The sequence below is a fragment of the Thermobia domestica genome, chromosome 8 (assembly GCF_964235325.1).
Source record: "Thermobia domestica chromosome 8, izTheDome1.hap1.1, whole genome shotgun sequence".
Lineage (NCBI taxonomy): Eukaryota > Metazoa > Arthropoda > Insecta > Zygentoma > Lepismatidae > Thermobia > Thermobia domestica.
Genome location: NC_137461.1, coordinates 1474543 through 1527556, shown reverse-complemented (window position 1 = coordinate 1527556; position 53014 = coordinate 1474543). Strand labels below are relative to the sequence as shown.

The window sequence follows — 53014 nt, the reverse complement described above, 5'->3', positions numbered from 1 at the left end:
CTTATTGCTCAAAAACTATTTACCCGATTGATATGGTTAAGGCCTTGTTTTTTCAAGAAAAGGGATGTGGCTGTTTTTTGGTGTAAGTTACATTGCAATGTTGCCAACGGGAGGGAAATGTAGGCGTGAAAATTTACAAAAACTTGCCTAACCGAATTTCAAGATTTTTTCTAGCTGGCACCCCTGTTGCCACATAGGTATAAGTCACCTAAAAAATTCTTTGGTGTGTTGACACGGTACAGTGAAAACCTGAAGTCGGTGGCTGCCATACAAAGAGAGAAATAAAAAAATCACTTGTCATCACTTTTTACACCTCAGAAGCAAAAATCAACAAATATGCCGGGGCTACAGCTTCCCTAATTATCATATTGAAACTTTTTATGGTGCGTTCTGTAGGCCAAAGAGGAGGCTCAGATGTTGGTACGTTTGTTCCAATGTAGCCTGCAAGAGTGAAATAATAGAGGAAAAAAGGGACATTCCGAAATTTTCACCTAAAATCGGGAATTAATTTCTTTTCGGTTGGAAACACTGGCACCAGACAGATGCAAACTATCTGAAAATAAACCTTGGTACCCCGCTAATATACCCTACAAGTATCATGGCGATATCTAACAAAGTAAACATGAAATTAAAAAAAAATATATATATTCTACCTCAGAAATTCACCATTTTCTTATCATTTACAGAACATTGTTTATAATAAATCTCAACTGTACTTCCCCTAATTATCCTACTGAAACTTTTATGGTGCGCTGTGTAGTCTAGGGACGAGACTTTCAGACAATGGTATGTTTGTTCGAATGTAGCGAACAAGAGGGAAATAGAAAAGGGGATTTTCTAAAATTTCCCCTTAAAATTGGGAATTAAAATTTTCTGTAGCTGGTAACAGTGCTACCAGACAGACGCAAGCTATCTTAAAATAAACATTGGTACACCACTAATATATCCTACAAGTATCATGGCGATGTTTAAGAAACAAAGCTTCTAATTACAAAAAAATAGATTATGGTGAACAGAAAAGTAGGGAAAAACTAGACAAGGGTTAGAACCTAAATACGAATTTTTCGTATGCCCCCTTATTACCCCATTGTAACGATCTATACCCGCTTTTGTTCAGTGAAAACTAATGTTCGACTGGCGTAAGTTGATTTCCGCTCGGATGTATAGGTACGAATTCATAAACAAAAAATTATAATTTTTGCCCAAATTTAGGGAAATTTTAATTTTCCTAGTTGGTAACACTGCGCCGTCCAGTCAAGTTGATGTCAGCAATTAAGTATCCATCCGAGGTACCTATCTGACAAGTCATAAGGAGATCTCTCTACAACGAAGGAAGCTACAAGGAAAAAAGAAAAAATTGAAAATTCTCCAATTTTTGACGTTGGGTTGAAATTTGAGAAGAAAATTCGACATACAGAAGAAAAAGAAACTAATATGATAAAGTATGGTCCAACCATGGTCCAACCATGTGTGGCTAAAAAAATATCCCGATATCTTAATTAGTGTCCACACAGGAGCAGATTAAAAAAGGGACACACCCGTGTGTGTCAGTTTGGCTACCTGGCTCTTTAACAATAACTGTTCAGTAAGAACGTGTTGTTTCTTCGTAATTGAGAAGTTTCACCCAATTCCTAAATTTACCTTCGTCTGGTTAAATTATTGCAAATACGCATAACTACAGCGACTAACTAACTTATATTATTTAAGCGTATTATAATAATATAAATACAGAACTACTAGGTACTCATTGCTACCCTAAGGTAACATACACATACAACCAGTTGCTTTTGGAGGAAGCGACATCAGCGCTCTAGAGCTAGTTCTTCTGTCTTCATATAAGCACAAGCATTTCTCCAGTTCTTGGGCCATTCTTAAAATTTTCCTTAACATCTTTGTCTTTACGATCAGATCATTTATAATTCTAACTCACAGAATAGTCACTTCCATTTCTGGTTTTCAAAATTCTCGAAACACATGTTCTAGAAAATCGTAAAAAATGGGTTGTCGAATTCTTGGTAGATCTGTTCTGAAGTTTGTTTGAAGGTGTAGTTTGTGCATCTCTGGTCTAAATTAAAGATCATTCCTCTCCTGCAAAAGTAAAACAACTTGTGAGGATCATAAATAATTTCGAATATATCAAAATGAGTTTGATTTAAGCTTGTAGCAAAGTCTAAATAAAAACCTGCAGAATGGATGCAGGGTTCTTAACTTAATCGTACTATCGTAAAACAAAACCATGGATTCCTCAATGAAATAGCTACAAAGTTGTTATTCCAAGCTTCCAATATAATTCTGAGACTTGCGTTTCAAACTATGTAAATGTCTTCTCCCCAGTTCAAATCATTTCCTATGAATCAATCAGTAAAATAATTTTAATTTTTACTTAATTCTAGTAGTACCATTACACTTAGATTATTATTGAAGCGAACGTTGGCGAAAGGCGAATCGCTTGGCATTTGTGTGTCCCTTCGTCTGTTCCAAGATAACTCTAGTAAAACTCCCGATTTTCACAGATCTTCGTATATACCTTGCGTAACCCTATTGTTTGGGGTTGCAGTCCACGAAGGCGGTAAATTCAACCCCATGTTGCAGGTTTGAACATTTGCGTACAACACAATTGTGCAGAATCTACGCAAAAAATAATTCGATTTTGACAAAACGTAATGTTAGAGGATTCCGATGATCCCGACAGCTTAGGGTTAAAAATCTACTAGTAATGAAAAGTCAAATACCCCTCCGCCAAATTTAAGAAAATGTTATTATAACAAGGTGTTTGGTTTTGATGCAATATACACAATATTTTGTTTGAGGCTTCTGAATCATTCTCTCTGTATGGACCTAAGATCACTTAAGAGCAAAGAGTGATTTATTCCCAATTTCTTTGTTTAAAATAGCACTATAAATTTTGTAAAAATTATTCGATTTTGTTAGAATATATGAACATTTTAGTCCTCAGTGCTTGGGATCAGAAACTCAGGACTGAGCGGTGAGTTTACCCCTTGATGTAAAAACTATAATCCCTCCCTGTTCCATTAAAAATATGTTTCACGATAACTTATCATAAAAGAAGTAGATTATGATCCAATATACTGCGTATTATTTTGAGTAATAATCATCTCCACTATTTGGATTTAAAATCAACCAAAAACGGAGACTGAATTTTCATCCTTCCATATTTGATACAATTTGATGTGTATATGTTTATTGAGGCTCTCTCACAAAATTTTCGAACCTTGGAGTAAAGTCAGTCAAAAATTAGCAATTATTCTCCTCCCTCATACATACAAATACTATGTTTTTTTTTAATATTTCATAATAGCTTTCGTAAGATAAAGTCAGGTCCTTTAGGTTATTGCGACAAATATCCTGCCAAATTCTCGGTGCAGACATCAGTATGTAATGAAAGTTCAAATGGAACTTAGACTGGACTAACGCTGGCAGTTCACTGGCTTTGTTTCTCAGCAGCTCAAAGTTTTTGAACAGTTCTGTGATCAGATTAAACAGAACATCTTTTTATAGTTAATTGTAAAGAGGAAATGTTAATTCTGCAAATGTATCGATGCCTGTGACGCTAATCTAAAACAACCCCCTATTGTTTACAGGGGCGGATCCAGGGGGGGGCGATCGGGGCGATCGCCCCCCCCCCAGAAGAGCAAACTTTCTTATTTTATATAAATAAAACCCATCCCAAAGTTTGGAGCCCTTAAAAGTAGCAGTATGACAACCCATCGCCCCCCCAGAAGTCGGTTCTGGATCCGCCCCTGATTGTTTAGCACCGCAAAACAACTGATTGGTTCGTTTGACTTAAGATTTACCTTAATTTACTTCCCATTTACGATACGACTGAAGAATTTGACTTCGAGTAGAATAAATTTACATTTTTTAAAGTTGAACGAAAAATTCGCATCAAAGATTTTCAAAACTCACTCTGAATGGTCGAAATGTTCTTCCAAATCTTTAGAAAAGCAGAGGATCTCGTGTAAGTGGACCGCAACGAAGTTTCAAGTCTTCGTGTCAAAGAATTGATTCATGGTGCTTGGGAATATTGAGGGAGAAGATTGTAAGCTCGTAGGTAAAACTTGCATGCTGTACTGTCTACTTAAATATACAAAGCTTGGGGTGAAGGCTGTTTTACTCTGAGGAATCATTGGGCCTTATGCAGAGTCGTTCTGACGCATGATTAGTACCATACTAAAGAGTTCGACTAACATATGTTTCCTGCAATACTCAGGCTTTTAGTATGACACTAATCATACGTCAAAATGACTCTGCATAAGGCGGATTATGTCCTATTTTTCCCTACAGATATTATAGAAACATTATACATACATTCATATATTGTGTTAGTGCGAATGAAATATCCGTTTTATTTGGTGGGAAACTAAACTCTGTAACGTCCAGTAAACAGCATGGTGTATCCAGAAATTCAGTGGAGAACATAGAATTGCAATTGCTTTTTCTTTACGAATTTGAACTGTACAGCAACCCGACAAAAAGAGTACGTATTACTTTTGACAGATATGGCGAAAGAACATATCGTTCACTGTTGAGTTTTCAAATTTCGTTCTGTGACATAGGAAAGCAAAACGAGCACCGAGATGGTTTAAGATGAATTCGGTATGGTCTATAACACTGTCGTTCGGTGGTTCTGTGCAATCTGTAAAGTGAAAAAAAAAAAAAAAAAAATGGACTGCTTGGTACCACATGAGTTCATACTGGCCAACAAGATTCGTAGTCTGGAGGTGTGCAATTCTTTGACTGTATGGAATAGCCGGGAAGGTTTAATGCATCGGATGGTTACCTTTGCTGCATGGAGTCCCTAGTTCGATTCCATGCCAAGTAAATTTGTGAAGGACAAGATCGCTTTCGTGGGTTTCCTCGGAGTTCTCCAGTTTCCTCCCACATTTTTATTCTACCATTCATTTGCCTTTCTCATCGTCTTCCTTACTGTTAGCCTAAAGGGCATAATCGTGAGACGTTAAACTAAAAGATTTCATTTTCATTTTTGGATAGGATTGTCACTTTTGATGAGAAATGGATCTCCTATGACAATTGTTAACAGTCAGAACAAAGGATGGATCATGATCAATAATAAGGACCACATCTTCATCCACAGAAGGTATTGTTACACCAATCATGTCTTTCTCAGGCGAGGTGAAGCTATCTTACAGGACTGAACTCCATGAAATGTACTGCAGCAATAGCGCCCTCATGTTGCATGACAATGCAAAGGATGCTACAGAGGAAAAACTTCCTTACCCACCGCATTCTTCTGACGTGTCTCCCTCCAACTATAAACTCTCCCGGCATCTCGATCATTTTTTGGGAAGGAACATTTTTCCTGATGATCTGGCGGTGTAGCATGCACCAGACTCGTCTTCTTTCACCACCGACAACAAACATTGGCTGAGGGATGTGTGATTGGAGACGGCGAGTATTTTGATTAACCAAGTATTGTAGTTTATTTATTTATTTATTTTGGGTCTGGATATTTCATTTGCACCAACTTGATAATAGGTTTTGGAAACTTACTTCATATAATTTTTGCATTCCTTTTTAGGATAGTATTTGTCAAAACACGTTGGTTGAAATATATCGAAGTAGATTTTGCCTAGGATTATCGAAGGAATAGTCCCGGAGGCTTTTAAACACTTGTACAACTTTCTATCGCATTTGCAGAGGATTCTGAAACAGAGAAGAAAAGAAACAATAAATATCAAACACTTTACTGATTAACACACATTTTCTGATGACACGCAGAAAGTATTTACTGCATTTTGTGCAGGCCTATTAATTCTGAAGTAGAGCAGTGTTCGGAATGGAAAGTTTGTATGTAAATTTGGCAAAAAAGGGAATTTTTCAATAACGTGAAAATCTAGAGAAATTATCTGGCACACTGTTTGACCAATATAAATGTTTAAATGTGTTTTTGTTGTCCAGAAATTAACCAACACAATAGCAGTTGGGTGTAAGTGTGTGCGTGTGTGTGTTCAAAGTAGCATAACTTCTACCCATAGTTGGCTGCGTGTATTTGTGCATACTTTTTTTTTTTTTTTTTTTTTGCAAATAAATGAGAAAGAAATAAAAGCAACAAATAAATGAATAAAGCAAACGTGATTGGTACGTTCTTTAATATGGGTAAATTAATCTTATCACATAAACTTCTGTCATAGGAATCGGATACTCAACTAACTAGGGGGGCCGCGGTGGCTCACTAATAGAGCGTTCACCTCTTACGCATGGGGTCCTTGGTTCGATCCCAGCTCGCACCAAGTAAGTTTTGTGGTGGATAAACACCGTGTTTGTGGGTTTCCCAGGGTTCTCCTCATTCCTCCCACTTTCTTCATTTCATCATTTCATTCATTTCTCATCATCACCGCCTCGTTTTAGCGTAGCGGCATAACGTGGGACGTAAAACTGAAAGATTTCATTTCCTTTCAACGAACTAGGGAAAAAATTGATAAGAAAAAGGGAAAAGTTTTTTGTCAATCAAGGTAAAGTTTCTTAAGGAAATCTACGAACACTGAAGTAGAGATGCAAAGGCTCGAAAAAAAAATGCTTCTTTTTAACGGAGTTTTTTCTCATGGCTTTTTGTCTGTGAAATTTGGTTTCATTTTGAGCTGTGCGTTACACATTTCTTTTCTCATTATTACACTAGAAAGCATTTAATTACTGCATTTTGAAAGAAGAAAGAAAAGAAATGTGAAGTTCAATAATCAAGGATAAGTGACCACTCAATAGAAAAAGAAAACGACGAATCTGTGAAGATAATGGGTTTTCTGGTTCAAACAAGTTTGCAGGGTTTGTAGAGCTATTATTAGAGTAATCTTTTATTGCAGAAATGTTTGACTGAAATAATAATAATAATAATAAAAACTTCCAAAAATGTAGTTATAGTAATCGCGATCAGTCGTGAAGGTTCACCTAGATCTAAAATTTCACCACCCAAATAGAACGTGAGAGTGAAATGAAATGAAATGAAATCTTTGAGTTTTACGTCCCACGGTTATGCCGGTTAGGCTAAAGGAGACGGTGATGATGAGTAATGAATGAAATGATGGAATGAAGAAAGTGGGAGGAAACGGGAGAACCCCGAGAAAACCCACGCACACGGTGTTTGTCCACCACAAAGTTCACTTGGTAGGGGCTGGGATCGAACCCAGGACCTCAAGCGCCAGAGGTGAACGCTCTACCACTGAGCCACCGCGGCCCCAGAACGTGAGAGTGAGTCCCGGTGTTTGTGTTATAGTGTTCACGAAAATACCCAGAAAAATGTTTTATCACCAGGGCCCGGTTCTTGTTGACCTAAAATTTTCTAGAAAGTGACCTATAAAATGACACTAAAATCCCTGTAAAATGACCCTAAAATTCACAAAAATTGACCTTAAAACTTGCGTTTTTTTAAACGTTAATTTCGTTAAACACTGACATTTTTTAAATATGCATTGTATTTTAATTAACATTTCTCACTCATATTCAAAAAGTTTTGTTTCAGTTAGTTGCAGTCCATTGATCAGTGCATTGTACGGCATTGTACGCACTGAAAGCGTCAATTCCGAGTTGAAACTAGGAAGTACTCTTAGACAATAAAATTTCTCAACTTTAGACTGCACGAGAATAATACATAAAAACCCTGTTTAAAATCTTTGTATGCCTTCTAATCCATTTTTAGTTATTCACGTGATCACATCCTTTGTGGTCAACAACCCAAAAGTATATGTTGGGCCACCTACCAACCTCCACCTTTCGTCAACCAACTACAGCTTAGTTTTCATTAGCTTGTTAAGAATGCAATTTTTCCACCCCAATAGTCAGGAAGCATGAAGAGAGATTATTTAACTTCGTCTTTTTCACATCCGTAAACAGTGTTCATTTTAAGATTTCCTTATGTAGAAGAAAAAGAAAAAAGACCATAGGTGACCTAAAAGTTACCTCAAAATATTAAAAAATGACCTGAAACTTCAAAACGACAAAAAGTGACCAAAAGTTGACCCTAAGAAAATGTATTTTTAGAACCTAGAGTTGATGGATAAGGTTTTTATTTGAACTTGCCTTGTCCTATGCGTAACAGAAAAAAGTTGACTTGTCAACAAGATTTGGGCCCTGTTTATCACCGTCTCTTATATTAAAACTGTCACTGCCTGTGTATTCATAGTGTCTGATGAAGCCAACTGGATTGATAGTTGGCGCAACTGTTACACGTTACTAATTCTTAAAATAAAGGTATTGTTTTGCTCAGAGAGTAGTTTAATTCGGATTTAAATATATTAAAAGCAAAGCTTGTAGAATGGAAAACATTCCAGTTTTCAATTAAAATGATTCTACAATAGACTACTATATGAAGTCATATATGTGTATGTTATAGTAAATTCTGAATACCATATATATTTCTTTTTCACCGAAAAATAGGAAAATCTTAATTTTTAATCTTAAAAATCTGGCAACCCTAGCGGTCGCTATTACAGTACCACCAATGGTTAAAGTCAAGGATGTTATAAAATAGAGGATCTGCCTATACAACAAAATCTTGGTTCAAGATTCAAGGTATTTTCCTTCCTTCTCTTCGGAAGTTTGAAGCCATGCGTAACAGTTTTGCTACCCCCACTCCGTCAATAAGATTGCAATGTTCTGAGCCAACATTCATGACGGAAATGAAAGTAGCCAATCAGGTGATGGCGGAAAGGAGAGTAGCCAATCAGGCGTGACGATGCTCGGTTGTTGTCGGCAGATTCTCTATTTTATAACATCCTTGGTTAGAGTATAATTTATTACCTGATATTTAATATCACAAAGAAACAGACCAGTTTTACGTTGCGACAGAACAGTAGAGTGAAATAACAAACAATCCAGTAAATAAGCTAGCAATCATTTGTAAACATTTTAAGAAAGGCTCCTATACAGTAACTTATGGCATTACCAAAAAGAATACGTAACTGCATCAACAAGATTAGTGGAGAAAAGTATTTCGCTAACACAAACAGAATTATTCGATGTAAACATGAGAGGTTGCACGTGTTTTTAATTGAACTTACTTTGTAAGGTATCCTTTGTTCGTGATTCCATATTTCGTCGCTCCAACTGGGATATAGTCCTCGCAAAGATCGTGTTCATGGCAACACCGATCTGTGGATTCAAAAACGCCATAGAAGGATTCACTGGTGTCGGAAATGTTTCCGTTTCCACACCACAATGTTCCTGATCAGAAGCAAAATAAATGTTAGCCGCACAAAATTCCCTTATCGAATAAATTAGAAGTAAATAGTTATAAGCTCAATGCTCAGTGTGACGTGAGCAGTACATTGTTGGTATCCATCATTAATCACAGATAATTATTTATTGTTAACTTAACGAGAAACCACAAATTAATAAAATCTGGTAAAGACAGTATAAGGGGATTTTGAATGAATCCATGCTTAAATTTTGAATTAATGTATGCTGGTAGTTGAAGTCAGTGTTATCCGAAGTGTGTGAGGTTTTAACCTCACTATTTTTTTTAAGGTTTAACCAAAAACTCTGTTAACCACAGAAACACTTTTAACCTTTATAAATGTCACTTTTTAGCATAAAAGGATTTTAATGTAAATATATATTTCCATTAAATATGAATAATTACAGCAGTGGCGGATCTAGAAAGTAAAAACTGGGGGGGGGAGCCAGGCCCCAGACAATGATAGATATATCGTGAGTTTACTATAAACTTAAAAAATATATAAATAATAGCTTAACTTATTTTTGTCACTCAAAAAACTGGGGCTGGGGGGCTAGGTTACCCGAGCCACAGGTAGATCCGCCACTGAATTACCACTGTCCTGAAGATGTTAGCTGATTATCTCCGTTAAAGAACTCGGTCGATACAATCGCTTTAGTTATCTGTTGTAAAAAAAAAAAAAAAGTAATTAAAAATTCGCCCTCATTCAAGAGTTATCGGGTGGACAATGTAGCCAATTAAGCTAGAAGTCCTTTCGATACCATTTCGTGATTAGAAATAAATAAGAAGCTTTTCTCGACCGACTAGATTCGAGGAAATCGGAGAAACTAAAATTCTATGCTGGTTGTTGTTCTCCCTTAAAGGAAGTCACAAGACACTTTAGTGCATCTCGGAATCTGTCTGTCATTCAATAATTTTGTAGGAAATAACCCAAAATTTTATAAAAGGTTTTCGAGGTAGACTTAAAAGTACCCTCCTTTGGTGTAACTTGTTACCATAAAATGCATGAAGTTATTTCTAGTTAAAGTTGAAGATTCTGACACTAGGCGTCGCTACAGGTGCAGCTGTCACAAAGCCTCGTACACGTAAACGGAAAAGACCTGCTGGTTTCAGAGTGATGATGTTAAAAGTGAAATCATGCGTAGAGGAGACCGGGACTGGGGTTGTGACAGGGGCAGGTTGTGACAGTTATGTTTCTATTAAAAGTGCAAACAATATACACGATCTGGCGACGCTGATTGACGCCTACAGTCACGAATACACAGTCTATTGTTTCCCATCAGCAGTGGCGGCGGTTGGACGTTAAAAGTGGGGGGGCAAGACATGATCTGAATATTTGATATCAATGTTAGTTTTCCTGGTTGCTTGTAACACTTTGACGAAAGGTTGTATAACTATTAGGATACTGTCTTTTTCAGTTATACCGTATATCTTGTTTCATATTTTATTAAGTAAATTGACAAGAGCAACGCACGTAGATACTAGCCCTTTGTCAGTGTTGGGTAAGTTACTTGTAAAAATGTAACGCGTTACAAGTTACTTTACTTTCTCTAAAATGTAACGCGTTAGTAACTCGTTACTTGCTCCCAAAAAGTAACTGTTACTTTACTTCGAAAGTAACGCGTTACTAACGCGTTACTTTTAGGTCCGAAACTTTAAAAATGTGGGGGAAAATTATGATTTCAATTTTCCGTACTATTATTACTACCGCTATTAATAATAATATTATTATTATTATTATTATTATTATTATTATTATTATTATTATTATTATTATTATTATTATTATTATTATTATTATTGCACGTTCTGAATCGCTTTATGTAAATGCAAGGATAAACTTTTACTTGATATATTAACATTTTCATATAATGTAACATTGATAAAATGCCATACTGCGTTACTGGTAGGGATGGACACGAACGAGTTCGAGTGAGTTTTCTTTGACACTCGATTCGACTAGAAACAGACATCTTTGAGCTCGACGCGAAAACTCGACTCGAAAAATTTCCTCCAACTTGACTCGAATTGGGGTCGAGTTCCGAATCGACTCGAGCCAAATCCGGTGTGTAGTTTCGAGTACAATCTTCGAGTATATTATATAGACAGTATAATTATTATCAATGACACTACTACTACTACTACAACTTATATTATTATTATTATTATTATTATTATTATTATTATTATTATTATTATTATTATTATTATTATTATTATTATTATTATTATTATTATTATTATTATTAATTATAACAACACTGTATATAAAAAGAAAGATAGGCGATTTTCATTTAAATACTAAAAAACTAGTTGATTGCCAACCTCGGTAGTCGTGAAGTCTAGGAATCAAGGACATTGTTCACGAGCTTCTGAATTTGGGTTGAGGGCCTAAGTTGAGTATTCGGGCTCGAGCCAAACATTGTTAGACCCTAAAAGTTATAGGGCACTGGCCAAATAATTTCAAAACTGCTCGGCCCGGGTTTAGAATTGTCAACGATTCGAGCAGCTCGGCTCACAGCTCATTCACTATCGAGCCGAACCGAAAAGTGAGCCGAGCCAACAGCTCCCCAACCGACTCGGCTAGAGCCCTCGGCTTAGTTGAGCCGAACCGAGCAAATGGCTCATTCCTACCAAGCCAGCTCGAGCTGATGGTTCACCCCAAGTGAGCCAGCTCGAGCCATCTTCTCAGTTTGGCCGAGACGAGATGCGAGCAGTGTCCCCTCTCGTGAGCAACACAAAGTATTCCATGGCTTTCGTTTTCCAGTGTAATCAGGCCATGATTTCAAGACGACTTAAAACGAACGAGCCATTTATCAAACTCGACTGGACTCGAAACTCGACGCGAAAAACTAAATCGACTCGAGGATATTACCCTTGACTTGACTCGAGACTCGACTTGAATTCGAGTCAAGTCGAGTTTTAGCTTGACTCGTGTTCATCCCTATGCGTTAGAGAAAATGACTGATTATTATTCTGCTAAACTAATTATATAATAATAATAATAATGTTGTTATGTAAAATTAAAAATAAAGAATATAGAGAAACATTACACTACTCTATAATCAACGGGACTCTAGGATAAGCAAACTGATCTGAAAGAACTCCAATATTACATCCATCAACTAACTATTTTCTAGGAATAAAGTAGGCCTGCTCATCAAAACACAGTTTATTCATATTAACCCCTTACTATAAATAGTTAATTATGGCACCCTAGTTATTGATAAATATTTACCGCCGGGGCACTTCAGACACTTTACTTTTAAATTCTGTCCACCATCATCCTCAGCTCTTAAGAAAAAAGTATTCTTTCAAATGTTCGAACGGTAAAATATTTTCGTTCTCCATCTTTATAAAAACAACACCAATCAAAGTAAAATTGACTACCGGTATCATTGCACTCACAGTTCACCCACTGAATGTATTGATTTGGAGCTGTCAAAATCTACGACAAAATATTCCAGGTGCTTGCAATCAGTACACGTGATTTCCCTAAGGCTGTCCTCATCTTCAAAAAACAGCAAATGGCACTACGAACTTATCTGTTTCTCTGTGTGTCTGTGACTGTCGGTCACTGACATACGTAGTTCATGCTCGATTGTTTCATTCTGAGAAATTCACTTACAGGAAAGAAACATTTGTTTCCGAAAAAAATATATACCTATATTGTAGTTACTCATCCAAAATGTAACGCGAAAAAAGTAACGCATACTAGGTACGTTACTTAAAAATTCGTAACGCGTTACCGTTACAGTTACTTTGGAAAAAATGTAACGCGTTACTAGGAAACGTTACTTAAAAAGTAACGCGTTACCAGTAACGCGTTACTTGCGTTACGTTACTTCCCAACACTGCCCTTTGTACTCTTAAACAACGAAGGTGTAAGAAGAGATTTCATTCCTTGCTCATGAATATCTGTCTGGAAAATTGTGTGATCAGATTAGGGGCCTATTTAATAACAAATTTGCAAAACAAATAAACAGAAAGGATAATATTAATCAAATAATCATAGTAATGGATAATAAGGCTTGTTCTGCAAAAGTTATATTGAAACTGGAAATTAATGAACAACTGATATTTTTAATTCAACGAATGCTATTATATGTATTATTACTCTTAGAATGACAGAGAATACTATAAGCCAGCGTTTCCCAACCTTTTTCAACTTGCGGCACACTATGTGTGTAACTTGAATTCTCGCGGCACACTCATAGATTTTATTATTTTTAAATATAAAATACCATGGTATCTTTTTCTGTGATTACTAATCTCCTCATAGAGAAGAAAGCTCCATCACTGGTTTTTCACCATCGTAAATCATTATGCTTATTTTTCATTCTAATTTAAAAATAGAAAACAATTGCAATGAAATATTGACCTTAAGTTTTAAAAAATACGCTTTCTTTTTCGAAAATTGCATCCAAACTTTCACTAACAAGGAAGATCACTAAATAACGAACAAACAAATCTCTTTTACTTTTAAAACACAAATGTAGGTAATTCGTACGCATGTTTGTTTTGTCGAAAGGATTGAATATTTTAAATTTTAAAGTTACGAAATAGTCTGCAACAATAAAGAAGCAATAATGGTCATAACGTCATAACAATGATAACAAATACCTTTTTCAACATTAAAAATGTACAGAAAAGCAACGCGGTATGAAACTTAAAACTCTAGATTCATATTAGAGGTTCATAGTAATGGGAAATACAAATATACATTTTCCCCTATGTCCTCCAGTTTAATTGCTATAGAATTAATAATTTTGTTTCGATTTACTCGCGGCACACCAGCGGCCCATCCACGACACATTAGTGTGCCGCGGCACACCGGTTGGGAAACGCTGCTATAAGCATATGCTACGACATTTAAAGAAATACTTTTGCAGCTTCCCGAAACATGTTCGCTGCCATTAAGTACAGTTTTCACTTTCTTGGAATATATCAAAACTCAGCAATACTTAGAGTCTCTCTACATTTCAGTTATATAAAATAATCCTAAAACCTAGAATTATGCTGAATTCACTAAATTTAATTGTATATACAAAACTATATATGTACACCCCTAAACTCGTATATTACACTGCAAAATTAATATTCCTTACTGAGTTCCTTCGTGGCTAAGCGGTTAGCGTACGCGCCTTAGATGTGGGAGACCAGGGCTCGATTCCCGGGGGGAGCTCACGTGGTTCGGACTCCACGTTGATCATTAAGTCCACGTCTCATATAACTTCGCTGCTGAACAGGATGTTAAACTGAAAAAATCAAATCAAAATATTATTATCAGAAAGAAGAAAATACATTTTAGGAACTGTCGATTTTTGTACAATTAAAGAATAACTTGTGAAGGACTTCTTTTCTTGTGGAATGTTATCTGAATTAGTTCCAGAGCTGCTGACTAACATATCGAGCCCTTGCAAGAAGAAATGAAAGTACGCTTGAATTGTGGCGCTCCAATAGGTTAATTTTTGGGCCATTTTTAGTGGCAGTTCAAACGCAATTCCTGTAGCTTTCTTAATTCCACGGGAAGACAACCAATACGTACTCATAGAACGACAAATATTTTATGGCTTCATTTTTATTCTATGAACCAATAATACCTACAAAACTTTATATTTCCAAATAAAACTATATACATTAATGGGTAATTTCAAAAAAGTGGGGGGGGGGGCAACTCGAATCGCCGCCCATGCCCATCAGTGTGAGTCGCGCCAAAGCAGAGAGAAGAAAGTTGGTTTTGTGGAGGTCTTGATCTATTTTTGAAGGTAAGTTTGATTTCTGTTTTCTTCAATATAAAATAGTTGGAAATATTAATGGTATTTTCTAAAAACTAAAGCAACTATAATACGCATTTAAACGGTTTTGTTTCTTGGTAAAGTAAAACTGAAATACTGAATTGCCAATAAAAGAAAAAAAAAAGCAAAAATTGGGGTTAGTTGTGACAAACTGCTAGGGGTAAATTGTGACAAATGTCACAACTGACCCCGCAGAAAACCAGACAATGGAAGTTTATTGTCTAATTAATTTTATTAATTTTACATAAGAGATATTATTAATGTTTTGTTAGGAAGTGGATACGTTATTAGTATTGGGAAGACATTTCCGATTTCTAACGCATAAAATCATTAGTACACTGTTGATTGTATATGCATCAATGTTTGCAGATTTAGACTGGTTTCTTTTGCATATGTCTCTTGTGGATAAGTGTACTCAAGAGATCCCGGGTTCGATTCCCGGTGGAGACACAAATGGTTTGGATCCCACCTTAGTTGTAGATCCCTCTTTAGGACGTCATCACCATCCCATGGAAAAGAAAGGCAAACCGGCATGGGTTCACCATGCCCAGATACTTTGAATCAAAGACTGGCCTTTGGACAGAACACAACATCATCATTAACAATAACATCCTTTTGCGTGTAATTTGCTGCAATTTGAATCTGCATTTTAATGTTTGCTTCAATCTTTCTCGTTGCATATGGTACGAACATATAAGAGAAACAGAAAGGCCAGATACCAATTGAAGTGCACATAGATGCAGCACGAGCATACCACGAAAACAAGGGATCTTCAAGATAAGTGCAGCACAAATATGGGGTTAATAGACAGTCATTGTACAGATTCTACAATAAATGACAGTAACCCTCATCATGTTAGTCCCAGCGCCCTTCGTCCGTTACCAAAAGCTATACCCAGGGAAACTAAACGAGGAAGGAAGAAGCGAGTGTCCGCTGTACTAACTGATACTCCAGTTAAAGAAGATTAGGAGCAGAAGCAGGAGCAAGACATGAAAAATCTCTGAAGAAAGGTATAAGCCGTAATATTCTGAACGGCTCTATGAAAAAAGGGGATGAAAATTTCAAAATTTAAAAATGATAGTGACGATGATAGTGAAGATGATTGTTTTTGTCTTGTGAGTCTGGAACCATTTTCTAATTCCAAACCCAGAGAATCGTGGGATCAATGTGTTGACTGTAATCAGTGGTCACACGAAGCGTGCACAGAAGGTAATCCTATTTATGTATGCCACAATTGCAACTCGGACGATGATAGGGGGTCTATGTGGTCTAGATTTGCATCATAAGTCATTTCTGAAAGAAATTGTGATTCTATTATAAAACTGAGTATTAGGAAGGAAGTATTGTTGGCGCATTTAACTGTGTACGATAGCGATAATTTAGAAAGAGTATTCACATGAGAAATTGAAAGTAGTTTCTTTATGTATGCAAAATATTTTTCTTAGGAAACATTGCGTTTGAGTTATGTTTAGCACAATTTATATTAAAATTACATTGGCGAAATCGGGCACATTTCTTTCTGTCACAACTTACCCGATCAAAGTCACAACCTACCCCAGCAAGGGGCATATTATGACAAAACATTTGTGTTTGTTTTTTCTATTGTGTTGTTCTTATAATGAAAAATACAGATGCAGAAAAAATATGGAAGTAGTCTAATGTCCAAACTTTATTTTAAGACAAAATGTTCTGACATTTAATAAAAATGAAATCCTAGAAAAAATAAAAACTTATTTTTGTCACAACAAGCCCCGGTCTCATATACACCAAGGGGTTACGCGTAATACCGCATACGAAGGAAGGGTTAAAAACTGCCCTGTCCGTCATATAAATCACTATCTTCTTTCTCAGAATATATAATATTCTTTTCTATTCTGTGCTAAATATAAACTAAGACAACTAAAGGCACAACAGAGATAAGAATATTACATTTTCTGGGAAAGAAAATAATGATTTATTTGGTGGACATTTTTTAACCCTCCCTTGATGTGCAGTGTTACGCATAACCCATTGGTCAACGAATACGTGACAAAACGTACCACCGACAAAACGTACCACTTACCCTGAGGGCTGCTTGTGAAGGGTTTTCTAAAAACACTTTAAATAATGACAAGCGACAAAACGTACCACTTGCCTGGAGGGCTACTTGCGAAGAGTCTTCCAATCAGCCATCAAATAATGTCAGGCGACAAAACGTACCACTTGATAGGACGGTATATAAGTATATATATATATATATATATATATATATATATATATATATATATATATATATATATATATATATATCGGCCAAAATAAGGTTAAAAGTTGAACAGATTGGTGGTGAGAAAAGTACCGATGCAAGACCAAGGCTAAGACTAAGACCATACCTGCAAGATTCTTGCCAGACCAAGACCAGCAAGAATCTTACATATGCAATATTGGAATATTTGCTGATTTCCATCACACTTCATCCAGGCTTTGGACCAAGGACAGGCATTATTAGAGGGGCGCGGGCGCTTTCTCCCACAAGGGCCACCAGTATCTCAATGTCACAAATCAATTGCACAGTTTTCTTTCTACAGAAAGTCAATAGTATTAACAATTGACAATTAAAACCTGATATTCTTTCATCAGTATATTATTCTGAATTGTTCAAAATATTATATGAAGTTCAAGGAGAACGTATACTATATTACAAAATTAACAGATGTTTTAGTGTACTAGTTTTTGATGTTACTGTATCTATCACTTTTGCATTCGAAATATTTTTTAATAAATCTTTTTCAATAGACATCAACAAAATGTTTTCAAATGTTCCTGAGACATGGTACTCGTTAGCCTATTTTTAATGTATTTCAGTTTATCTCAATTTTGAAAGATTTCTTTCACATGTTACCTGAGTTACGGGCAAAGTCAATAAAAATTTGTATGCTGGAAACCTGGATAAGTATTACTACACAAATTGCAATTCTGCAAAATTAAAAAGCGGCACATTGGACAATTTTGCAACACGTTTTGCATTCGCTTTCCTTGTAAACAAATGTATTTTCTCCTAATTCTGAATCACTTGCACCATCAGCACAGTCATTTTTGTTCGGTTGTGCTCGTCATCAAGACTGACTTTCATGGATATCCACGTCCTTCAAAAGTCCAAGAGAATACATTTATAGTATCCTTGGAAACTTCTTAACTGAAGTTTTTCAGAAAATATGTAAGTTTATCGAAAGGCACGTCTGGAAGTTCTGTTACTTGGTTGAAGTGGCTAGGGTCCAAATAATCCATAAAGTATCCTCGTCGCCAAAAGTGCCTTTACATCGCTGTGACGGGTATGTGATCGCGCAGTACTGCAACGAAGGGATGGTTGCATAAGAAATTGTGATTAATTTTGAAGAGTTTTTATTTTGACTAGGGAATTAACATAGATGAAGGGAGAAAAGACACAGATTTGAAGCATCAGTGCACTGTTATTGAGGCATCAGTGCACGAAAAGATTCGTATTCTCAGTTTTTCTATTTATTGTTTTATATGTTAAGTTAAACACCACAATATGTATCACTGATATCGCAGATCGTATTATTTTTAAAATCGTGTTTGTAACCTATTGTCAAAACATTCATCTCCAGACATGATGTAGAGAGAAGAGAAAGAGATACGACATCTGTAATATATGTATATGTGATTCACTAAGTAACTGTAGAAATTAGTTAAAGGACACATAAGAGAGCGAAAAGCAGGTCTAGAAGTCTGAACTTTTTAAAAACGTCCTAGATAGGTGAAAATATAGTTAAAAATTGCGAAAGGTATCATGTAATTTACCTTTCTTTTCTAGTATACTTTTTCTTTCACATCCAAACATCTCTATTCAGAATTACAAGATAAAGGTGAGGAGAGAAACATTTCCATTTCAAGAATTATATCAGGAAAAAAATCTTTTGACTTAGACTAGTTTCGAACTCGCAACCCTTGTATCCATAGCTCAGCGCTATACCGATTGAGCTAACAACTTCTGCAGGAAAAGCCTGATTTCTACAACTACCGGTTGCTGAATGGTGTGTATTAACCAAGTTGGCCGAGATAATTGCTTCACATAGTTATTGCAATAATAATAATAATAATAATAATAATAATAATAATAATAATAATAATAATAATAATAATAATAATAATAATAATATAAAGCAAAGAACAGAATTTAAAAAGTCGCATATGTTAAAAGTTTGACATGCAGAGTAAGTCCTAATATGAGATTTTATTAATTATATATAATCAATGTAAGCGTGGTTTATTCGTGCATGCTACTCAAACTGCGCAACTCACTACCGTAGTCCCATAAGGGTCGTACGCGCATGGTACCGTAGCCTTGCGTCCTCCAACCGTGAAGAATGTTTCGGTTTGAACCTATGCGTGTCCTAAGAGGAAGGAGGAGATTCAAAGAAAGAAAAGTGGTTTAGAAATTATGCAAACGTAGAATATCTCACGAGGTGAGGTGATAGAGAGTTCAGCGTGTCTTTCAGCTACTACTCTATACAAGACGTGCATCTACGACTTAACGTGAAACCCGAACCACACGACTCCTGACGAGAATCGAAACCCGTATCACCTCTAATTCTATTATGGGAGACGCAGGAACATGTAAAAATAATCGAAAATGAACTATATTAATGTTAAATCCATAGCTTTTGAGTACCAAATTTCTCAAAATTAAATCCCCACGTTAAGCGGGTTTGCATATCCAGGCTCCTAACTATGAAAACATTTACGATCACTCTAACCCCAATCATTTCACAGATTCAACCTGTTGTATATAAGTTATTAGGACGTAAAATTGAACATAATTTATACGAAAAAGACTTTTATGCATTGCAAGACCTGTAACTGCCAAATATTCACCACAAACTTATAGTCGTATCGACATAAACAAAAAGAAGTGTGAAGCAGGAAAAAACTTTACCCAAAAGTCAAAAGAGACGCACTGAAGACATAGGAACGGGTCGAGCGGTTTGGGTCATTCTTCTTTCAATTACAATTTATGTGTTCAAACCGTGAAGTGTGTATTCGTTTTTTTTTTTCTTTTTTTTAAAGTGTGTTCCTATTTTCATGAGAGAACTGAGAACATTTCTTTAAATAAATCTTTGGCAACTACTTTTCTCTCAAATTCCATTAGAAGGGAACATTATATGAATTGCAAATCTAAAATCCACAGCTGAGAACAAAATATTATGTTCAATATTTCATTATTATCCTTTGATTTGTAATGAAAAACTAACTATAAGCATTGACGATTTCAGAAGATTCTCCCCCCGGTAATGGTCAATATATGAATGAGAGAAAACTGATAAAACATTATTAGTCCACTTTGAGCATGATCGAAGATAACTTATGGCCACGAAGGGGGAAATTTATGTCGACAGAGTCTCAAATTCTCCCACAGGTCATGCCCTGAAATCATCACTGAAAGGTTTCCTTAACAAATAGAATATTGCATTTATTTCTCGTTCTACGTTTTGAAATGGAAAAATCATAATTTTAAAGTGAATTATAATACGATAAACATAAAGATTTATAGAACTAATGAAGTAAATATTCTTGTGTAAGTTATCGATTTCTAATCAGATTAAAACTCGAATATTCGTTTGCATCGCACTTTAAAGTAAATCCTCTCTCTATATAATTCTTACTGGAAAGTATGTTTAACGCCAATTACTTAATATTTTTAATAATATATTTTTATTGTAATACTTTTACTATTCAATGTTGTATACACTACATTTCCCAAAGCAAAACCTCGCAAATGTATAGTGGACTAGTGAATATTATCAAATAAATTATTATTTTGTTTACGTAAATACTGCATCGCCTCATTTGAAACTTCGTACTTTAAATAATAATAATAATAATAATAATAATAATAATAATAATAATAATAATAATAATAATAATAATAATAATAATAATAATAAAATCATAGCCATGTCTTTATCAGAATTTCAGGCTTAGTCAATAAATGAATACAACGTGGTCTCTATTCGAAGTTCTATTTAATCGAAACCGCTAGAAATACAGAGAGAAACTTCGAGAACAGATAAAAGAAAAATGTTACCTTGGTGGGACTGGAACTAACCTTTAAGAGTTCCTTTCAATTTACAGACAAATGCCTTAATCACTTTGTTTCTTTTCTTTAAGTTAACTGATTCACCGAATGTATCTGAGTAACTTGTCTCTATTTTCTGGGCGGTTATATACGTTTATAATCATTTCTATTAATCTTGAACGACAGGAACACGAATACAAAAACATCTAAGAGAATTAAAATTCCAAACTCCCCCACCGGGAATCGAACCCGGGACCCCATACACCTAACGCACACGTGCTAGCCACTAGACCAGCGGGTAAAGCTAGGGAAATGCATTTTGTAGTATCTGAAGTTTACACCTATTTCATCCTGCTGTAATAATGTTTACCGTATTCGTTACTTTGAGGAATGATATATGTTATTCATATAGGTTCTCTTACGTATTCGTCCGTAAATATTATATAAATTATCAGAATTATTCATGGTCTTCTATGGAAATTCACTGGCGCATGCACAGTAGACAGGCAGTGTAATTGAAAGGTGAGTTCAACAGATATTATATATTTCGCCAACATTATTTAATAGCTATGTAGAAGAGATAGCAAAAAATGAGTTTTCATAATGAAGATGGAATTTCGGTAGGAGATAGAATGATGAGGTGTATACGGTTTGGGGTTGATATGATAGTTGTTGCAGAATCTACAATGAAAATTAATAAGACGTAGAAAACTTGAGAAAGGCTTCTGAAGAATATGGAATGAAAATAAATGTTAGAAAGACAAAATCCATAGAGATAGAAACGAAGCGATCGGTGTCAAATATAGAAGTAGGAGCGGGGGAAAAAACAGGTGACTAGTTTTTGATGTCTGAATAGTATTATTAGTGATATGACATGCGAACGTGAAATAAAAGCAAGGATAGAAATGGTGAAAGAAGCCTTTAGGATGAAGAAAATACTATTTTGTGGGGCCTTAGAGTTGAAAAGAAAAGACTCATAAAATGCTTCGTGTACTGTATTTTACTGTGTTTATGGGACAGAAACATTGACATTACGCAGAAATGATGAGAAACAATTGGAGGCTTTCGAAATATGTGCGTGGAGAAGAATGGAGAGAAATAGCTGGGTCGAAAGGAAAACGAATGAGATGGTTGGAAATGGAAGGAAAAAAATATTATTAAGAAGAGGAAGAGAAACTGGTTGGAATATTGGTTAGGAAGGAACTGTATCATGAGGGATGTGCTGGAGATGGAGGGGACGAATTAGACTATATAGAAACATAATTAGGCTATTGGCGATATCAAAACAGAAAAATCGTATGTGAAGATGGAGAGGTTAACAGAAGATTGTGGAGCATGGCAGCTTCTCAGCTACGGTAAGTGACCGCTGGTAATGGCGGAATACTTCTGATATAATGATGCTGATTATGCACAGAAGAAACAGGAAGATCCACTTTACTGTCATTGCTAATACGAATCGCAATGCAAATTTCTACAAGTTGTCAAAATGCCTAGCTCTAAAGGTTGTAGAAAACTATCTGTTAGTTTGCGAGGAGAAATTATAGTCGAGTAAAAGTGGAACAAACTCTCATTCAGATCGGTTGGGTTTTGGGCTGCGACGAGAAAGCAGTGAAGAAATTGATTTAGTGGTATGAAAATAATAATAATAATAATAATAATAATAATAATAATAATAATAATAATAATAATAATAATAATAATAATTTATTTCACAATTCATTTCTGCCAGTAGCTTTCGCCCCCTTACTCCCACTTCATGCTTACTCAGGAGGAAGCTGCGCGTCCCCAGGTTGGGAACCACTACTTTCCAATAAGGAATTCTGATAGCCTGTTAGAAATTTGCATTCTGACTAATATCAGTGAACTGCATTCTTCTGTTTCTACTGCGCATGCACCAGTGAATTTCCATGAAAGATCATGAATAATTCTGATAATTTATATAATATTTACAGACGAATACGTAAGAGAACCTACGGTAAACATTATTACAGCAGGATGAAATAGGTGTAAACTGCATTTCACTTGGTTTCCCCGCTGGTCTAGTGGCTAGCACGTGTGCCTTAGGTATATAGGGTCCCGGGTTCGATTCCCGGTGGGGGAGTTTGGAATTTTAATTCTCTTAGATGTTTTTGTATTCGTGTTTCTGTCGTTCAAGATTAACGGAAATGATTGTAAAACATATATAACCGAGTAGAAAATAGAGACAAGTTACTCAGATACGTTCGGTGAATAAGTTAACTTAAAGAAAAGAAAAAAACTGTCTAAGGCATTTGTTTGTAAATTGTAAAGAACTCCTACAGTCGGCGAGAACTATCTTGGCAGTGACGTCAACGCTCTCAGTTGCAAGGCTACCAACTTACGCTATTCACAAATAGTGCTTAGATGGTACGCTTCGCACGCCACGTCGTAACTACAGTTTAAAATAATGCTGGTAGCGAACTAGAGAGAATTTAGATAACAATGTATTTGAATAATGCTAGCATATATATGTGCATTGTTACGACAAAGAAAGAAAAAATAAGATTAGATCCTATATTTATGTCGTCAAACAACAATATCTTTCCTTTTAAATAGCAGTTTTCTATTTCCAATAGATTTTTTTTTAAACCTAAATCCCAACATGCGCAGTATTTGTTGTAATGCCCACTCAAAACCTTTGAAGTCAATGCTTTTCTTAAGTTCGCACAATAATTTATTTAAGGTGGCGACAATGTCTTCAGCATAGAGATTGTGAATTGTTCTACGAACTACTACTTCATCGAAAGAATCTAAATTTATTTGTCTTTTCTGTATATTTGGCCTTGCTTTACAGGGTGTTACGACGGGTTGTCCAGACTTTAATCCTTCTCTTTCACAATTCGCCACACGGATCTCTCACTGACACATGTTGCTCGAGAGGTTTCATGAACACTGTCAGATTTATTATTGTTTGCTGCAAGAAAAGTTGTAAACATTAAAAACAATGTCTCCTGCATCACAATGCAACGGCTTGCCTTTCTTTAAGGTACTATCACCCATTCTTATACACTAAATTTCGAGAACGGGAATAAAACAAAGGATTGACAACTTTCACCAGTCAGCATAGACTGTACAGCCCTACACCAAGAAAACACGCGCTTTTCAGTTCATTTCATTTCGCTTTTGTTTATTAATTTGTTTGTTTTTTTTCCTGGAATGCTGTTCTTATGTTCTATTGGTAAATGTTATACTTTTCGAAGCTACACTCACTAACCCCTACGCTCTGTTTCCGCGACCAGGAAACACATTCATATATCATCCTCTAACTCAAGAACCGTGATAGGTAAAGACATGGGAGTTTCTTTAAAATAAACTTTGGACTCCCCCTTCTCATTTCGTCCACAGCATGTTTGTGTCTATCTTCAATAGAACGAAAGTTTGTAGCATGTTGAAATCTGAGTATTATTAGAACAGAATAAACATAAATGGCTATCATTTAAAATTATTTTCTACATACTTATAATATAAAATTCAAATATAAAATAACCATGTTCTTCATGAAAATTATATAAATATAATAGCAAAAAATGTAGCATTTATGTCTCCTCGAACTCCAGTTATCGTTATACAAAGATGAGAAGTATATTTATCAAAAACGAATCTCCCATTTCGGTTCATTTCCTTTCGCTTTCCTGTTGTAGAGAACGGAGAGTGCTTTTAAGTTGGTATTTCTGTTCGCGCATTTTCTCTTTCCTGGGATTGGACGTTAAATTGAACGAAGCGTCTGCTTTAACCAGTGGGATAGCATTTGAACAAGAGCGAAGTCTACGTCACTGCCAGGATAATTCTCGGGCACTGTAAAAGTTACTTCCAATCCCACCAAAGTAACATTTTTCTTTTACTTGTTCTCGAAGTTTCTCTCTGTATTCCTATCAGTTTCGATTAAATAGAACTTCGAATAGAGACCACGTTGTATTCATTTATTGACTAAGCCTGAAATTCTGATAAAGACATGGCTATGATTTTATTATTATTATTATTATTATTATTATTATTATTATTATTATTATTATTATTATTATTATTATTATTATTATTATTATTATTATTTAAAGTACGAAGTTTCAAATGAGGCGATGCAGTATTTACGTAAACAAAATAATAATTTATTTGATAATATTCACTAGTCCACTATACATTTGCGAGGTTTTGCTTTGGGAAATGTAGTGTATACAACATTGAATAGTAAAAGTATTACAATAAAAATATATTATTAAAAATATTAAGTAATTGGAGTTAAACATACTTTCCAGTAAGAATTATATATAGAGAGGATTTACTTTAAAGTGCGATGCAAACGAATATTCGAGTTTTAATCTGATTAGAAATCGATAACTTACACAAGAATATTTACTTCATTAGTTCTATAAATCTTTATGTTTATCGTATTATAATTCACTTTAAAATTATGATTTTTCCATTTCAAAACGTAGAACGAGAAATAAATGCAATATTCTATTTGTTAAGGAAACCTTTCAGTGATGATTTCAGGGCATGACCTGTGGGAGAATTTGAGACTCTGTCGACATAAATTTCCCCCTTCGTGGCCATAAGTTATCTTCGATCATGCTCAAAGTGGACTAATAATGTTTTATCAGTTTTCTCTCATTCATATATTGACCATTACCGGGGGAGAATCTTCTGAAATCGTCAATGCTTATAGTTAGTTTTTCATTACAAATCAAAGGATAATAATGAAATATTGAACATAATATTTTGTTCTCAGCTGTGGATTTTAGATTTGCAATTCATATAATGTTCCCTTCTAATGGAATTTGAGAGAAAAGTAGTTGCCAAAGATTTATTTAAAGAAATGTTCTCAGTTCTCTCATGAAAATAGGAACACACTTTAAAAAAAAGAAAAAAAAACGAATACACACTTCACGGTTTGAACACATAAATTGTAATTGAAAGAAGAATGACCCAAACCGCTCGACCCGTTCCTATGTCTTCAGTGCGTCTCTTTTGACTTTTGGGTAAAGTTTTTTCCTGCTTCACACTTCTTTTTGTTTATGTCGATACGACTATAAGTTTGTGGTGAATATTTGGCAGTTACAGGTCTTGCAATGCATAAAAGTCTTTTTCGTATAAATTATGTTCAATTTTACGTCCTAATAACTTATATACAACAGGTTGAATCTGTGAAATGATTGGGGTTAGTGATCGTAAATGTTTTCATAGTTAGGAGCCTGGATATGCAAACCCGCTTAACGTGGGGATTTAATTTTGAGAAATTTGGTACTCAAAAGCTATGGATTTAACATTAATATAGTTCATTTTCGATTATTTTTACATGTTCCTGTGTCTCCCATAATAGAATTAGAGGTGATACGGGTTTCGATTCTCGTCAGGAGTCGTGTGGTTCGGGTTTCACGTTAAGTCGTAGATGCACGTCTTGTATAGAGTAGTAGCTGAAAGACACGCTGAACTCTCTATCACCTCACCTCGTGAGATATTCTACGTTTGCATAATTTCTAAACCACTTTTCTTTCTTTGAATCTCCTCCTTCCTCTTAGGACACGCATAGGTTCAAACCGAAACATTCTTCACGGTTGGAGGACGCAAGGCTACGGTACCATGCGCGTACGACCCTTATGGGACTACGGTAGTGAGTTGCGCAGTTTGAGTAGCATGCACGAATAAACCACGCTTACATTGATTATATATAATTAATAAAATCTCATATTAGGACTTACTCTGCATGTCAAACTTTTAACATATGCGACTTTTTAAATTCTGTTCTTTGCTTTATATTATTATTATTATTATTATTATTATTATTATTATTATTATTATTATTATTATTATTATTATTATTATTATTATTATTATTATTATTATTATTATTATTGCAATAGCTATGTGAAGCAATTATCTCGGCCAACTTGGTTAATACACACCATTCAGCAACCGGTAGTTGTAGAAATCAGGCTTTTCCTGCAGAAGTTGTTAGCTCAATCGGTATAGCGCTGAGCTATGGATACAAGGGTTGCGAGTTCGAAACTAGTCTAAGTCAAAAGATTTTTTTCCTGATATAATTCTTGAAATGGAAATGTTTCTCTCCTCACCTTTATCTTGTAATTCTGAATAGAGATGTTTGGATGTGAAAGAAAAAGTATACTAGAAAAGAAAGGTAAATTACATGATACCTTTCGCAATTTTTAACTATATTTTCACCTATCTAGGACGTTTTTAAAAAGTTCAGACTTCTAGACCTGCTTTTCGCTCTCTTATGTGTCCTTTAACTAATTTCTACAGTTACTTAGTGAATCACATATACATATATTACAGATGTCGTATCTCTTTCTCTTCTCTCTACATCATGTCTGGAGATGAATGTTTTGACAATAGGTTACAAACACGATTTTAAAAATAATACGATCTGCGATATCAGTGATACATATTGTGGTGTTTAACTTAACATATAAAACAATAAATAGAAAAACTGAGAATACGAATCTTTTCGTGCACTGATCCCTCAATAACAGTGCACTGATGCTTCAAATCTGTGTCTTTTCTCCCTTCATCTATGTTAATTCCCTAGTCAAAATAAAAACTCTTCAAAATTAATCACAATTTCTTATGCAACCATCCCTTCCTTGCAGTACTGCGCGATCACATACCCGTCACAGCGATGTAAAGGCACTTTTGGCGACGAGGATACATTGCTTCTTGAATCTTGAAGAAATACTTAAAACTACCATGTCCAATATTGTGTTGAATGCTTCGATGCAGTACCTGGTCATTGGATAGAAGCAGCTTCATCCAGGGCCGGATTTCCCAATAGGCCCGGGCCTATGGGCGCAAGCTCCCAGGGGGCGCACGGCCGAGAGAAAAGAAATAAAAATATCTAGAAATAAAAATAAATAGCCATAACTTAACATATTTTTTGAATTGATTTTAAAAAATCAGGCTAATAAAGCATTCTGATTTTCAAGTTCATTAAAAAAGAATAATTGTTGGTAAAGTTAAACTACTTTTCAACATTATGCATAAACTTCGTTACAACATTGATCTCAAACACGGGAGAACTGGCTATAATGTTTTAATAAAGGTTTTTAGGAAAGTAACTTTAACCAGACTAGGGGGCGGAAAAAAATATTGGGCCTAGGGGCGCCAAAATGCTAAATCCGGCCCTGGCTTCATCTTCATATTCACACGAAAAATCTTTGCCCATCTCTGAAGGCGAATTGTCGACAGGTCAATAGAAAAAGAGATATCACGTTCTAATCCTTCAAATTTGTTATTGGCCCATTCTGCAAAGCTTAATGCTGCATTCTTAACGGATTCAAAATCATCTCTCTACTCTTTCAGTTGGAACAGAGTTGTCTGCACCATCCAATAGGACTACACTAGCAGCACCCTCTATTTGGAGATAGTTTGACAGAGGTCGTCACTTGAAATATCTTAAGAAACATTTCTGCTGTCGGAATTATTTTGAACTTGAGAAGATCTTTTATATATCCTTTCGCTTTACACGTAGCTTTTGGTTTGATATTTTCTGTAGAAGCAATTTTCTTAATTGTTATGGTCAACTCTATATACAAAGCACTTTTTGGGTTCGAAAAATGACCAATCTTTTTCTGAAAAAACAGTGTTTTCTACCATCTTGTTTCCGCAATAACTGTAAGACGCCTCTCTTAACATTTGATCTTCCAAATGTACATTCGCTGATAAGACTCACGCATAAATATCGCACAGTCATTCAGCAGAACAATGACAGAATCAATGCAATTTTTTGTCAGATCACATATGACATGATTGAGTATATGAGCATACCACAATGTAACTGAGTTTCTTAGTAGTTAAGCGGTTAGCGTATGCACCTTTGTCGTGGGAGACCTGGGTTCGATTCCCGGCGTGAGCTCATGTGCTTCGGATTTCCCGTAAATCAGTATGTCCCATCTCATATAGTCTCGCTGCTAAAAGGGCCGTTAAACTCAAAATCAACTGAGTCACACGTGTAACTGATCATAAGTGAATTGAAAAAAATCCGAATATTGTCCTTGCATGTTACTTGAGCCATCGGTTGAATTTCAAATACACTTCTTAATATCAAGGTTCAACTTCTGCAGAATTTCCAGTAGTAAACCGCAAAGACACTGGCCTGTGGTAGATATGCATTTTACAATGACAACAATATTTTGTTTAACAACCATTTTAACAACATACCGTAAAACAACAGAGCTCTGGCCTGAAAGTACTATATCTTGAACAGTGTCTAATAGAACAGAAAATATTGAAGCTTGAGAGACTTCTTTCGAAATATCTTCTCTGATAAGTGTGCTGATAGCATTCAAAACGTAATTTACCGTGTTTAGTAAAAGTTATGCGACCACTATCCTGCTTACTTCCTCGTATATGACTCTTCTCGGTGACCTTATCTAAATTACTTTTAAGCGGAAGATCAAATTTGCTTAAGAAAGGAATAATATCCAAAAAGTTTCCATGATCTATAGCTGTGTCTTTCAGTTTATAGGCTGCTACATTTCCTCTGTAAATGAGTCCTCTTTTACCAATGAGTTTCTGACTTTGACAACTCGATACATTACCTGTCTGTTCTTCTCAGCATTATACTGCCGTTGTTTTACCTGTTCATGAGGAAGTAGTTTCTTAACATGAAGTAGTACGTTTTGTCGCGGATTAAATATCCGAAATGTTTTAATTAGTCCATGACAGGTTGTAATTTATATAAGTGGTACGTTTTGTCGTGGAATAAATATCAGAAATGCTTTAATTAATCCATGATAGGTTGTCATTTATGACAGGTCGTCAAAAGTGGTACGTTTTGTCGCGAAAATTCAAGTGGTACGTTTTGTCGGGACACCTTGATCAGCGTAGGGTTAACTTTTTTATTTTTGACAGACAATGTCATTTAGTCCCCTCTTCGATTTTAGAAGCTGTGGCGCCACATCGATATCGGAGGTTAGATCTTTTGCGTTTATTTATTTTCTAGCTTTTGGCACTTGCCCGACATTTGTTTGGTAACAGGAAAATATTAACAAAATAATAATTTGATATACTGATAAAAATAATATTTGATTTGGTCTGTTGTATATACTTACCTGGTACCTGCAATCCGTGTTTCACTGATGCAGCCATAGTAGAGATTAAGTGAAATGCTTCCACATTCTGGGAGCACACACACAACCAACAGAAGGACATTACTCCGAGAAGTACCCTACAAAAATAGAAATACTGCATTTATATGAATTCCAATTTTATGATTTTGCACTCACTGTCACAGTTTTAGTTGAACTAAGAAACAATTTCCTTGGTTATTTTTATTTAACTTTTCATTCCCAGAGTGTCGCTGGTTTAAAATTTAAAATTGTTTTTGCTTGTTGCCTTAAAATTTGTTTTCTAGTTTCATGGGAAATCAATTCGGATGTCAAGAATACCTATTTCTCACTGAATGAAGAAAATGTGCTTTCCAAGACTTATATAGCGTAAATATTCTTAAAAATCAAATAAAAGAAAGCATGACACTTTAAATTTGTGATTGCAACTGAATATGTTTTAACATAAAAAGATCATTAACATGACTCAAATGTGTTTTTTTTTTATGTTCTATGAAACTTAAGCAGAATATAGACACATCTGTGTGTGTGTGTGTTTTTAAATTTCTTTCGAAGTTTTATCAGAAATCAATCAAATACAAAATAAGGCTATGCACTGTTTCCTGTCAGCTTTATTCCTCCAATAAATTCTTTGAAAAATTCTATTCTTTCTTCTCGTATTACTTCAGTTATAAATATCCAAGTTAAAAACGACTACAATATCTGGAGCAGTGCCGGATGTATCCCGGGGCCGGGGCCTATGCCATGCCTCCCCAGTTTTTTGACCGTCAAAAATAATTGAATATATTATTTATATATTTTCAAAGTTTATAGCCTACCTATCACAATCTGGTTCTGGCTGGCCTCCAAGCTTTTACCTTCTAGATTCGGATCTGGAGGTGTAAACTAAAGAATTTAATTATAAACATTTCTCGAGTCTAATATTAGGACGGGTGCTCTTCTAATTGGCTACAGTAACATCATTTGATACAATACCAGCGTTGCTCAAAATATTTCTACATTTGTCGAAGAAATCCCGCTCATTTCACTCAATTCTTTCAAAATCCGCACCCACGATGGTAGAGACCTGCACGGGCCGAGCCCAATCCAGCCCGAATGTACCAAGACCCGGCCCAGCCCGGGCCCGAAAAGTTTTGGAGATTTTCGGTCCGAGCCCGGCCCAGCCCGATAAGTTTTTTAAAATTCTTGGCCCAAGCCCAGCCCGGGCCCGATAAATTTTAAAAGTTTCATTTTGTAACATTTTTCACGGGCACACTTCTTTAACGTTTGCCTTTATTCTAATTATCGTTTAACGAAAGTCAATAATTATTAAAGAATTGCAATTAGTCGGCCCCAGCCCAGCCCGACCTGAAGAGAAATCAGTGTCGGCCCGCCCAAGCCCGGCCCGGCCCAAAGAAATAACAGAGTCGGCCTGCCCAAGCCCGGCCCGTGCAGGTCTCTACACGATGGCCATATTTCCAAAATTGCCCTGTTCCTTCTGCGCATTTATCAATTGATTTGTAACACGTTTTCTTACATTTTAATTTTACCGTAGCTTGGTAAGTTCATCGTCCCATTTTGGCATCGAAGATACATGGGACGTAATCCATAACATGTTCAAGTGCTTCGCCGTTCGAGCTCGTAGTTCTGAAGTTCCTGCATTGGGACCTTGTAGACCACATCCTTCACAAAGCCTAAAAGGAAAAAGAAAATCTAGTGGGGTCATGTCCGGAGACCTTGAGGGCCAGGCAATGGGTCCTCCTCGTCCAGTTCAGCGACCTGGAATGTATCGTTCAAAGCCTTCCTAATACTGCTCAAAGAGAGATATGACCTCACGCTTGTTTTTGTTGCCGTGACGTAAGGAGCTTATTTTAGCATTGTCTGAAACGTTGTATCTCCGTAACGAAGAAATATTTTTATGAGATTTTTAGTATGTGGTATATTGACTAGTTGTACACGATGCTGTCTTTAAACTACAACCTTTGGTCAATAAGGAAATGTCCATTGCGTAAGGTTGATTCTTTCTTCGGGTCAAGGAATTGGTTCTTGACCTTCGATCCTATACAACATTTAACAAATTTTGTTTTTCATAGTCTCCAAGATTAAAGGGTGGCAAACTCCGAAATTTGGGAGGAGTACATCAAGGTACAATTACGCATGTATTCATCCATAGGACCACCCGTGATAAATTCTCATCGTATAGAATAAGTTAGACCAGAATCTCCCAAATTAAAATTTTTGGCGATTTCTTACCCGCACAAGGAAACGAGATGGACCACCTAATCTTCCAGAGCTACCACGGTCCTATATTTCCCAACAAAATTATTAGGTTTGATTATTTCTAAAATTTAAGACTGAAAATGAAGGGAGTGGATGCCGAAAAATAGCTCGATTCGTACCAAATACCCTTGGGTCATGAATGCTGGTTACAGAAAACATTGGCCAAGGGCCGAGTGTCCTGTACCACTAATGTGAAACAGTACGAGCGAAGTGAGGGTGTGCTCCATCCTCCTAGAAGACAAATTTAAAGACAGGTGTCGCTGGCTTCAATTATGGTGAAAACAAAGTTCCTATATGTCTAGGCAAGGAATTTGCGGTGATGGTTTGTTCGTTAAAGGAAAAAAGGTCCAAAGGTTTGATTATTAGTTAGACCAACACCAGACGCTGACCTTGAGGCAGTCTGTAATGTATTCCTGTATAACATATGGTTGTGGAGACCTCCATTTGCGACAATTCTGCCTATAAACAATCCCGTTGTCATGGAAAGTAGCTTCATTATAGACGATGATACGATTAAAAAAATTGTTATCAGCATCTATTCTCTGAACCATGTTTACAGCAAATTCACACTTCTGTGATTGTCTTTTGATTTTCTGCAAGGATTTGATATTCTAAACATGCAAGCGTAACCTCTTGAGAATCATGTCATAGACTGTCGTGGGTGCAAGACCTAACTGCGCACTGCAGCATGTAATTGACTTCTGTGAACTGCAAAAACAAAACTTTGACTTTTTCCATAGTTTCCTCTGTTGTTTGTACGAACGTTGTATGTTGTTTCCATGCGATTGTGGATTCTGACTCAGTCGTGTAAACTCTTTTTGGAATGCTTTGTATTCCGTCACTGTAACAAACAAGATTTTCCCTTCATGGTTGTCATTGTTCTTGTTCACACTTTAACCCCTTAAGGACTTAATTATCAACCCATATTTTTTTTATTCCTTGTTTGAATTCTTTGAATATAGAAGTGTACATAAAATTCAACACAGATACGCTAGTCACGCTGCAGTACAAACCCGCTAGACATTCTACTTTATCCCCTAGAGACATCTCTTGGGCAAAATAAGTACTTCCAGCACTAATATACGGCTTCTTTCGTGATAAGTACAAAGGAATAAGAAAATTACAAACGCAACGAGATAACTCGGGAAACAATACATTAAAAAGAAAACGAGATAACTCGGGATATGTCCTTAGGGATGGGCACGAGCGAGTTCCAGCGAGTTTTCTTTGAAACTCGACTCGACTCCAAACAAATATCTTTGAACTCGACTCGAGAACTCGGCTCGAAAAATTTCCTCCAACTCGACTCGAAACTCGACTCGAATTTGGTTCGAGTTTCGAGTCGAGTCAAGCCAAAACGAGCGAAATCGAGCTAAATCCTGTATGTAGTTTCAAGTATTCTCTTCAAGTATCCTACATAGACAATATAATTATTATCAATGATACTACTACTACTACTACTACTACTACTACTACTACTACTACTACTACTACTACTACTACTACTACTACTACTACTACTACTACTAATAATAATAATAATAATAATAATTATTATTATTATTATAACACCGTGTATAAACATGAAAGATAAACGCTTTGTATCGGAATATTAAAAACTGGTTGGCTGCGGACCTCGGTAGTTGTGAAGTCTAGGAGGCAAGGACATAGTTCACGAGGTTCCGGGTTTATATTCCGGAAAAGCATCAGACCCGTTGCCAGACGGGATCATTGGAGTGAACCCTCCCTCAAGGTTAATTGACCTCCCTGGAACTGTGAGTTGTGATAACCGGTGTTTGAGAGTTAATTAAAACATGAATTTTGTTTTCACAATTATTTTACGTCATATATCGAAAACGAGGCAAATCCTGTATGTATGTAGTTTTAAGTACTCTGAGCCAAGAAAAATGGAAGGAACGAGCAAATGAAGATTAAGGAACACATGCAAATTCAATGTCCACCCTCCACACAGCTGAATTCCAATACCATCCCGACATCACCTCGTAGATGAAAACAGTGTACCGCCTTTTTTCTTATGTCAAATGAATGGTATCAGGAGAAAGTACTGTAACGCTCATAAAAAGATGCCGAACCAAACCGAACCTTGTAAGTGCAGTACAAATCACTTACTAGTTGAAACATTCCGTAAATGCGGCAATTGTAGTATATGTTCCAAGTGTGTTGCCAGGTTCTCACTGATAAAAAAAAAATTCTAACTAATGTCAAATATCCCTCATACTGGGAAAATATCCCTACACGTAGTATGGAAAGATTGACTTGACTTGATTTCGAGTTTAACGTCCCGTTCAGCAGCGAAGCTATATGAGTCGTGGACCTACTGGTTAACGTGGAATCCGTACCACAAGAGGTCCCGCCGGGAATCGAACCCGGGCCTCCCACGCCAAAGGCGCGTACGCTAACCGCTTAGCCACGGAGGAGCTCGTAGTATGGAAAGATATCACATACAGAGCATTAACGGCGCGGGGGGAGGGAGTCATTGTGTCCAGAACCTCCACATCAAATGTTCGCAACTCTTTTTGAATAATATACTTGTGTTTTGTCTGCAGTAGAGATGCACTCACGGGGGTCCAACCGGTCTGGATCAACTCAAATCTATTGACTTTCGATACTTCCAAGAAAAATTTGGTGCGAGCCTGGTTGTATGTTACGAGTACCATACGCAACAACATATTGACATGAAAAACAGGAGGAATAAATGTGATCTTTTTAAATTAAACTCCACGGTCCTGCCGTGTAAGGTTAAAATAATGCAAACATGAGACAGTAAAATCATAAACCATGCTCTGAACATGACTCGATCCCATAAACTAGTTCGTGTTTTACTCGCCCGTCCTTTCTCTCATATATCTCAACAATTCGCTCAAAAGAAAAATATAGGGCATAACTTCAATGATCTGTTGTGACAACAAAATGCATTAATATTGATAGTCCAATTTTCCAACAATTTTATAATAGACTTTTGTGTTTGAAACACGAATAAAAATGTCGTATAATACACCATGTATTTTTGTTTTTTGTTGGTTCACCTAGAGAATCAAATCTGAGCGTGAGAGCATCGTAAGTAAAGCTATTGAAAGCTATATTAAACTAATATACTGTACAATAGGAATATTTGTGAAGGCTACAAGCATATTATTTGAAGTGCGGGGATTCAAGAGGTCCCAGCCCTCCCTCGGATCGCCTTGTCAAGGTGTTTCCGAAGTTTGTACTTGTTGAGCATTGGCTTATTACATTATGTAAACCCACGTTGGTCATGTCGTCAAAATCTAAAAGACTTAGACCCAGTAGTACTTGCGGGAACGTTGATTGGCGGCTAAAATTCCGCTCAAGTTGTTTTTCTTCAGTAGCAAGTACATGTGGGATGGTACCCCTACAGCAGGCCAAACGATTGTATCTAATTCTTTCCCTGCATTCTGTTGAGCGTAAGGAATGTAATCTCTTTAGACTTGAGATAGTAAGTGGTACCTTTATCACTATCACTTCCAGTTTTAGTACTGAAGTAAAGACGGCTGCGGCTCCTATTTTAGAACATATATAAAACCAATCGCTGATTGTCATCGTTTGCACTGTGGTAACTCTTGACAGACGGATGGTCGGCCCTAGCCGTTCTATAAGACTTCCTTTATTTAGGCATAATGTTACTTACGAGACGAGACGAGACGAGAAATAATGCTTTCTCAATTCATGTGAGAAATTTTGAAGAATGTGGTCACACTTAGCGGACGAATCACTGCCAACGATAATGTCGCAATTTTAGGAGACCACTTGCATCCTATGGTCCGGATGTTGTTCCCGGACAATGACGCCATCTTCCAGGATGACAATGCACCCATTCACACAGTTGGCGTTGTTGCAGCGTGGTTTGAGGAACATCGAGATGAAGTTCAACACCTCCCCTGGCCCGCCCAATTCCCAGATCTCAACATAATTGAACACGACTCCGGCGACGATTTCCACATCCATCCTCTCTCATAGAACTGGCCGATGCCCTGCACGAGGAATGGTATAAAATTCTACTTGCTACCATTCACGACCTCTATGCCTCCATCCCACGTCGCATCAAGGTTATTCTGAAGGCGAAAGATGGCCCGACACCATATTAATCTGGTAAGTTGCAATTTCGTTCAGGTGTTTCCATTTTTGTGATCACCATCTGTATATATACAGGGTGTTAATGAACTATACCGACAAACTGTGAGAGGTGATTCCTTACATCAAAATAAGAGAAAAAGTTCATCTGAACCTATGGTTAAAAGTGTATAGTTTCAGAGCTAGGGCTGTCCAAAATCGCGAAAAAGCCAAATTTCAAGAGGCTCTATTTCGAATTCGAGAGACTGTGGATGGTGGTCCTTATCAGCGTAAAGGAAGTCACGCAAACGCAATCAACAATGCATATTTCATTAATGTTCAATGTTTGTACAGATTATTCCCTGCAGGGTGAAATTCCCAGACATGCCATCAACCGAATTTTGAGATATGCTCTGGCTTTATGATTGGTCCAAAGTAGGCAAACGATAAGCCTTGATAGCAATGAACACGGAATCCTTTGGCGTGATGTTGGAAGTGTTAAGAATCGTCAGCAGCACGGTCTCTCGTACTCGGGAGAACGCATGGTGCGATGTTTTCTTTCACGCTTATAAATGAAGAAAACGTGAAATATAGCGTGAAGAAATACATATCATCACACGTCATTCTGGAACACAAAGAAACATGGAGCTGCCGGTTTCTAACACTTCCGCCTTCCCTCATTGGATGGCCCTTGTTGTGAAGATTTAGCTCCTGCGTGCTTTAGACCCTTCTTGAAATCAGGGTATATATGAAACCTCTATTGAAAACATATCTGAGAATTACACCATGTAGGGAATATCTTGTATACCTATTGATAATTGATGAAATATGCACTTTTGGATTGTATATGCATGGCTTCCTTTACGCTGATAAGAACCACCATCCACAATTTGTCGGTATAGTTCATTAACACCCTGTATATATATATATATATATATATATATATATATATATATATATATATATATATATATATATATATATAAGATAAATACCCTAGGAAAAGTAGGAAAAATTGAAAGAAAGAAAACGGATGCAGGTGATTTGTTAGGAAGCCCACCTGAGATTTCGTGTTTTCGTAGATCTAGAACAGCGTTTCCCAACCGGTGTGCCGCGGCACACTGGTATGCCGTGAATGGAACGCTGGTGTGCCGCGAGGAATCGAAACAAAATTTATAGCAATCAAATTGTAAAACATAGGGGAAAATGTATATTTTTATTTCACACTAGCAGCGTTCACCCCGCTTCGCTGCGGTCACCCCGGAACGCAATAAACTTTGTTACTTAGATAATTTTTACTTTTTCGCTTTCAAGTGATATGATAAAAACCATAGAAGATTGCATTAAATGTTAACATTATATCGCCTGTCATTTATGTTAACCCGCCCCGCTTCGCTGCGGTCACCCCGGAAGTTTTCGCTTTCAAGTGATATGATAAAAACCATAGTAGATTGCAGTAAATGTTAACATTATATCGCCTGTCATTTATGTTAACCCGCCGAGTGACACGGTCATGCGGGTTGCATATAAATACGTTTATTTTTACCTATGATGAACTAACAAAGGATTTGTACGTTATGGACACTTGAATGGTCAATTATCTCAAGACACTGGTAATTAAAAATTAAAGTGATATGATAAAAACCATCTAGGGTCCAAATCCTAATAACCCCCCAAAAATAAAAGAAATTGGTTCAGCCGTATTAGCGTGATGAGGTAACAAAGGATTTTGTACGTTCTCTTTTATATATAAGATTACTATGAACCTCTACTATGAATCTACAAGTTTAAGTTTCATGCCGTGTTACTGTTCTTTACATTTCTAATTTTGAAAAAAAGTATTTGTTGTCATTGTTATGACCATTATTGCTTCTTTATTGTTGCAGACTATTTCGCAACTTGAAAATTTAAAATATAATTCAATCCTTTCGACAAATTACCTACATTTGTGTTTAAAAAGTAAATGAGATTGTTTGTTGGTTTGTTATTTAGTGATCCTCCTTCTTAGTAAAAGGTTGGATGCAGTTTTTGAAAAGAAAGCGCACTTAAAAAAAAACTTGAGTCCAATATTTCATTGCAATAGGGTCCAAATCCTAATAACCCCCCAAAAATAAAAGAAATTGGTTCAGCCGTATTAGCGTGATGAGGGAACAAAGGATTTTGTACGTTCTCTTTTATATATAAGATTACTATGAACCTCTACTATGAATCTACAAGTTTAAGTTTCATGCCCTGTTACTGTTCTTTACATTTCTAATTTTGAAAAAAAGTATTTGTTGTCATTGTTATGACCATTATTGCTTCTTTATTGTTGCAGACTATTTCGCAACTTGAAAATTTAAAATATAATTCAATCCTTTCGACAAATTACCTACATTTGTGTTTAAAAAGTAAATGAGATTGTTTGTTGGTTTGTTATTTAGTGATCCTCCTTCTTAGTAAAAGGTTGGATGCAGTTTTTGAAAAGAAAGCGCACTTAAAAAAAAACTTGAGTCCAATATTTCATTGCAATTGTTTTCTATTTTTAAATTAGAATGAAAAATAAGCATAATGATTTACCACGGGGAAAAACCAGTGATTGAGCTTTCTTCTCTGTGAGGACATCAATAATCATAGAAAAAATACCACTGTGTTTTATATTTACAAACAATATCTATAAGTGTGCCGCGAGAATCGAAGTAACACCCGTAGTGTGCCGCAAGTTGAAAAAGATTGGGAAACGCTGATCTAGAATTTAGACATTCTCTATGAGAGGTACAGAAGGAAGAGAGCACAATATTTCCCACAGTAACACCTGGGGGGATTGGCTAGTACTAAATAAACACACAAAGAAATTTTAGGATCATTCTTTGGTTTCCATAATGGTTTGAACGTTGACAAAAAGTGGGCCTGGATTCTGGTGAGCATCCAACAACCTGCAGACCTAACAATCATTAACAATTAACAATAATAGGAAAAAGAAGTGGAGCAGAACCTATCTTAAAAGTACTAGGCCTAACCTGGCATTCAATGTTGCCCAAGAGAAGAGTAGTCTCATAAATTTTTTAGAAGACTCATGTCGCTTGGATTCTCAAAGAATTCCTTCTCGTCTCGTCTCGATTTTTGAAACATTTTGTCATCTCGTCTCAAAATTTTCTAGTTTCTTTTTGTACATTTATGTACAAGATTTATGCCTAGATGTTAAAATAAAAAAACTTTCATCTACAAGCTATGAGACTCCTTCCGCTTCAGGAGAGGTTTATGAAGGATATGATACAACTATATTTAAACTAGATTTATCATTGGAAAAATGAAATCTTTAAGTTTTACGTCCACGGTTATGTCGGCTAGGCTAAAGGATATGGTGATGATGAGAAATGAATGAAATGGTGGGAAAATCCCATACAATAAATCAATAAATAAATAAATAAATAAATAAATAAATAAAAACTACACAGAGAAAAATCCGTTCTCCGGAACAGCGGTATATTGTACAAATATACGGTATCCTCTTGCTTACTACAGAAATCAGTATGGAACATACCTTATCCGTATGCTACATAGGCACTGCCCTTAGATGTTGCCGTTACAGGATGTCTGACATCTAACAGTTTCCCGTATACCACATGCATATACTTATGTTACCTTCGTCAGCTATATGATATATAAGTCCATTTTTATGTGAGATTCTGACCGCCTACATTGTTTCATACGGAAAGTACGTATAGATGGGACACTTATACAAAAATTATTATAAAACATGCGTTTTCAGTTATACGTCTGCTGTACGCTAAGTCCAAAAACTACAGGAATTACGCATGTAACCTATCTTTTAAAGTACGCCACCTACAATTTTTTTTTTAGTGTATCCGCCAGAGGTGAACGCTCTTCCTCGCAGCCAGCGCGGCCCCTATTTATTATTGGAGTTAATTGGGTAATGGCTTGTCTATCTTTATGCTTTGGTAAATTGTCTTCATTGTGTTTGGACAATCCCTTTGTCACTTTATAGTTTTTAAACTCTGAATCACATAACACCAGGACAATTTGATATCTAAGATTTGGCTGAACCACCGTTACCCACGAGATTCGTGAAATTTCTGGTGTTGTCTAGATTCTTCTCTCGGAAATGAGACGAGCTATCACTCATTGTCTTGTCTGGAATTTAAATATGTACTTCCTGTCTCGACTCTCATCTAGGTGGCAACACTGGTGGTCAAAGGCGCCGATTTCTCTGCAACTTTGGGGGCGCCCATTCATAGAAAATATATATAATAATAGATATACCAATAAAAATACATGTAAAAATACATATTCATAAAAAACACATGGGGGCCCACATGAGCTTTGGGGAGCCCGGGCCCTCCGCCCCCCCCCAGGATCGGCACCCTTGCTGGTGGTATTTGATTCGTAAAAGTGAGGAAAAATAATTTTAAAAAATGTCAGTATAGTCGGCTGTAGTGAGTGAACCCTAACCTTCTAATTGCAAAGTGGGAGCGCAAATCACTAGTTTACGTTGCAAGTATGTACCGGTACTTATGCAAATAGGAATAAAAACATTGTACGTACCTTCTCCAGAAAGACAATGCATTATTTATTCTCTGTTGACACTTGTTTATGAATCTCCCAACCATTTCTTGTTCGTTAACGGTCTTTCGTCGAACTTCAAGATGAAAACACTGAAAATAAATGACAGATCACACTCTTTACACTTCACACATAATTTATAAATCAATCGATTCCTCTTGACAGATAGCAATTTGTTTGCTGTACGATTCAACGAGAGAATCGTTCTAACTTGTAAATTCAGAAATGATGTTTAATAGGTGAGATATATTTTCATCCAGATATTTCTTTTTTTTCACTTATACGTCACGTGAAGGTGTTTGATTCGTATGTCATGATATTTTATTAACTAATGCTGAAACCGGAAAATGATAGTACATTTCTAGAAAAAATAGAATGACTGTTAAATCTAATAAATACATTATTGTGGAACATGTGCTAAGAAACGTTAAAATATTCCTTAAGCATACCACAAGTGTTCCATGTGGGCATCTCTCGTAACACTACAGTCATCAAACCAATAGTGTGTCTCCTGTCAAACCTGCCTTCCCCAGTCGACGGACGGCCAGTAGGGTAGGCCATTTTTTTTAAAAAAATTTCGATTGGCCGGGTTGCGGAAAAGTTGCCCTGTGTTAGTGGTAGTCAATCAGAAAATTTTGATTTTTTGGGTCAACCCCTTCCTTTGCCTCATGAACATTTGGATAGTCGCGGCTATGCAACCCGCAAGACACTACGAAGAAAATTGTCCTTCACAGAAATTTTCTTTTTTAATTTCGATTGGCCGGCTTGCAGAAAAGTTGCCTCTGTTAGTGATAATCCACATAGGAAATTTGAATTTGTTTGGTCAATCCCTTCCTTTGCCTCATGAAAGTGGAATATTTTTATAGCTGATGGTATGCAACCCGCACAACACTACGAAGAAAATTGTGTAGCATAGCTATGATCTTTGGTTCTTTTTTACACTGAAGCATTCAGAGGCTGAAAATTAAACGCAAGAGGAAAGTGAGATGCGATATGGTTCCTATGTGGTTCCTATGGGATACGGTGTTCTTATGTGGTTAAAATTATAAATTCAATTAGACGAAGAAATTGTATTGATGCTTTGGAAACACATAAATATAGGTCAGGAAAACTTGTTGATAAATTTTCCCTTGCAGCTCCCCACAACCCATCAGAGGAGATAGCTGCAAATCGAGTTCCACCCACCCACCCACTTGCTTCCGTTTTTTGCTCATTTACATTTGCTATTCCTTCTTGGGGGTATGTTTAGTACAAGGGGTCCAGAATCACGTAAAAAACACAAAATTTACAGGAGAAATGAGTGATGAAAGTACTTAGATGTAACATAACGTAACCAAATCTAACCTAACCTAACATAAACTATTGTAAACTAACCTGAACTAACCTAAACTAGCGTAATATTAGTAGAAATTAAGCGAAATTCTAAATTTTTTTGGAAAATTATGCGGGACACCTACACTAATATAACATAAACTAAATAACCTAACGTAACCTAAACTCGCCTAACCTAACTTAAACTAACCAACCCTACCATAAACTAACGGAATGTAAACAGAAATTACCAAAATTGTAACATTTTTTTTAGAGAAAAGAGCTGGACCCCTTCTGCTAAACATAGGCCCCTTCTTGCACTCAAACTTTTTCATATTTTTCGAGATTCTAATTTTGCCCTGATGTAGCTATGTCTTCGACCCGCTCCACGCACTAATGTTGACGCTTCTGTAACTAGTTTTATCATCCTCTTCACCGCTTGCGTATGGCACGGAAAACATCTAATTTCCTCAGAAGCTGTAGTCGACGTTCTAATATTCTCTTCTATCTGGTTGAAGAAAGTTCTCTTGTTAATGGTGGCTTGGTAACGTCCGTTGAGAACCAATCAATCATTTCATGATATTTACTTGTGTCTAAGCTTACCTTCGGAACAACGAATTCACGTAGGTTTGATATCTTTCTCTGCCGACACTTCTTTATCCTTCTCCATCCTAAAACTCGGATGTCCTGGCTCCTGTCGGTGATCATTGCCAACAAATTTTCCAGGATGGGCAAAGCAAGCGTTGGAACTAATCACAGTATACACGATTCTTCTTAATTCTTCTGGAAGAATGGATGCAAATCGAGTGAGTAGCCACAAGTGTCCCGTCCCGTTGGTGACAGAAGAATTTCGCTTTATTTCAAACCAAACTACTTTGCTAATATACTGTGCAAGCCAACGAAGTGAATTTTCGGGATTTTCGGTGCTAACATATGATCGGAGAATGCGGAAAGCTGTCGTCAACCATCGGTATATGACAATTGGTTCAGGCTTTTTCTTCAGAAGCTCTGGCGAACACAAACCTTCTGAAACGGCTCGACAAATGTGCAAAAGGTATTTGCTGATCGTTACTGGACTGCAAGGGCACACAATTTCAATGATAAGTCACACAATTTCATTATTTTTAAATACATTAAATGAGTCAAATTTTCTTTGACACGTGTCATGTAGCGAGGTGGATCCGGAAAGAATTTTATTTATTTATTTATTTATTTATTTATTTATTTATTTAATCAACACTGTTACAGGCCGTTACTCGCAGTTATACCGTATATATTTTTAACACGGTTATACATTTATAAGGTTATACATGAAAGGTTTATACATTTTCATTGTCACATATTTTTAAGTCAAAGTTGGTATAGAAGAATTGAAACGAATTTTATCCCAAAATCTTGAAACCACTGAGAATAAGTGAAGCTAAGGGAGCTTGGTTTGCTAAAACTCTCTGGACCTTATTCAGAGTCTTCTTTTAGCGTTGCATTAACAGTTTGTCTAACGTGTGATGCTAACTCCGTATTTAGGGATAAGTTAATGAATTTTGCAATGATATAGCTATATATAAATAAAAAAAATACCAGCCACAGTTTTAGGCAGGTTGTCCAAGTACGTTAGAAGAAATAAAGATAAGAGAGAAATTTTCTCCCTAACCTTGATTCTCCTAATGTGCAAATACGGAAGATACCCTCTGTGTCCGTCCGGTGCACGGTAATGCCCTCTGTGTCCGTCCATCTTGAAGACAGAAGCTCTCAAAGAACTATCTGATGGATGACCATAATTTTTGTCAATATAGAAGGTCAAACGTGGCGAATTCGTTCATGGAAGTGGTAGAAATTAGCCACTACAAGGACGCTAATAGATATCGAGAAGCTACTTCTTGAATCGATTAAGCTTCCAACATTACATTTCATCTTCATCTACTCTGTGCTAAAATCGGAAGTGATCGAATTTCACTACGACTTCCAATTTCAATACTGTTGTACGTACAGGTAGGCCTAAAATGAAAAAGGGATAGCAAGAAACATTTTTTGGAATCGATTTGGCATTCCAAGAATAGGTACCATTTTCTCTCCTGATCCTCTTTTCAAACCAAAAGTGCAAGAAATAAATCACTTCCACTGATCGCTATAGAATAAAAACGGTAATAGATAGCGAGCAGCGGATTTCTGAAAGGAATTAAGCGTCTCAAGAATACAGGGCAAGTTAAGATGATTTATGATTTCAGAAGTTTATTCTTTCAAATCTAGTAAACAAACTTTATTGAAAGACATGCGCTTCGAAAGGTTAACATTCAAAGTTTATTTTCCACGCCATGTTCTCACCTTCTACCGCTAGGCGTCAGCACTGAGCAGAGGAAAATGGCGTTGACTATAGATCAGAGATCTTTCTGTGTGCTTCATTATCATAAACGAGTGTCTGATTAGTGTGCAAGGACATTTCTGTATCAAACATCGAAAAGACTTACTTACGAGGCAGGCCATTCGTAAATGGTATGAACATTTCAGGGGTTCGGACAGCATGTGTAAAAGAAAATCGACTGGCCGTTAGAGTGGGAATTTTTGGCGGGGGAATTTCGATTGGCTGGGTTGCGGAAAAGTTGCCTTGTGTTAGTGGTAGTCAATACAGATTTTTTTTGGGGGGGTCAACCCCTTTCTTTGCCTCATGGGATTTGAATATTTCTATAGTTGGGGCTATGCAACCCACACGCCACTACGAAGAAAATTATCCTGCACAGCTATTTTCTTTTTTAATTTCGATTGGCCGGGTTGCAGAAAAGTTGCCTCTGTTAGCGGTAGTCCACATAGGAAATTTGAATTTGTTTGGTCAACCCCTTCCTTTGCATCATGGTACTCGAATAATTTTAGCTATGGCTATGCAACCCGCACGACACGACGAAGGAAATTGTGTTGCATAGCTATAGCCTTTGCTTCAAGCATTCTCAGGCTGAAAACAAAACGGAAGAGAAAAGTGATGTGCGATATTGTCTCTATGTGTTTAAAAATGGTAATCTTCTAGAAGAAAAACTGTATTTTTATGTTTGAATTCATGTTTTTTATATATAGCGTGAAATAATATGTTGTCAACCTTACATTGCAGCTTGTTTCATGAACAATTTCTTTTAGCTCCTTTTATATTATAAAGAAAATTTTGATTGATTTATTTTTGAGTTTAACGTCCTTTTCAACAGCGAGGCTATATAAGACGTGGACCTACTGACTAACGTGGAATCCGAACCACAAGAGCTCCCGCCAGAATCGAACCCGGGTCTCCCACGCCAAAGGCGCGTATGCTAACCGGGTAGCCACGAAGGAGCTCAAAGCAAATTTTAATCAAGTGCTCTGATATTAAGTAATTTTAAAATCGGCTGCGCAATAATAGAAAATATACATTTACCTACAACACTGTACACGGCAATAATAATATGTAAAGCATTGTTTTATAAGAAGTCGGAAACATTATAATTTTGTACACAGTCCAGTAACGACCAGCAATACCTTTTGTTTTGTAAACATGAAGCCCTGGATATGAGGTAACATTATTACATTTTGTCAAATAATTAGATGATAACAAGGAAAATTAAATTTAACCTCCTGACGCCCAGAAGAAATCGCAACCTGAAGCACGAAGAATCGTAACTGCTGTAACCACACCATAACGCGCTTCTGCTATTCTTTATCTGACGGAAGAAAAATTTGAAGTGTGGAAAATTACCCTTCAAAAGGTTTCAACTCAGCAAAGCTCGAGATATCCGCAGAAACGAACGGGCAAATGTATTTTTTTGTAGAGCTGGCTCTACGCGGGGTGTCAGGAAGTTAAAGTAAGTGGAAATCATGGCTTACTAAATCTAAGAATAAATTTTACAAAATATGCTTAGGAAATAACTATAAAGAAATGTGGAGAAAGTTATACTTTTCAATGTAACGGTAGCATAACCAACATGGCGGCAAGGTTCTAGAACACAGGTCCCCCTTCCCATTTAGCTATAATAAAGACAGAAAACAATGTGCCCTGCGAGGCTTTAATCCGCTTTCAGTCGTTAACCCTCGCACGCCAATACTAAGGGAAGTTCCCCAAAGAGTACGCACTTAGTCTTTACACACGTAACGAAGAAAAGGGAAATCACCCAGAGTGATAATTTCTATCACAAATCTTTATTCATTCCTTAAGGTCAAAATTGGGAGCAAATATAAAGACAGTGACGCAATAGTTACAACAATAGACGCATTGTTATAAAACAATGCATTTGCGAACTCTTGAAGGACTATGCCTCTAAGAATACGCAATGTGTCCTCCAAGAGTACGCATTTGCTATGTGAGTATAATACTATTACAAGGCAGCAAACGAAGATGATATTACACAATTCAAAGAAAATTATGACAGAAATACGAAAAGAGGTGCAAAGTTTTATGATTTTGCGAGAAATTGATATAAATGAATACAAATATAAGTATTCAAATTCTTGATAATGAGCGAAACCGAAAGATAGCCTACAATTAACCTAGGCCTAGATTACAAAATAAAATTGAAAACTGCAATTACAATTACAATTACAAAATAAAATTGAAAACTGCCAAACTATACCAAAGTATAACTGACACTGCCCTTAAACTAAACAGAAATTTATATGCGCAAATAAAAGAAATAGAACATTACAACAAACTTATGCATCTAAAACCTGACATTTTTATGATCATTAGCAGCTGTCACTCTTAAAAACCCCGAGGCCCTCATAATTTGAACAGGCCTCATGCTACCACTTCCTGCAGGCATGACACTGCACCTAATTCTCGATTATGGGTTGCGTGTACTGCTCATCACATCCAGGGCAGAAGTATTCTCCTCGGATGAAGATCGTGGTTGGTCTGAAGAAACACATCTTCCTTCAGTCTTGGCATCAACTTAATCGTTAGGCCTATTCCTCTTGCAAGCTGCTTCTGTGGATGCTTCAAGTTTGTTTTTGAACGGTGGAAACGTCATAATCTCAGACTTCTTCCCTGCTCTTTTTATTTTTTGTACACCTGAGTGCTTAGGAAGAGGCAGACATGCTGACGATGTACTGCTACTGGTTCATCTGGAATATATGATGTTGCACCATTCTCTTCACTGTCAGCAGAGCACAGTTGTTGATCGATCAGTGCCGAAAGTTGGAATTCTACTTCGCTTAGGATTGAAAGAGTGGATCCCTATAGCTTGCACGAATTCCTAGCTTTCTCAATTGTTGCAATCCCTTCTTATGCAATGTGGATGATGCCGGAAATATCCCTTTGTGTTATTCTTCCCGCGGGTGATCAATGGTTGTTGACCATCAATTTGTCACATTCAGCTGCAAAGGCAGTCTTCTGAGATCCAAACCCCTTGTCAAATGGCTGCAGCATGTGACTTGCATGCGGAGGAAGAGAAAGAAAGGTAATGTAATTATCCCTACAGTACAGAACTGCTTCCAAAGTGCAGTGTGTGGTGTGGTTATCAAAAAGTAGCAACACTTCATCATTCTGAGTTGGCTTCACAAGGTGAGAGAAATGTTTCAACCAATCCAAAAAAAAAAGTTCGCTGGTTATGTATCCAAAATCTGAGACCAGAGTTAAAGTTCCTTCAGGTCCATCTTCATACAACACTATTTTCATTCTATTTCTGAGAAATATGATGGATGGAGACACGTAAACTCCAGTTGGAGACATGTAACAAAGAACAATAATCGTCTTTCCCCTCTCACCAGACACAACTTTGCCCACATGCCTTTTGCCGATTGGCGAAAGTACTTTTGGAATTTTATTTGGGAGAGTTAAATTCCATTTTCATCCATATTAAACATTCTACGAGAGAGAAATTGTTTGTCTTGTAACACTGCCTGAAAGTTGCTGAAGAATATCGTGAATTGAGTTTTGTTGAACCTATATTCTTCCAAGGCTGCATTTCTCCGGTGAGCGCAATGTTATCATTCGTTTTGCAAAATGCATATATCCAATTCTTCCCGGCTTTGTTCCTCTATCTTGAAGTTGTGTTGATCTGATTTCTCTTTGCATAGTCGAACGCAAGGTCCATCAGTTGTTGGCATGTGATACCGTAAAGCATGGAGTCAAGGTCCCTTACGTGCTGAGCCAATTCCTGTTCTTGCAGAGGGCTGAATGTTGGCTTTATCCGTCGCACGGACGTTGGGACATTCCCCTGGAAAAATTATTTAAAAAAAAAGGAACAATATCTAAACAAAAAACATTAAAAAATCATTGCAGTATGTTAGCTATGAGACTCTTTTTCGAGGTGAGTTCGAATGCAGTAGGTTCAAATTTGTCATTTTCTGATCCTGAAAGTAATCATACCCACTTTTCTGAGATTTTTGTCCTACTTCATTTACTTCAGGAATAGCGTAATTACATATTGCTATAATGTAAATCATTGCTGATTTTACATTAGTATTGCTTTAGTGAGCCATGTAAATCGCCGGCGATTCACATTATACCTACCTACTTTCTTTGGCTATGCGAATCAACAGTGATGCACACTGCTAGTGTTTATATTAGAGAAACCTATTCATTTTGCCTCAAAGTAACCTCGCAGTGTCAGAATTAGAAAATAATCTGACAAGGTGTTCTTCTCTGATAGTCAAATTCAATTGTCTACACAGTCCTCCAAGAGTACGGCATCACCTGTCCCCAAGAGTGCGCGCGTACTCTTGAAGGAAAGAAAATGCGTACTCTTAGAGGAATCGCACTCATTTTACAAATCTATCGCAAGTGTGCAGTAGTTTCCAGATATGATGGTATTATCTGCCTTATACCCAAACTTGATTGTAACACCTAATATTTGATACTAAGTTTAGAAACATAATATATTTGTATTCAACTACACACACTAATTAGTGGGAACTCAATTATTACACTAAAAGTATCAAAAATATTTACTTGCCAATAAAACTTAGGATACAGATGCTGGCAGCAGACAACTTGCGTACAACCACCTTTCACACAACGACGCTTCTGCAGGAATACAAACAAACATCGTACAGCGTTCCCAGATCTGGCAAATTGTTGCTCGTACTCTTAGAGGCCGCGCGCTCTTAGAGGAACTTCCCTTATATGAATTAATATAAATATTAAACTTTGGTACAAAAAGGAACAAATTATTACACTTTTAGCCCAAAACTAGGCGGACGACCAACTTCGGAATAAATGCCATATTGAAGTTAGAGCTTCGACTCGGATTGCGCAAAAGAATGTTTAAAGAGGGGAGCAAGATCAAAATATTACCTGCTGTGGGATTGTTAGCTATTTGTAGTGAGAACAGACTGACTATTCATCTAAGATATTTAAAGAAAAATACTGTTATCGTCTTGTCTCTTTGCAATAACACAAAAAAGTTATAGGCTGATTTTCCCTTGGGGGACAACCCCCATGCTCCCTTGTGAATTTATCACTACGTGACATTATCCCAAGCGAACAGTTTTTACAGGAGTTTCCTCTTTCCTTACACCTTCTCATTCTACTAAATCTTTAATAATCAACCGTCTCTTTCAGCGTAAAGGGCAGAAACGTATGATATTAAATTAATGAATTAATTTCATTTCCGTTTCAAGACCATATTGTTTGCATCTTTCAAAATCTTTGTTTTATGCCGAAAGAGTAAATTGTGTTACGTGTGCTGTGAAAATACAACTTTTTAAAGAGAGGTGAGAGACTAGTTTTCTTTCTTAATTGTACAGATTTTACTTTCCACTCAAACCATATTCATCAATACTTACATTTGCATACTCGTATGTCATTTATGGTTTAAGTTCTTACCTTTAACACCAATTAATATTTAGGGAAACCTTCTGCGTTTTCTTTTATCAATCACCAACATTCTCACACAAATCCAGTAAAATTATTAAGAATATTCTATATGCGCATGTTCATCCGTTATGCTTTATCTGTGCCGAGCGTCTCTGTCTGCTCATTGAGTGCAAGGTCTTCAACTTTTGTTATCGCTAATCGCTTCAAGTTCCATTTAAAAGTAGTAGATTTCTATGCCAAGTTTACTGTATTTCCTTCACCCATAATGTTTACACAGTTATCACAAAAACAAGGTTTTATTGTGGCTCGTTTTGCATAATCATTGTTAAGATTTTGTTTATCAATAAGTAAGGTGCTGAAAAGAACAAAGTAAAATTCCGGTATTGTTGTTCAATTGTATTTAAAGAAAAAGAAGAGGAAACAATAGTAATCACAATGGCCTGGAATGCTTTAAAATGTATTACATCAAGCTGTACATTTATAAAATTACCAAAAACATTTTGCAAATTTAACATTAAAGTTTTGGTGTAGGAGCTCCAAATCTTCATATTATTGGTTCGTGGAAGAACAGGGTTACCAAATGTCCTATTTTCGACTTGTTCTATTTTTCGTACCCTAAAATGGTCGGGATGAGTTTGAAGAAAATGGGAAAACGTGCTCTCTTTTGGAATATCGCACAGCAATTACTTCAATTTCAAGATTCGCCATACACAGGGTGGAAACGCTCTTGTAACTTTTAAACTGATGAATAGATAAAATGAAAATGAAATCTTTAAGTTTTACGTCTCACGATTATGCTGGCTAGGCTAAAGGAAACGGTGATGATGAGAATGAATCAAATTATGAAATGAAGAAAGTGGGAGGGAACAGGAGAACTTCGAGAAAACCCACACACACGGTGTTTGTCCATGGAAAGCCCACTGTAGGCGAACTGGCATCGGATCATTGACCCCACGCACCAGACGTGAACACTTCCACTGAGCAACTGATGAATAGAAAATGCTGAAATTTTGCAGGATGTAAATACCGGTTGGGGAACATTGATTGGCATACTTTGCAATATCACCAAATTAATTATGCCAATGCAACATTGTAAATTTTGCATTTTTCTTTAAAAATGATACTTGCACAGATTATTACATATTTTAAATCTGTATGTTAAACGAGACAATAACCTACATGAATACCACATTAATTAAGCTGTGTTACAAACGAAGAGCGCTACAACATCACAAGCGTTCAAACTGGAAGCTTATAGAACAGTAATAACGCAAATAAATAAGCGAGGCAATGCACATTCAAAATGTTTACTTTAGTGTCGAATACTTTGGTTACGATATGATGAATTTCAAATAAATGGAAAGAAAATTAGAGGGACTGAAAATCTGAAAAATCTATCACCGAAAAAATCCTTTGACACCCCCCTCCCTTAGAAATTAAAGCAATTGTCATGCTGAGATATTTAAAAATAATTTTGCAACGTTGAAGATATAAAGGCTTTATTCGAAATTCTTTTCAATGAGCGTAAAGATTATAACGGTGTTTACAGTAATTTAACATTTCAAATCGTTCCAGAGATATGAGAAACATGGATACAGATTTCTATATTGCTTAATATGACGTATTTGTGGAAAATTTTACAATATGTTGATCATTTCTCAGAGATTGTTTGAGGTATCAAACTTATGTGAACGGCATTTTGATCTTTATACTTACTAAAACCAATTGTATGATTGGTTGTGATACTTAACAAATTTCTCAAATAAAATCTTTTGAAAAAATTCAATTTTTGAATCCATTATGACTTTGTTTTCATTTATTAGAAGTTTGTCACATTGACACAGTAGAGACCTGCACGGACCGAATTTTTCGGCCCGAGCCCAATCCAGACCAAATGTACCTAGGCCCGACCCAGCCCGGGCCCGAAAAATTTTGGAGATTTTCGGCCCGAGCCCGGCCCGGCCCGGCCCGATAAGCTTTTTAAAATTCTTGGTCCAAGCCCGGCCCGGGCCCGATAAATTTTAAAAGTTTAATTTTGTAACATTTTACACGGTCACACTTCTTCAACGTTTGCCTTTATTCTAATTATCGTTTAACGAAAGTCAATAATTATTAAAGAATTGCAATTAATCGGCCTCAGCCCGGCCCGCGGGCCTGGCCGGGTTTCGGGCCTCGGGCTGAGCCCGGCCCATGCAGGTCTCTATGACACAGAGATACTTTCAATATTCATTTCCTCGTCTGTTTTACTAGTGCTGTTCCTGTTGTAGAGACCTCCAAAATTAGTATATTTTTGATAACGTAACGTCCTTAGTTTATAACTGAATAGTAAGTATGGTCTTATAAACTTTCCCTTTATATGTAGACTTGAAATATGTAATAAGATTAACGTAACGTGATTTGATTAAAGTATACCTTTAAGTTGGGTTTGTAACACGGTTAATCTGGTATTATTGTTGAGAAGGCTATGTCAAATAAGTATCCCCTGCTCAGTGGCGTATTTACGATTTTGTTTCGGGAGGGGCTTTGCTAACTTTCGGGGGGGGGGCTTTGCCTGGAAATGTGAAAATTTTGCAAGAAATTTCATTTACTTTACTATACTAAGTAAGATTTCGGGAGGGGCTTAAGCCCGAAAGCCACCCCCCTAAATACGCCACTGCCCCTACTGATATGCTGATATTTGCATCCTGTAAAATGTTAACATTTTCTTTCTGTATTGTACATACCTCCAAGTGTAGCAAGTACATTTTGATATAAAGAAGAAAAATTACATGTTAGCCCCTGTGAGAACTTGTTAATCAACCATCTCACATACTGTGACGAGGAGGGCAAATGGGGTTCACCTTG

The 53014-nt window shown here is 36.4% G+C and overlaps 1 protein-coding gene across 1 annotated transcript; it reads right to left on the bottom strand.

Moving 5' to 3' along the window:
* Positions 1-1491: 1491 nt before the first annotated feature.
* Positions 1492-30277, bottom strand: LOC145691528 (phospholipase A2-like). Its single transcript, XM_081766939.1, has 4 exons — positions 30166-30277; positions 9033-9195; positions 5533-5685; positions 1492-2088 (listed from the first exon to the last, which is right to left on the bottom strand). Exons 1-4 carry the CDS (start codon positions 30263-30265, stop codon positions 1980-1982), a joined length of 525 nt encoding a protein of 174 aa, XP_081623065.1. The 5' UTR covers positions 30266-30277; the 3' UTR covers positions 1492-1979.
* Between the last annotated feature and the right edge of the window lie 22737 nt (positions 30278-53014).

Excerpts from the sequence above, each read along its gene's own strand:
- LOC145691528 (XM_081766939.1), bottom strand. The coding sequence starts at position 30,265 with ATGTCCTTCTGTTGGTTGTGTGTGTGCTCCCAGAATGTGGAAGCATTT. Across the intron at positions 9,196-30,165 it reads ACACGGATTGCAGGTACCAG|GAACATTGTGGTGTGGAAAC; the intron begins GTAAGTATATAC and ends GCTTCTGATCAG. Across the intron at positions 2,089-5,532 it reads GAATGCAAAAATTATATGAA|GAGAGGAATGATCTTTAATT; the intron begins GTAAGTTTCCAA and ends TTACTTTTGCAG.